The following is a 72,089-nucleotide window of genomic DNA, read 5'->3' on the forward strand; positions in this document are numbered from 1 at the left end:
GCTATTGGATATGGCCACCAGGCCTCCACCAACCATTACCCGGCCATAGGCCGATCGCTTCTAGCTGCCTCTGACCGCCACATGACCGGTAATAGTAGTCACCTCCGCCACGGCCTCCCCCATCTCAACTGCTGCCAGCCCAACTCCAATCGCTGTTGCCTCTAGTTCCCACCGTCAATGCTGTTAGCTGCTACTGTTTAAGCCATCATTGACCACCATTGTAAGCGCTGCCTCAATCGCGAGCCTCCGCCAGCCTCTCGCATGCGTCACCTATGAGCTACTACTCCCCATGCATCAGCCATCAACGTTGACCATGGCTGCTGCAACCGGCCCTTCGCGATTGGCCTTCTCTAACCCTCATTCTCGCCTACTATCTCTCTCCCATTCTTTCGATTTGCTCTAGCCAAAAGCTTAGCCCGAGCTCTCATTCTTCCTCTCTCTACTTCTCAGATTTCAAAAAGGAGAGCAAACTTGGCCCCAATCCACATGTGTACATATATATAATCCACAAATTACACATTTACCCTCACCAACTTTCCTAAATTCCACTTAGGAAATTTATTAATTTCACTTGAAAATTTAGATAATTGCAGTTGGACCCTGAAAGGCCTTATATAATTATCATCAAGCCACCCAAAATCTCAATTCTTCAAAAATTAATAATCGACTTTTACTCGATAAAGTCGATTTCGTCCTTGCGCCCATATAGGACCTTTATTACACTTGAAATACTTCAGGGTTGCCTGACTCACAAAACCAGACCACCTCTAAGTTCCTCTCAGCTTCCCGAAGGTCCCCTACAACCATTCGGTAGTGACACCCATTCGGGCTTATACAGAATTTATTCCATAAATTATTCCCATTCAGACTACTTCTAGCGTCATTAGCCTCAGCTCGAGATGCTCACCAATATCATACCCTCTTTCTTGGACATCCAAGTCTTAGGGCATTCCTTGTCATCGATTCGATAAATTTTATTAATTAAATTCTTAAAGCCGACTTTCAGGCTTCCAGGACCACCTGAGGTCCTTTCAAAATAACCAAAAATTATACATTTTTCAATACCATGTAATACCGAGTATTACATCCAACCCCTCTTAAATGAATTTCGTCCTTGAAATTCTCTCCACCTTACTCTTCTGCCCAAGACAATCACTTTCTCGAGCTATTTCTCAAATTCCCATACCCGAGAATCTCGTGGCTCAGCCATAGCTCACATTTTCCCTCAGGCTATCCCCAACTCGAGATTTCATTTAGGCTACTGATCCTCCACTCTCGAGGATATTCATCACTGATGCCACTTTAGCCTCCCGCCAAATCCCACAATTACTAGTTGGTCATGACTACCACAATGACTTCCATTCTCTTGATGGATTTCAACTGCCTCTAAGCATCACATTACAGTCAACTTCCCATTTCCCACATCAACCAAAACCAAAACGCGACTATGCCAATCAAACTCATATATGAAACTGGAGAGTTTATGAATGATGATAACCTGCCTTATATTAATATACACAAAGATACAACATTTGTATTACAAACTAGCCTGCTAGACGTCATCCAAATCTAACATTAGGGCACACAACACTAACAATTAGATCATTAGTCAAGTAAAATTTCTAAGGCTGAGAAGTTGCAAGCCTCACTCGAGTAACATATCTTAGTTACTTGAGTAAATCAAAGGCATTTAATCGATTAGAACTTTATGTTTGTCGAGTTATTTCAAAATTCTCTTAAGAATTGTAAGCACTAGTTACGCGAGTATAAATAGGTCTTCATTCAATTTGTTTTTTACCTCTTATATTTCTCTCGTTTGAACCCTAGCATCCCTACAATCGATTTCCAGGTATTTCCATGTCTCTTCTCATTCATTTATCATTATCATTTCATTTTTATTATCTTTGTCATGTTTCGTTAAATTGGAACCAAATAAAAAGAGCTTATGTCCATGTTTGACCTACCATCATCATCTAGAAACCTTAGGCAGTCATCAACTATAAATCAGACACCTAGCAACCTAAATTCTAGCTTCCTCAATGAGTGAAACTAAGACCTTTTCCATCAAGCCATCAATAGGGATGTTTTGCCCAGGAGGAATATCGACTGGGAAACTTTTGAAAGAATAGGTTTTGGGAAAATGCTTAAATGATGGATAACCAATATGGGTTGGTTCAAGTTGTCTACCCTAGACCTACCTATTATACCAGACTGCCTAACAAAATTTTACGTTAGTTTGCCAAAATCCCCTAATAAAGATAGAAAAGAAGAATATGATGGTAATACCCTAGACTTTAGTTTTGATAGCCATGACTACTCTTTCACTTTCAAGAACCTATCATCACTTCTTGACCTAGAATCTGGTGACACCCCTATAGGCACTCTCAATTTTAATCATGATGAAATCTAGGAATTTTTCACTAGGAAGCAAGAACCCTTCTCCACAAACAAGTACCAAGGATCCCAACAATTTCTTAACCCTAGACACTGTGTCTTACACCATTTCGTAGCCACCTCAATAAAGGGTTGAGGAACATCTCATCACATTGTCACTAGTAGTAACCTAGAATTAGCCTAGTGTGTTGTTCAAAACATTCACTTTAACCTCACTTACCTTTTTTTTTCAAGAATGTACAAATCTGTTATTTCCAAAAATTTTGGAAAGCTTCCATTTGGAATGATAATCACTCTTATATTGAAATTTGTCATTAGTCCTCTAAAGGGAAATCCTATTCCTCACTCCTCATTCAACACATGCAATCAAAACTCTCTTACTAGAATGAAAATTACATGTGTAAATGGAGTATGGAAGTTAGGTTCCAAAGAAGAAGTTCCAGCCTTGCTTGAACCTTAAAATCCTTCTTCAATCCTCATCTTCATCCTCAGAATCATAGCCTCTTGCTCCTGGTTCTTGGCATCCAACTTCTCAAAGGATTCCTTTAAATGAATTCCTTGCCACCTATGTCTCCAACATTCTCTCAAATCAAGACAAAATTCTAGAGAAATTGGAGCAAATAGAGCAAAAGGAAGATAATGGTTGAAAATGATGTAGTTTCCATCAAGACTGCCATGCCTTCCTCTAGCAAGCTCAAGTCTGTTGAGTTCTAACCTAGTCAAGAGGGGGGGTGAATTGACACCTTTTAAAACTCTAATGCAAAACTTATGCACGTATATATATGAGAAAACAAATTTAATACAAACCAAAATTTTAGTTGAGAGTACGGGAGCACTTAAATACTAAATGGATAATATGATATCCGTCGGCTGTGCTAGTATATGCTTTGGTCCAGTATACTCTTCAAATTATAACTTTGTGAAAACAAGTTATTTGAATGCACACAATAACAAGTCTTTAAATAAACCAAATGGAATATTGAATGAGTACAAAAAATGATCAATTAAAGAAAATCAGAATATAATGAAAATAACCACCAAGAATGTAGGCCTTAGGATTCAGCCACTTCAGATAGCACAAGACCAAAAATAAACAAGTATAATCAAACAAGAATAAGTAAGAGTGAAAAGAAGAACACAACGATGTATAGTGGTTTGGCCCTTATGGCTTACATCCACTACCTAAGGATTTCCTTCCTTAGGATTTTCAACCAAATCCACTAAATGAAACTTTTGTTACAACCACTGAAGCCTTCACTTGGCTTCACCACCACCAAACTACTTCTGGAGTCTCACACTCACTAGTTTGGATTTTGTACGCTCTTTACAAGATACAAGAATAGTAGTGATTGAGAAATAGGGTTCCCTCAAAATAATACAATGAATCGTAGAGAACTCTCTTAGTTTTCTCTCAAGAAGATAGAGGAAGAGAAAGATTAGAGAGAATGAAAATCTTGGTAAATAATGTAGAAAATAATAGGGCTTCCAAAAGTTGTTCCAAAGCCTTCAAGAGACCCTTTTATATAGTGTTAGAGTAAGCTTTCCTTGATCAATCTCAACCCTCCATGTGTCAAGTCTTCAAGCCAATCTCAGCCCTTCATATTAAATTCTTGATTTACCTTCCATAATCAGCTAACTGGATTGATCATCAATACCTTTGACTTTTGTCGATCTCCAATCAGCCTTGAATGAGCAAATCAATTCCACTAATGCATGGCTGATTTTAAGGATTAGAATATCATCAAAACCTTTCATCAAAGTGCTGGATTGATCATCATATTTAGACCAACGAGATGATGTAGCCTAGTGGGTGTGGTCCACGTGGCTGCCATGTCATCAAAGTGCTGCATTAACAATGCCATGTCTCCAAATTACATATATGGCAACTCCATATAGTGGACTACTCCAATCTCCTCAAAAACTTCCATATAAATCTTTTGAACTTTCCATATATGAACAAGAATTCCATATATATATCTTTTAGACTTTCCATTCCAAAAAGAACTTTCCATACATAACTCAAATTTCTAGAAAGCTCTCTAAAAACTTGTTTCCATATATAATAAAATCTCTATATCAATATAAGAAGTTTCCATATATAACCTGTGTCATGAAATCACTAGAGAACAACTTTGTAAGCTTTTTGAAGGCTTCATGCTTTGTTAGTACATAAAATATAAATGTACATTCACATTCACACATGCCAATCATCAATCATCAAAATCTACACTCAACAAAGTCAACAACCCAAAAGGCAACAAGGACAATTGTGGAAGAAAATTATCCAGATGAGAGAAAATTGATTAGGATTCACACTTAAAGGTTGTAAATATGAATATGTTTGAACTCTACTTTTTACTAGGATGATTGTATGTATTTGTTGAATGCTTATGCAATTCTATTGTGCTCTTGTGAATTAGTAGCACAAACTTGATATGCTCTACATGTTTTTGATAACCATTATGTGGTAAATATATTTCGTGACTTTCTCTTTATATGGGTTAATGCATCTCTCTCTCTATGTGTGTTGTATATTGCCTAGACTTAATCTTTACCTGAAATTAGTCCAATAAGTTAGTGGGGGTTCTATATTGTTTTTTTACACCTTTGTGAGCCATTTTTTATTTTTGACAAAAAATGGGAGAAATGGGGTATATCAGTTTTAGGGGGAGCTTCCTTATAAGTTAATATTTCATGGGGAGCTTTCTTATAATTCAAAATGTCTCCCTATGTGTTTTTCCTAAGCTCCTTAGTTTAAAATGTTTTCTCATCATCAAATAGGCTCATAAATAAAAAAGGGGGAGATTGTTGAGAAATTTGTATTTTAATTTATTAAAAAATATATTTTTAATAAATTTAGTTTATTGATGATTTTCAAAACATTTTATGATGATAATATCATACTCATATATATTTTCAAAATAGTCGAGTCTGCTATAAAGCTTGTAAGAAGATTTTTATGAAAATCGATTAAGTATGGAAAAGTAGTTTGATAAAACTCAATTGAGTATTGCTCAACATGATTTCAAAAACAATCGGTATATGAATTGATCCAATCGACTATCATAAATTCCTACTCGAGTATGTCGTGCAAATTTCTCTTATCTTAAAAAATAAATTGAGTAAGGTTCTTTTGAAATCGAGTAAGGGTTTTTAATCTTTTCTTAAATAATCGACTATTAAAGTCCCCATACTCGAGTGCATTATACAACTCTCTCTATCTCAAAATAAATCAAGTAAGGAGTTTGATATAATCGAGTATCATTATGTTGAGGATATTTTTAATCGAGTAAAGCTTATTTTAAATTAACTAATGTATTTTATTAATCAAGTGAATATATGTGTTAGTTGAGTGAAGAAAGATTGGTCCCTAGCTAAGTTTTTAAACCTAAATGCAATCGAGTAACCAATGCTGATACTCAAGTGAAGTTTTATATTAGTTGAGTAATCTTAGCCTAGTAATTGAGTAAGTAATGCAAAGTCTTTGTAGCATCTGAGTTAGTCGAGTAATGACTTAATCACACTCGAGTAAGCCCTCTACATAATCGATTACATGAAAAGTCCAATCGAGTAAGGCGCTATATTTGTCGAGTAAGCTCATATATTAGTTAAGTATTTTTTGTCAAACTTTGAAAAATATAGTCATTTGACGTATTAAATGTTCACCAGTTTCAAATTTTCAATTCATTAAATGCATTTCAAATAGTATGGGCATTCTTTTATGAATTAATATTTGTTGTTTAATGTTTATAAAGATAAAAAGTGACAGTTGTGAGACAATTAAAACATTCCAATTGCCATTTTCCATGTCAGCTAACATTCAATGCAAGAAATCTATAAATAGGAGATAAAGCTGTCTGGAGAAGGTGAGAAGAACTATACAAGCATTCATAAACGAACTTCTAGCACTTCAAGCGTTCTTCTTTCAAATACTTCCTACTTCTCACAAGCTTACACATACTATCTTTTGTGAGATTCTTAATTAGAGTGATTTTACATTCATATCTTGTAACTTTCTCTTGCTCAAGAGAATACTTGTAATCATTGTTTCATATTTTTCTCTTGAGAAATCATTTTACACTGTAAAACTTGTAATAGGTTAAGCCTGATCCTTTGAAAGGCAATGTATTTATGACATCCTACATCGAGCGATAGGAAGAACTAGATTAACTTACCCTGATGGGCCTATGTGAACTTCCCAAGGGTCACCCATCCTTGAGCTACCCTAGCTCAAGCATGTTTAACTCGAGAGTTCTTTATCTACATTTAACCCAAAAAGTATCCAGCTGGTGTTTTTTTTTCCTTACTATCCTTGATATATATACTACCTTTTCTAAAGTCCCTTACTGACCTTGGGCTCTTAGGGTATTACATTCTCCCCCCCCTGAACACATGACATCCTCGTCATGTGACTTTACAACTGGTCCCAAATCTTCTCCCCTTTAGGGGATGCCATCCTAGAAGCTTGCCAGGAGTCGCTCCTTATTTAGGCTCTCGCGCCTCAATGCCACTCCCCATCCTTATTGAATTGCCTTCTTTAAGGGTCAATTATGATACCACCTATAACATCTCGAATCGAGCGATAGGAAGGACCAGATCAACTTACCCTGATGAGTCTAAGCGAACTTCCCAGGGGTCACCCATCTTTGAGCTACCCTAGCTCAAGCACACTTAACTAGGAGTTCTTTATCCACATTCAGCCTAAAAGGTATCCAGTTGGTGTAGTTTTCTTCTTTACTATCATTGATATATATACTAGCTTCTCTAGAGTCCTTTACTAACCTTGGGCTCTCAGGGTATTACAATATTGGTTTTAGCTGAGCCAAGTATAAAAAGTTAAGTGTGATAGGTTACGCCTGATCCTTGAAAGGCAGTGGTTGTGCGTGTATGGTATTGATGTATGTGTGTTTTTTAATACAGGTTCCACTCACTCTTTTATTGCACCTCGAGTGGTATGTCATGTTCATGTCCTTAGAACTTCATTGCCATATTATTTGATTGTAACCACACCAGGGGATGTGATCTTAATGGGTAGTGGAGTATTTAAAGATTGCAAGATTAAGGTTCACGACAAGTTATCCTAGCTGCCAATTGTTATGTATCGGGGTATTAAACTAATGAGCTCTGTAATGACCCGCCCTTCCATGAGTTCACTATTTCAGTATTTTTGTTCTATAATTATTTCGAACCCCTAACATACCATATAAAATCCCCTAGAACATATATATTTAGCATTCCAAATGATAAACTAAGGAATGGAAAATTAAATACTTGCGGAAGCAAAATCATAACCTAATGGGATATTATAATCGCACACAAAATCAAACCGTATAATATTGTTCCCAACAACCATAAATTACAATATCCGGGAGAAAAAACAACATAAAGCACTGTAACATGCCACCTATTATCAAGATTCTCACAACTTTTCCTAGCATGGGTGTATGACTATTACATGACTACCAGTACAATCACATCTCAGTAATGTCCTTTCCTTTCCCACTATTCTCTTTACCCGGAACGTTGAATGTTCCAAGGATAAAGTCCAAATTAGAAGATGAATCTTCTATGTGAGGGTTTTAAAAATAATTTTCATGAATGTATGATGTATGAACATGAATGAATCGACACCCTAGAATAGCTTTTGTTAGCATTTTAGTCCTGGCATGGAACCCTCGATAGTCACCCCAGCAATCACACATGGCACGAGATACTTCTATGGTTATTCTGGCAAAAGTCACTTAGGGAAATGCAAGTCACGCTACTAGGGAAAACTCCCATCCCACTATGATTAACATGGACAACACGATTATCAATATGCCAATAATTTCATGCCTAAAGTAGTATCACAATTACCGAGACAGTACAAAGTGAAAATTCATATGTATGATAAGATACACATAAATCACAGAGACTTAGTGAATCCCTTGCAAATTTCATGCTCATTTAGGCAAAATATATCACATATAAATTTTTGGGGAAGACCACTCACCTTGTTCTAGTTGTTTAAGCTTTCTTGAAATTCATTCATTGCCTCAAGACTCATGCCCTAATATTTTTCTTGACCAAATTTTAGGAAAAATTAATAAAATTAAATTTCTTATTTTTCCAAATTTTTTTCCTATTTTTCTTTTTTTTCTTACCTCACGCGTCTACACCCACGCACCTTGTGTGTGTTTCCCAAGCGCCCAAAGCTGGTTGTCTTCTCCGATTGCCTTATCGTCGCCGGCCACTGGATTTGTTTTGATTACTTGTCTTTCTTCCTCCATCTTGCTCTATTCTTCCCTCAGAACACAATGGGCTCATTGGTGGCTTGAAAATCTGACCAAAACACCCTTAAATCTGTCGATTTCAGTGCATCTCCGACAGGTCTTCCGATTTTCTGGTGAAGCTTCGAAACCCTGTCAAACCAACACCAAAATCCCTCAAACTCTCCAAAAATTATCTCCCTCACTTGGAGAACAAAAGCCCTCTATCACTTTCCCCCAATTTTTTCTCGAATACTCAAATTTCTTGGTTAAAGCTTGGTAAAAACTCTTGGCCATAACCCACCTATTTATAGCCATTTCTAGCTAATTTATTGGCCAATCCGATAGCTTCCTTGCATCGGTCATCTTCCCCTAGGCCTTGATGGCCTAACCCCCTTTCTGGACCCTTGTTAGCAATTTGATGAACGAGAAAAATTCGGAACGGTAAAAGTACGAGTATTATTCGGCTTGATATATTTTAAATACGGTCAAAAATTTAGTCAAATATTCCTCATTCAAAAAATATTCGGTAAAGACTTAATTTGTGTTTAATAAGTTTCAAATGAATAAATTCGGCAATAAAAATTCAACATATTATATATATATACACACAAACATATTCCTAATAAATAGAAAAATAGCTCATTAAACATTAAAATATAATTCTATATTTTTACCAATATTACAAAATAAGAATTGTTAAGACATGATAGAGACATGAGACATATGTATGGGAGGAATGAATAATAATATTCATTAATATTTAAAAATAACTAAGGGAGATGTGGGTGGAATTGGAAAGTGGGAAACTAGAAACAAGGAGTCATGTTTCTTTAATGGTGATTATAAATATATTAAATAATAAAACCATCATGAGCCATTAGTTATAGAATAATGCTACATTCCCCTTTTAAGCTACCTTCTGGACTACCTATTCATTTTTGCAATATTTTTAAATATTTAAATCATAAAACTAAATAATAATAAATTTATAGTACATTTTCTCTCGTAGTTTAGTTTAGTTTAAATATTTTTAGTTTATTTTAAATAATTTAATTTAGTTTAAATATTTTTGTAACTTAATAAATATTTTTCTTTTATCCAAAACAGCTTTTCGGTTTTTCCTCCACTCGTCTCCGAATTTTCCATAGAGGCTATCACGATATCATTTTGGAGATTTTGCAAACTGAACTAAAAGATAGCATAAACTGGAAATACATAAAGTCATAATAATTAGATATCCCAGGTTACACAACATTGAAAAAGGCAATCATAAAATACACACATGGAATCCACAACGTAGTAATCTAATTCTCCATATGCTCATTGATGATTTCGGCCAAACACAACAGCTCCAAGCTCATCAACAGATTCCAGTTCTCCATATGGCCATTGGCAGCTGCTAGCGTCAACCGGGTTTATATCATCCACGAAGAATGATCCATTTTCACCATATAGAATATGTCCAAAACTGGGTTTTGGGAGAACCCAATTTGGAACACCTTGCAGGATTGGAAACAAGCTAGCAAACAAAAATTCCTACAATAATGCGATCTGAATTTGCAGACAGATAACCTGCTGTTGGAGGGCAAACATGTGGGAAACACAACCATATATTCAACCGGTCTATATTCAATGATTCTTGTTATCTAGCATGGGTCGAGGACCAGAAAGTTTGTTTTTGAGTTTGATGAGTTGGTGTAAGGTACCAAGACAGTAGCCCAAGGTGAGGAAGAGTTTACAGTTTTGACTATATAAGCCTCAGAGTTGGTGTCCACTGAAGCTAAGAATGATGTTAAATTCCAGAGAGGATTGTGTGTTGATATTTGCCACGCTTTTGGAAGAACTCAGAGTGTGGATTATGCCATGGTAGTTTAGCAAGAGTATGATATCAAGAGAAATGTTTGAGAATTGTGAGATCGAGGTACATGATAAGAAGCTATTTGGAGACTTAGAAATTCTTGACGTTAGGGATTTTGATTTGATCCTTGGCATGGATTGGTTGTCACGGCATTATGCAAGAGTTGACCATTGATGGAAGATTATAGACTTTGATCTACCTCGATAGCCGGTTCAGATATATAGAGGAGTCAAGCCTATGGCTATGATTCCAATTATCTCAGTGATGAAATTAGAGAAGTTGATGCGTGATGGAACTAAGGTTTACCTAGTTTTTGTTTCCTCAGATGAGGGAAGCAAGAAGAAGTTGTTTGAGGTGCCAGTAGTATGAGATTTCTCATATGCTTTCCTTGATGAATTACAAGGATTACCTCCTCAGAGAGGAGCAGAGTTTACTATTGAGTTATTGCCTAGTATACAGCCTATTTCTAAGGATCCATATCGAATGGCACCTGATAAGCTAAAGGAGTTGAAGGCCCAGTTAGAGGAATTAATAGAGAAGGGTTTCATTCGACCCAGATCATCCCTATAGGGCGTACCAGTATTATTCGTGAGAAAGAAAGATGGATCTTTGAGGTTGTGCTAAGATTATTGCCAGTTGAATCAGGTGATAGTGAAGAATAAGTATCCTTTACCTCGAGTGGATGACTTATTAGACCGGTTGCAAGGAGCTAAAGTGTTATCAAAGATAAACTTAAGATTAGGTTACCATCAGGTGCGAGTCAGAGATGATGAGATTCAGAAGATTATTTTTAGGACTCACTAAGGACACTATGAGTTTGTGGTGATGCCATTTGGCTTAACGAATGCTCCAGTTGTTTTCATGGATTTGATTAATCGAGTTCTACGAGAGTACCGAGATTGCTTCATTATTGTCTTCATAGATGATATTTTAGTTACTCACCCAGTGTAAAAGAGCATATAGAGCATCTTACTTTGGAACTATAGAGGCTTAGAGAAGAGCAATTGTACGTCAAGTTCAGCAAGTGTGAGTTTTGGCTCACTCAGATTGGATTTCTAGGTCATGTGGTGTCTAGAGACGGTATTTCAGTGGATCCAGAGAAGACTAAAGTAGTTATAGATTGGCCGAGCCCGACGATAGTGACAAAGATACGTAGTTTTCTAGGTCTTGCAAGCTATTATAGGCAATTCATTGAGAGATTTGTTCGTTTATCTTCCTCTATGACTAAGATAACAAGAAAATGAGAGAAGTTTGAATGGAATGTCGCGAATGAACGTGTTTTCTAGGAATTAAACCAGAAGTTGACTACTACGCCAGTTTTAGCCATTCCAAGAAGTGGAGAGAAATACTCCATTTATAGTGATGCATCCTATTCAGGTTTGGGTTGCGTATTGATGCAAGAAGGTCGAGTTAATGCTTATGCATCCAGACAATTGAAGAAACACGAGGTGAATTACCCCACTCATGATTTGGAGTTGGTAGCAATAATATTTGCATTGAAGATATGACAACACTATTTATATGGTGAGAAGGTTTAGATTTATACAGATCATAAGAGTTTACATTATCTTTTGTCTGAAAAAGAACTGAACATGAGGCAGAGATGTTGGGTCGAGTTATTTAAAGACTTCGATTGTGAGATTCTATACCATCTAGGAAAGGCTAATGTAGTAGCCGATACTTTGAGTCGGCGAGGAGCTTTTATAGCTATGATGATGGTTTAAGAATGGAAGTTATTAGAGAAATTAAGTGCTTTATCTATTTTAACCCCAGAGGATAGTATGGTGATGAGTTGCGCTTATACGAGGGTGCAACCCGAGTTTTTTGATTTACTCAAGAACCAGCAATCAGAAGATGAAAAGTTGGCACAGATTTAAGCAGATATTGAGAAATTTTCTCCTTTGAGATATACTCTATGGAGTGATGGTATACTTTTATTTCAGGGATGTATTTGTATACTCGATGATAGAAATCTTAAGTAAGAGATTTTGAATGAAGAAAGATATAGCCAAAAAATATTTTATAAGGTTTAGTATGCTAGTAAGTTAAAATGGAATATCAGAAACCCGTAAGTTTATTTCCATTGCCTATTCCAGAGTGGAAATGAGATAATGTTACTATGGATTTTGTGATGGGTTTACCCAGGATGACTAGAGGCTATGATGCTATATGGGTGATTGTTGACAGTTTGACTAAATCAGCCCATTTTCTACCTATTAAGAAGGCTTATCCATTGAATAGATTTGCAAGAATTTATATTGAGGAGATCGTGAAGTGACATGGTGTTCCATCCAGTATTGTATTAGATCGAGGTCCTCGTTTCACTTCTCATTTTTGGGGAGCTTTGCATGATGCATTGAGATCTCAATTGAAGTTCAACACAACATTTCATCATTAGACAGACGGTTAGTCGGAAAGGACTATTAAGACTCTCAAGGACATGTTGAGAGCTTGTGTTCTAGATTTTCAAAGTAGTTGGGATGAGCATCTACCTTTGGTAGAATTTGTCTACAATAATAGTTTCTATTCAAGTATTGGAATGTCCGTAAGAGGCTTTGTATGGGCGACCATATCGATCACCAATATGTTGGAAAGAGATTGGTGATAGGGCTTTATTATGTCTTGAAATTATTGAGCAGACATCAGAAAAGATTCGAGTTATCAAAGCTATAATGAAAACGGCACAAGACAGACAGAAGAGCTATGCAGATAAGTGACGACAAGACCTCTAGTTTGAGGTAGGCGACCATGTTTGATTAAGAGTCATGCCTATTAAAGGGTGTGCAGATTTGGTGTAACAGGGAAACTTAGTCCCCATTACATTGCTCCATCTGAGATTTTGAGATGGATTGGGACTTTGGCATATGAGTTAGCTTTGCCACCTCAGTTGTCCCATGTCCATAACGTGTTTCACATTTTGATATTGAGGAAGTATGTGCTAGATCCTCAGCATGTGATTGATTTTCAGAATCTTGAGGTCAAACAAGACGTATCTTATGAAGAGATGCCTACCAGTATTCTAGAGTGAAAAGAAAAATTTTTGAGGAATCGATCAATTCCTCTCGTGAAAAGTGCAATGGCAGTGACACTCGTCAGAAGAGGCGACGTGAGAATAAAAAGAAGAGATGAGGAGTCTTTACCCCTCGTTGTTTGAGTAACCAAGTACGAATTTGGAGGACCAAATTCTTTTAAGGAGGGGAGAAATTGTAACGACCCGTTAGAGGGCCCAATATTTATTCAAGAATGATTTAATTAATTGTTGAAGTATTTGATTAAGCAATTTTGCCAATTAATTATTTAATGTGGCAATTTCGAGATTTTGAAGGAAAAGAATAGCATTTATTTCTTTTTAATTTTGGAGTTTAAAAGAATTTGCCAAGGTGGCAATTTAGATTTTTAATTAAGAGAATAGTATATAAATAGCATTTAAAGAGCATTTAATTCTAGTTATTTATTTTAGAAATTAAATGCAAGGGCATGAAGGTGATTTTGGAGTTTTATTATTATTTGAGAGTTTTAATAATAATTTTTGTATTATTATTAATTAAGTGGGACTATGTATTTAAAGAAGAATGAGAATCCATGTATGAGATGGATTTGGATTAAGAGTCTCCTAGTCCCAATAGGAGAAGATTTTGAGACTCTCCAAGTTCAATTGGGAGAGGGATTCCAAGTTATAAAAGCAAAGAGATCTAGGACTTTATGTCTATATATAGAGCCCATTAACTTAGCTTTTCTTCACGCCGTGTGAAGAACAGAAAGGCCAAGAGATAGCAGAGGCTTACTAGAGTCTTCAGGATCACTCCAGGGTTCGATCAAAGAGTTCTATCAGGCAAGTATTCTTCCTATAATCCCTTCCATTACAGGTTCATATCAGTTTTGATTTCAAATTATTCCAGTTCTTCGTTGTAGTTTTCAGATTTATATCAGTAAGTAGAGACGTATATATATATATATGCGTTTAACGGTGAAGTTATGAGTAAGTTCTATTAGTCCTTATCCATTTTGGATTGCTAGTTCTATTAATCCTTATCCATTTTGGATTGCAAGTTCTATTAATCCTTATCCATTTTGGATTACAAGTTCCATTAATCCTCATCCATTTTGGATTGCAAGTTCCATTAATCCTCATCCATTTTGGATTACAAGTTCCATTAATCCTCATCCATTTTGGATTGCAAGTTCCATTAATCCTCATCCATTTTGGATTGCAAGTTCCATTAATCCTCATCCATTTTGGATTGCAAGTTCCATTAATCCTTATCCATTTTGGATTGCAAGTTCTATTACTCTAAGTTCTAATATTCGGATACCTTGTATCGTATCCGGATGTATCTAAAGTTCTTCGAGTATGATATCCGGATGGTTTGTTTATACATCCAAAAAGGTCAAGATAATATCCGGATGTCTCACCTAATATCCGGATGCCTCCCTCAAAAGTTAAATTTTTCATTCGAATAGTCCCCAGTTATATCCAAATGCATCAGTGAGATATCCGGATGACCAGAATCATATACGGATGTCCTAGTTCATATCTAAATACTTCCCAGTATATTCGAATAGCTTCTGCCTTGAATGTTAGTGTATCCGGATGAGCCTTCTTCATATCCGGATGTCTTTCATCATATCCGGATATCCTTCCTGATATCCCGATGACTTTTCCAGAAATCCAATTTAGCTTCCAGTGAGTCCTAATTCAAGTTTAATTCAATTAATGTATTCAATACCTTCCAACATTGAATTCATAAGCCAGAACATGACAAGTTAATCATACCCATACCCTAAATCATAGTTCATTGAATCTTTGTATTCTAATATATAGATGAAGATCATATCATGTTCAACATTATTATAACATGATCAGCATTATTTTGTGAGATTATGTGCATACATTTTGATATGAGCATTGAGCATGACTTTATATGGAGCACTACATATCGTGTGCTAGCATTTATGTGAGCATTGCATTGCATTATGCGCGCCAGGCGGCTTGTCCACGGGGATCCCATCAGTTTCAGTTTCAACTCAGTTTATGAGTTGCCCGCCTGGGGGCTACCAGGGGGCTAGGGGCATATTGCCCACAGTATATGCTTACAGTTTTTATATATGCAGGTTTCAGATCAGACAAGTATGTATTATCATATTATATGGGCCTATGAGCCAAAGTTGCATACCTGCATTTAGTTTACAGTTTATGTGCATTATATTTTTATGAATGCAAACAGACAGTGATTATACAGTACAAGTTCAGTGAGTTATTTATCAGTATCGATATTTTTCGATTCAGCTCCAGTATTCTTTCCAGCTTATTATTTGCTGAGCTTTTGTAGCTCACCTTGTACTCTTCACCCCTCCAGGTTCTAGCAGGGGAGTATCAGATTGGGGCCTAGCAGCAGTATTCAGTAGTGTGTGTACGTGGAGCCACTCAAGATAAAAGATGTCTGGGAGTCTGTTGAGTTCTATAGAGTTTTCTCAGATTAGATCTATTTTATATTTTAGTTAAGGGATTGTTCCTTAGACAGAGTTTGTGCTTTTCAGTCTGTATTGACTTAGAGTTTTTATTTCAGTTGATTGAGATACTCATTCATGGTATCAGATTTCAGTTTATCAGCCAGTTTATTTTATTATCCCCAGTAGCACCTCTTCTCGGTTAGTTCTAGGAGAGGGGGTGTTACACTACTTGTATAGTGAGACTATGGAGATTTACATGGATCATAAGAGTTTGAAATATCTCTTCTCACAGAAGGAATTAAATATGAGACAACGACATGATGGGTAGAGTTATTTAAAGATTTTGATTGCGAGATCATTTACCACCCAAGGAAGGCCAATGTGGTAACTGATGCTTTGAGCTGACGTGGAGCTTCAATGGTAGTGATGATGGCCCATGAATGGAGATTATTGGAATAGATGGGTGAGTTATCTATTTCTACTCCCGAGGAAAGACCCATTATATATTGTGGTTTTATGAAGGTGCAGTCAGAATTGGTTGACCAAATTTGAGTCCATCAACATAGTGATGTGAAGCTGGCACAAGTTTTAGTAGATGTTGAGAAATTCATTCCCTTGGGTTACAATCAAAGAGGCAATGGCCTATTGTTATTTCAAGGAAGGATTTATGTGCTAGATGATGAGGGGATAAGGCAAGAGATTTTATCTGAAGCTCACAAATCATGCTACATTATTCATCCCGGTACAACGAAGATGTATCAGGATCTTCGACGTTAGTTTTGGTGGGACGAAAAAAATGTGGCAAAATTTGTTTTGCATTGTTTAGTGTGTCAACAAGTAAAGGCAGAACATCGGAAGCCAGCTGGTTTATTGCAATTATTGTAGATCCTAGAATGGAAATGGGATAATATCTCTATGGATTTTGTGACGAGTTTTCCTAGGACGACGAAAGGTTATGATGCAATTTGGGTTATAGTTGACAAGCTAACAAAACCCAACCATGTTTGCCAATCAAGAAGACCTTCCCTTTGAATCGCTTGGCAAAAATGTATATCAAAGAGATTGTGAGGTTGCATGGTATTCCGTCTAGTATTGTATCAGATCATGATCCTTGGTTCACTTCACATTTTTGGGAAGCTTTGCACGCTGCCCTGGGGACTAAATTAAAGTTCAGTACTACGTTTCATCCGCAGATTGACGGAAAGACAGAGTGGACCATTAAAACTCTAGAAGATATGTTGAGGGTATGTGTATTAGATTTTCATGGTAGCTAGGACGATCACTTGTTGTTGGTGGAATTTGCTTACAACAATAGTTATCATTCTATCATCGGGTTGCCACTTTATAAGGTGCTTTACTGTAGGCCGTGTAGATTGCTTGTGTGCTGGGAGGAGTTGGAGACAAAGCATTATTGGGACTGGAAGTCATTGAGCAAACGTTAGAGAAAATTCGAACTATAAGGGTCCGAATGAAGGCGACCCAAGATAGACAAAAAAGCTATGTAGATAGGCGACGATGTGACTTAGAGTTCGTCGTTGGAGACCATGTGTGGTTGAGAGTGATGCCCATGAACGACGTAGATAGATTCGAAGTCTCAGGAAAGCTCAGTCTCCGTTATATTGGACCATTTGAAATATTGGAGCAGGTAGGATCCTTAGCTTACCAGTTAGCTTTGTCTCCTCAGTTGGCCAGCGTTCATAATGTTTTTCACATGTTTATGTTGAGGAAATATGTGTTAGATCCTCAACACATCATTTATATGTGCTATATTTTGGTTAACATGATTTGAAAAGATATAAGTGTGATAAGTCAAAATGAAATGAAAATTTATGTGTGTTGAAAATTCTAAGTCAATGAAAAGGAAAATGTGTGGAAAATTCAAAAACTAAAAGGTTAAAAAGTCAAGCCAAGGGTTAAGTTAGATGTTGGAAAAGTCAAGGGAAAATGATTATATGTGGAGGTTGAAAAGTCAAAATTCAAAATGGAAGAAAATAAGTGGGTTGCTGGTGTGTGTGTGTGTGTGTGTGTGTGTGTTATTTTATTTAAATGAATTGTAAAATGGGAAAGGAAAAAGAGATAAAGGGGGAGCAGTAGCTGATTGAGCTTGATGTGCAAGCTTCCTCTCCATTTTTGCCTTCTTCATCTTCTTTCTTCTTCCTCCCTTTCTTTCTCTTCTTCTGTTCTTTCCATTCTTCTTCTTCTTCATGATTGGAGCTTCAAGAAGGTTAGAGTTGCAGATTCCAGTTGGTTATTTTTCGGTTCTAGTAGCTTAGTTCATGGCTTCTTCTTCCTTCGATTCAACCATCAAACAAATCTCAAAGAAAAGCTTTTCTTCCTCTTTTCCTTTTAAGAGGCAAGTTCCTATCCCTTTTCTTTCCAAGTTGCAAGTTCTATTAACTCTATTCTCTTTCAAAAGCAAGCCCTAATGCCTATTAGTTTTTTCATTTCTTTTGGGTTTTGTTCTTGAAACCCCATTTTTAGATTTAGTGAGTTTATTTCCTTCATTTTGAAATCTTGGGTTTTCTTGATGAACTTCATTGAAAATTTAAATAAGGTTTCAGTTCACCCTATGTTTTGAAAGGAATGGAATTTTTATTTGATTAGGGTTAGAGCAATATCAGAGTTTGGTGTTCTTGTTTCCATTTTTTCAATTTTCATTCATGTTCTTTGTGTTTTAGGTTTTTGCCAGTTGACCGTTTGCCTTGGTCTGTTGACCGTTTGGAGGATGGCTAAGTTTGTTGTATTCTTCCAGTTGACCGATCACGCCCAGGCTATTGACCGTTTGGATGAATGGCCTCTAGCGATCGACAATTGGGGGCGAGGCTATCGACCGTTCATGGGGGTAGTCTTTGGTGGTTGACAAATGCTCTCGAGCTGTTGACTATTCCGCCCCTATTGTCGACTGTTGCTTCCTGTTTTGCTTTTATTCTACTCCCAAAACTTTATATTATCTATGATCTACATTCCTTTATTGATTATAGCTTTGATTGTTGTCTTGGGAGGGGAAGCTAATCCATGTGTATAAAGTGGGCAATTCTCATGATTCGCATGATTATATATATATATATACATTGAAGTTGCCTATGGGTGAATGACAATGTAATTATTCATAACCATGTCGAGTGTTGGCTTAAAGAAACTAATAAGTGCATGATCTTATATGTGATTATAAAAATTGATTACAAGTCCTTTATATTGATTTAGCGTGACTAATATTATGCGTGGTGAACTAAGTTCGCCAGGGAAAAGGATATCCAAAACCAAGCTCGGTAGGCACTTGCCTGACATGAGGGAGCTTCGGCTCATAATGCTTGCCTAGTGAAAAATCAGTGCATGGGTGGATATTGGTTTACAATGGATGATGTGGAATTATTAAGCATTGGTATATGATGTGGTAAGGTAGATAAGAAATTATGTAATGGTTGTGAGAAGTTCTATTCTACTTAATTGCTTACTGTTCATGCCTTTGATTCGTAATGCTCCTTATTGATTTATTATACTTGCTAAGCTTTGTAGCTCACCCATTTGATTTTGCATTATTCCAGATAAAGGTAAGGCCAAGGAAGGGGCAAGCCTAGTGGAGTATGAGTTTCTTGGGAGTAGTATGTGTACATAGTTGTCCCAACCAAAAGATCTGTGAGGTCTGTTTTGGGGGTGTGAGTAAAGAGTTTTATTTTGTATTTAAAATTTGTTAACCTTTTATTTTGGGATGTGTGGGCTATTAAGCCCAAAAAGTATGTTAAAAGAATGATGATGTAAATAATTATTTTGGCTCCTGTTGTTAGTAAGCAAGTTTGGGAATGAAATTATTTGTATGTCCTTAATTGAGTTTTATCTATGCCAATGCTTTTGGAAACCTCTTCTCGGATTTCTATGCTAGTGGGATTTCTAGGAGTGGGTTGTTACAGGTTGTGGCTGAGCCTTGATGTGTGTTTGCAAAATCTTTGGTTGTGAACCAAGGTAATGGACTAAACAATTAAGGCTAAACTGTTAGTGTATGCCCTACGGCTTAAGTGTTAAATTGTACTTGATACATTAAAATATGATATATTTGTTGAGGAATATATCTAGTTGTTTCATGTTCATGTTATTTATTGTCAAGCTTTATCTTTTGTATTTATTTGTTTATTTATCAATTACTTAAATACAAGATGCGTAAAGACAAAGTCCCTAGGTTCACTCTGTATAGAAAGGAATTGAGGTGTGACTTCAATTATAACATCCTTGATACACCGAAGAGTACAAGCTTAAACCTGTCCCTAGTCAAAAGTGTCATCGAGACAAGACATCAATAACACAAAGAGACAAGTGTGTGATATGTTGTTACCTTTAGGAAAGGTAGTAGTTGATCTTACAGACTACTGGTATGAGATACCTGAGCTAGTACGCGTGTGTTTGTTGGTGAGTACAAGTTCACTAGATAGTGACTTGACCAAAAGGATTCCTTATGGAACTTACAAGAATGTTTAAGGAAACCTCTAGTGGTAGTTATGCAAGTGATCCTTCGACTTGAGGTCACCACTATGTCTTGCATGTGGATTCGCATGCTTTGACATTGTTAAGAAAGCATCTCAATAAGAGGTGTGAGTATGGTAGTGATTGGGTATGCCATGAAGCATGTGAAGGCTATGTGTGAGACAAGATAGGATTCATCGACCCCTAATATGGGGAGATATGTCTCATGGGCCCTTTGGGAAAATATAGCTTCTAAGTCCATGGCCATAGCAAAATAGAGATCCTATGAAGTTATACTTTTCAAGAACCAAATAAATATCATAATCAAGTACTAAATAGGGATTGACACACAATCCATATCCTTGCTTGATTGAAACACTTTAAACCGATAAAGGGATTAAATTGCATGAGAAAATCATCATTGAAAGGTAGTGATCATTAATTGATCATTCTATAAATTGGGGGCCATGATGGGTTGCTAGACTCCGCTCATGGTCTATGGCTTTATTCGATAAAGTCATAGCCAACATATGTAGAAGCCTAATGGGTCACACACAATAAGGGTTTGCAATTACAAGGTAATGGTGGGCTCGATTAGGATTGAGGAATCCTAATGAGAAGCTAGAGTTCTTAAATATTGATAGTTAATATTTTAGAACTTATAATAAATAAGTATTTTAATTAAGTTTGTCATAATTCACCTAAAACCGTAGTTGGACTAGGCTACCCAAATTAAGAGCTTCGGTCTTGGTGGATTGTTACTTAATTAATATATGGGTTTATTTATGAAACTAACCTGAGGACATTGGGTGGATTAAGGAGTTTAATGGGATGTTTTAAAGTATTTAAAACTAAGATCTAATGGGTTATTTTAAAGTGTTTAAAACATAAAGACCAAGAACAAGAGTAAAAGGGAAAGCTCAATTCTATGTTTTAAAGGGTTTAAAACATAGACTTAAAATACCATGTGGCCCAAAAACCTTATTTATGGTTTTGTGCCTAAGGGTTATAAATAGCCTTTATGTGGTTCTTTTTGTCTGGAACTGTGTGCCTCTCTTAGCTATTGATGCCTTTTGACGTGCATGTGAGAAAGCTCTCACACCACCCTCTTGAGTTAGCACTCTTTCGTCCTTAAGAAAGTTGCTCCCTGCAAGGTTCTTGGATTGCAAGCTTGCACGGATACTGTTAGAGGTTGGGCACTTGAACGGCTTCGTGATCACCGCTTTTCGAGATTGGATTTTCACGTCAAGAGGTAATCTTTTGCCATTCTATCGTAATCTATTCCCTTGGAGAGATCCTAAATATATTAATGGCTTAAATTTTTATTTTCTCCTTTGCGTTATGATCCGTAAATACCTTCATGAACCACTTTACATCTTGTGTTTTGCACTTGCTATTTACTTTACTACATTCTTATTTCAATTCATTTTATTTAAGTTCAATTTTTAAAAAGGGTGAAAAACTTAATTTACTCCCCTCTTAAGCTAATAGTTGTATCACAATAGTATCAAGAGAAAAAAAACAAAAATCCCCCAAATTAATGTTAAAGGCATTTAAGTAAAATAGAAACCACATCAATGGCCTTTTTGGTAATTTTCAAGTAGGGTCCTGGTGATGTAATCCAAAATTAAAGGAGTTGAAATACTATTTTGAAAACCTAAGGTGTTGAAATTTAATCAAAAATTTATTTTGGGCCCATGTGTAATTCAAAAAAAAAAAAAAAAACTAGGGAGGGCTTGAGCAATTCTACAAACTTAGGAGGGACCTAGGTTGTAAATTTTAGAAAGTAAGAAAATTTGTAAAACGAAGTATCACTAATTGGAAAGAGGCAGGCCTGAGGTCAACCATTATCAACTAGTGGTTACTTTGTTGATAAGGAAGATCTAAAAATGAAAGGCTTGGATAGATTCATATGAATGTTTTGGGTATGAATAAGGGTTGAGTTGCAAAGGTTTTTAACCATTGAAATCAAATAGATTAAGGCCAAATTGGGAAGTTTTGGTATGGGGTTTTACTTCTTGGTACCATTTGAAGAGATTGTAGAGGTCGTTTGAGTGGAATTTGAAAAGCTGCTAGAAAATTATGGGCTCATCAAAAAATTAGTAGCTGGTCAGAATGTCATGGAGAATAGAAGCTGATAGGGGTCGAAAAAGGGGAAAAATAAGAAAGAAAGGAAATTGATAAATAAGGAAGAAAAAAATAGAAGAAAAGAAGTAGACAACAATTTTATAGTAGTTTGTAGCGGCTGGATGACAAAATGAGCTTAGAGAAGGTAAGTGAGCCACATGTGCACTCAAGGAAAAAGGCAAGTGGTTGTGCACATCTAGGTGTGTGGAGGTGAGAAAAAATGGACAAAATTGAAAAAAAAAAAAAAAAAGAAAGGAAAGTATGAAAAAAATAAGGGAAAATTTTAGAAAAAAAATTAGAATTAATTTTTGGGAAAATTTTCAATGGTTAGGTTTGTTGAACGAGGATAGCATGCAATTCAAGAAAAATCAATCTAAGCTTGAAATAGACAAAGGAAAGTGAGTCTCCCCCAAAACTTAGTTTAAATTTAATGTGCATTTAATTCATGATAGTAATTGTCATCTCTATGATGCATGGAATTATATTTTGGGAAATTCTATTTGCAGCCACCATTTTACTCTCCATAACTATTTTTTAATATACTAAAAATACCCTCTTTTGAAAAACTATTTTTACCCTCACTATTGCAGCCATTTTTTCCTTCAATTAACTAGTCACTAGTCATATGCAGCCACCCATTTACGTAGGAGACGATGCGACGAAGAATAAAAAATAAGTGAAAATACAAGAATAGAATAACACATACATAAATACACACACAAATACACACACATATATATATACATACACAATCACATAAACACATATACACATCCTTGCATACACAAACATATATATATATATACACACACTTACATACATATATATATATATACACACACATAGTGGGAAGTGGCCATGCCCATACCTGCCGGCGGTGACCCTTTTCATGGCCCCCGAACCCCAGGGTTCGGGGCACATTAAGGATCCCTGAACCTTGGGGTTTAGGGGCCATGAAAAGGGTCACCGCCAGTGGGTATGGTTGCCATGGCCATTTTCCACTGTGTGTGTATATATGTATGTATTTATGTATGTATGTGTGCATATATATATATATATGTGTGTGTGTGTGTGTATCTATCGTGATGGTGGCATGCATTTGACCTATATACCTTAAACTTGCCTAAGTTTGACATCACCCACCCATGTTCTCCTCTTTGAACCTGAGAACCCAAATGCGTCGACTGATGCGACTCAACAAATGTGGTTCAAGTGAGCAAACAACTCGAGATTTGCCTTTGGTGCAGGTTTTGCCACTTCAAGAGCCCCAAAGACATTCCAAAATCTCAAAGTTTCGTCTCTAGCAGCCGATGCTACAGTGTATCTATTCGGGCTTTGAATTGGAAATCAGAGAAGAAAGAAGTTGGAGCAATAATTCAAAATGCCATATTAATCCCACACTAACGGAGTACAAACTCAAGTTACCTGAGCCATGAAAGGGACTCTGGATGTATGGCCAGTGAGCTTTGCTACTTTCACCATAGATGGGTACTTCCAGATAGTGAGTTGATTCTGAGTAAACCCATGGGAGTTAAGCAGCTCATGCTCATTCTTATTCCATAGTAGAGCACAAACTTGTGAGCCTGTGTTAATGGAGTTCAAGCATGCCCCTATGTGGGTGTTCCAGAACTTAAGACGCCCTGAACCCTAGGGTTTGGGGGCCATTAAGGAGCCCCAAACCCCAGGGTTCGGGGGCCATGAAAAGGGTCACCGCTGGTAGGTATGGCCGTCATGGCTACTTCCCACTGTGTTTGTGTTTATATATATATGTATGTGTGCGCATATATATATATATGTGTATATATGCATGTGTGTGTATATATATATATATAATATGTGTATCTGTCATGATGGTGGCAGCCGCGATACTGCCTCTAATTTTGCAGAGGCGACCCTTACCCACACCCACATAGACAGGCAACGATTTGAGGATGTGTTTCTGGGATGACTGTGTGGGGATAACTGTGGCTATGTGCGATGGTGATAGAAGAAGGTATTTTGGAAAAAAATTGATTGCAAAGAGTTATTAACGTGGTTGCAAAGACTAAAAAGAGGAAAGTAGATTTTTAGTGACTACGAAGAGCAAAAAGAGTGGCTGTAAATAAAATTTTCCTTATATTTTTGCATTGAGCATGATTTTATTTGGCAAAGTCTATCTTGAGTCATTATTAAGTCATGATGGGATGGAAAAAGGCTTAGAAGGTCATTGCATGAGAATTACCCATGAATGGGATCACCCAACGTAACTTGTATCTCAGATCAACTTTACAAATCCATTATTGGAGGAATTCATGACTAATGATTGGACCTTTGAGCACAAGAAAATCATGTTGATGCATTATGTGCGAAAAACATTTTTGAACCCTCACTAAGTGGTTTTGTCACTTACTAGCTATTTAACATGGAAGAAAACCTAGTACTAGTAAAGGAAATGAAAAGGTGTTTGATTAGACACCCCATGGTACGATTAGTTATTTAGATTCCATCTATGATTTGTAATAATTCATTTGTATGTGAAACCTTTTGAGGCCTAGCCATGTATTTATTGTCATTTTAAAAAACACGATGTATTAAATTGTTGCCTTTTTGTTATGTGTAATTATGTTGCTTAGGTTGCGATCCATGTTACTCTAAATTACATGTCTTATGTATATATATTTGTTGAGACTATAAAAGGGTAATTTGGGTTTAAGATATATGTATATAAAGAAAAAAAAAAGAAAGTCCCAAATTTCCCAGGTAGATAACATGCCCGAAAAGCAAGGAGTTACAAGTTTGGCTAGTGGAGGGTTAAAGCCCTGAGCTCAATGGTAGACCAAAGCCCAAGCTCAACAAAAGGTTTTAGGACCAAGCCTAGCAGGAAGCTTAAGTTTAAACTCGTCAAGAACTAAAGTTCAATTTTGATCAAAGCCTGGATTCCCATGCCATCAAGATTTCGGAAGTAAGGCTAGGGTTCACTCTCAAGCCAAGCCTAGCAAGAAGCATCACATGAGGCTCAAAAAACAGTAGCATACTTGCTAGAAATGGCAACTGAACAAAAATCTATGCTCCCATGCCATAGCAAATTGGCTATGTGGTTGCATTGAGTGGAAATAGTTTGTGGACCCTTACCGTACATTAAATGCACATGTGAGGACAAACGAGCCATAGTTCCAACCTATAAAAGACCCATGATACTAGCAAAAAAATAGCAACCCAACTATTGTGCCCAATTTAGCTAGGAGATGATATCGTGGACGTCCTCATTCGACTAGATTGCATAATAATGTGGTATATCTAGATAACATGATCACAATATCACTCATGCCTAAATAATCTTAGATCACAAGACCTACCTCCACCTCAAGAGAACTAATGACAATATTAATTGTTTTTATATCTTTTTTAGTTTTGCTATAGTACTATCCTTACCATATCATGTTTAATATTTTTATCACATTTGTCTGTTTGCATTTGTGTTTTGTGATCTGTGGATGAGTTACTTTAGAAACCCATGATGGTGTGGCCACATCTTTCACCTACGTATTAATCCTCGTACATTTAGTAAAGGGGTAAATATCTAGGTATTGTATTCATAAGTAAACAAAGGCAATTATAGAAGTTGAAATTTGTCATCCTCACGAGTTCACCATCCCCTATGTCACATGTCAGGCTCCTTTACTAACGCAACTTAGGGGTTAATTTTTAAAAATTTCACTTCGATTGCTTTGTCAAAAAATTTAAAAATTGTATTAGTATTATTTATATATATATATATATGGAGTTTACATATTTAAAATTTAATTATATTTTTTTTTATAAAATCATAAATCCTTTCACTATTAAAAATAAATTTTTATGGAAAAAATATAAAAAGATACAAATTTAGTGAGTAAATAACATAACAATTGAAATTATAAAATTAAGATGATAACCATTATCTTGTTTGTTGTGAAATGTAGGAAGAAGTGCGGAAGGAAAGTGAAGAATGTAAAATTGGAATGAGTACTTGCTTGAGGGGTCGGATCTGCTTAGCCAACAAGGTAACCGAAGCTGCCTCTGCTAATTGAATACCCCTCCCTGTCTCCCTCTTACTGTCGTACATCTATTGGTAGCTTATCCTTGACTCTCTTTCTCTCTCTCTCTCTCTCTCTCCCCTCTCTTTCTCATATCAGGCTCTCTGATCATCGCGATCGTCGTCCATTTCTCTGCAATCTGAGACAAGTAACACTGGAGGCTCATCTTCCTCGTCTAATTCCGTAAGTGATCTTTTCGTTCAATTTCTTTTTGTGCTCTTTGCTTCTTTCCCCAGTCCTAATCTTTTCATTTTCCCTCGTTTTTAAGTGATTACTTAGTTAATTGCCACGATTTCTGATCAGTGAATATGTATTGTCTTCTGTTTCTGATTTTACTTGTTAAGGATACTAAGTTAACGAAATCCTTTACACGCATGACGATGATGATGATGATCTTGGTTTCGTGCTTGATGATGATATTCTTGCCCTAGTGCTACTACTCCTATATGCCTTGTTTGGAATATCCTCTTTCCTTCTCTTTTTCCCCGTCTTTCATTTCGAATTTTTGGGTTTACTAATTTTTTTTTCTCGTTTTATTTTGTTTCTTCCGGGTAATAGATATACTTAAAACTGAGTTTTGTGTATGCGCGTGTTTTCTTACCTGAATCTTCCTACATATATTCAATTTTGTCCCTCTTAATTTTTGATTTTCTTCCTCACATACTTCATAAAGAAGTTCCTTTCTCAGACTTCATTTGTCCTGCTTCATATATTGTCTGTTTATATATAATTAACCACAAAAGAAGAATTGTACACTTAGTTTGTGGACCGAATTGGAGATTAGGAAGAGGGATATGCTCCCAACACGATGTGATTCAAGCTAAAGCTAGTTGAAGACTTTTCAAGATAGCTGAAAATACAGATAATGCTGTTTCACTGTTTTTCAGCAAATAGTTACCAGGATTTCAGGACATGTTTTAACTTTAGGAATGACTTTTTTTTCATGACATGGGTATCACTTTTGCAATCACAAAAATGTGTTTTATCAGATGGAAAAAACTATATACTTACCAATTTAGGCTAATTTTCCTTCTGTGAATTATAAGTACAAGTTTACCTTAAGATGATGATAATGATGACTGACTTGAGTCCTTGAGTTATGAAACCTCTTCTTCCTTCTTCTTTTTCATTCTTGTAGGTTTTATCATTTGTCATGTGAAAGTACTTGTAAATTTACTGAGGTCCAGAATTTTGTAGGTAGTTTGATCTCTTAGCATGGGTGGAAGTGCAATTGATGATGATTGGGAATTTGCTTCCCCTTCAAATTTGGTTCGAACAGTTGTTTTGGTTGGACGTACAGGCAATGGTAAAAGTGCAACAGGAAATAGCATCCTTGGAAGAAAGGCATTTAAGTCAAGGGCTAGCTCTGCTGGTGTTACAAGTACATGTGAGCTGCAGAAAACTGTACTGAAAGATGGGCAGATTCTTAATGTCATTGACACTCCTGGTATGACTATCTCAATGTCCAATTATCCCATTGAATTTTGGAGTATGAGATTTAAGACTTGGCTAAGAAGCATGGACACTCAAGAGCCTTGTCTGTGTTCAGCAAGATACTCATCGCACACTCCCTATCATGTGTTGGATACACATATACATTCATTCTGCTATTTTCCTTATTCCTTTAGTTATTTTTAATAGGGAATACTGTTTAGAGACATTTAATGACATGCATGTGCTTTGTTTTATTTCAGTAGGCATGCTGCAAGTTAAGGAAAATGAATGTGAGAACACACACACACATACTCACACAAGTATATAGCTCAAATGCACTTGCAATACAAAGAAAGGATTGGACATTTATTTGTTGTGGTGTTCCTATTGTGTCTAGGTCTTTTTATAGATTTCCTTACTCTTGTATGTAAATAACATATCTTTATTCGCACGTCTTGGAGCCTTAATGTATAGATTCACTGTTTAAGATGTTTTTCTCTTTCTGAAGAGCAAAAAATGGTTGTTGACATGTGCATGTAGATAGTAAGATATATGTGAACATAAGCAAAATTTGAATGGAAAATAAATCAAAAACTTAAATGAATAGGATACTGTATCACAGGGGGGACATTGCGTTTTAATGTTAATCTAAATGAAAATAAGCACAATTTGAATTGAAAGTAAATAAAAAATTAAATAAATAGAATAAAAGCTGTAGGATTCTAGAAAAGAAAATTATTAATTCATGCGAAGTGCTTCTGAAATGCCATTTATTTGTTGATTCATACTTTTGTTTGAAGTTCAAAATTCTAACTGTACAGAAAAAATGGCAGGATTATTTGATTTTTCAGCTGAGTCTGAGTTTATTGGCAAAGAAATTGTCAAATGCATCAGTATGGCCAAGGATGGTATCCATGCAGTTCTTGTAGTTTTCTCAGTGAGGACGCGCTTTTCCAAAGAAGAGGAAGCAGCTCTGCATAGCTTGCAAACTTTGTTTGGGAGTAAAATCAATGATTTCATGATTGTGGTCTTTACTGGTGGGGATGAACTCGAAGATGATGATGAAACATTGGAAGATTACTTAGGTCGTGAATGTCCTGACCCTTTAAAGGTATAGTTTCTCAGTTGTCCTGACTCCTGAAAACCTTTCTACATCTATAAATTTCTTGTTCATCATTGGTTTAGTAACATTTGTCATTACTGTATTGGAGGTTAATTGGCTCATTTCCTCTTCTGTAACTTCATCCCGAACATCTGTCGACTTATGCGCTGTTTGGGATGTAAAATAATTTTCTTAATTTATTTTACTTGTGCATCTTCTGCACTTCAGATAAAATGAAAGTTTTTGTTAAAAATCTTCATGTTTCATTCATTTTGTACTTTTCAAAGTCCCTTCTTTATCATTTTTGCCATATCATATGAGCCTGTCCTAGCTGACACTAGGTTTAAGAAACAAGACAAGCACTTGATCACATACAAAAACAACTTACCAACTACCCAGATAGAGTACTTTCTCTTTAGACAAGAGGTCTGCTTATATCGTAAGGACTGTAAAGTTATACCAAGAGAATGGTTGACCACTCAATATAGAATTCCTATCACTAGGCTCTGAGCTCACCACTGCATTTAACATTTTTTAGGTGATCAGGAAGATTTTGGATCAGGGGAGTATCAGTTGATTCATTAAGACCATTCCCATGTATTTTGTTGGACATGTGATGATGAGACATTGTATCTGGGTCAATTCTAGTTTTCAAACAACATTATTGGTTTTCCATGATTGGGGTGAAGAATGGAGGTTATATTTCGTGTTCTTTAATTTCTGGCTTTGGTACCACGGTTGATCATTACTACTTGCTAGAGGGGTTGTAGAATTCTCTTTCTAACTCTCCATTTTTTTAAGTTATGGAAAAGATGCAGCCTAGAAAATTGATTGTGGAAAATCCTTATTTTCCAATGTGATGTGCCCTACCTTCTCTTCAAAATTATCTCTAAAACATGGAAGGACCATGTCTGCAGTCCAGAGCAAGTTTTTTTAGTGACAAATTTCCTACTTTTTTCTTTTTTATTCTAAGAGCCCTTGTGATGTAGAAGGTTGAGCTTTTCATCTTTTCTTTCCAAGCAGAATGGCTTACACATTTTGTCTAGACGTATAACATGGTTAGATCAAATTAATTCTGACTAGAAAATAAACATGACCTATCATCTGTCCAAATTCTCAAGACTGACTTTTCAGCTTCATATCTCAGTGAATGCTCAATAAATCAGGACAAACTTTATATCTATCAAAAGCTACAGTTGTCTAGTTTCAAATGCAACTGACAGTGCATTAATTGGAGTTTTATGGAGAAATTTATGGGATTCCAAGAATTTACTAGCTTTTATACATCTAGTGAGATTTATTGTATATATTTTGCTGTTATTGTGCGGTTGAGTAGTACAAATAGCTAGTCTTTGAAGGAATCCATGTGCGTGGGAGTTGAAAAACAACAATTGTGAGTTGAGTCAAAGTTATTAAGTTTTATCCTGTTGTGTGAGTTATTCCACCACCTTCCAACATACGGTTAGTAGGTTGTTTAAATCATGCATTAGAGTGATTTCTTTAGGATAATCATTCTTTATGTTTATGCTTAATGGCTGTCTTTTAGTGATTTTCACATTTCCTTGTCAGTCATATGTATTGAAACGGTAGTTTTTAATTTTGAATTGTCATGTACATGGGAAAAAATCTGGATGAATTTGCTAAAATCTGCAAACAGAATAATTATTTACGACATTGGTGTAGGAAATCCTGCTGCTATGCAAAAACCGACAAGTACTGTTTGATAATAAGACTAAGGATGAAGCCAAGAAAGCTCAACAACTTCAGGAACTTCTGTCTCTTGTAAATATAGTTACCGCACAGAATGGTGGGCAACCATATACAGATGAGTTGTTTGTTGAATTGCAGGTGAGAGTCTTACTGGTCATTTTCTTGCATAAACAGTAAATTAGCATTATGCAAGCAGCACATTATAATTATCTCTACATTGTCTTTGACAGAAAGGGGCCATGAAACTCCGCAATCAGACAGAAGAGGTCAATTCCTTGAAGGGATACTCGAAAAGTGAGATATCTGAGTTGAAGGAGCAAATGCATAGGTCATATGAAGAACAAATTAAGCGAATAACTGAGATGGTAAATTTGGGATATATCTTTGTGATACTTTTCATATTGTGTGCAAATTCATTCTTTCACTTTACGATCAACAAGTCTGTTCTGATGTCCAGTTATTGGTGAATATTATGACTATGGGTAGTAATGATTCCAAAATCCTGTTTTTTTGATTCGAGACTAAGTTATGATGAAAGGATATAGTAAATTGACTCAAGAAAATATTTTTAAGAAATTTCTCTTGGGTAGTTATGAAAAATGCATATGGTAAATTAGTTCAAGAAGTTATTTTCATGAAATTTATCTTGGACTGTCCCAGTTTTCCCAAAAGAACAGTGTTTTTTGCTGGTTCTTGGAACTACAACAATGTTAGAACAATAACAACATAATCTCTCTAGGTGGGGTCTGTTACATGAATTCTAGCTCGTCAATCATTTCTATCTATGACCACTCTCATGAAAAAATAAAAACTACGTGAAAACCAATATGCTTAAAGTTTTTGTTATCTTTTAATTTTAGACGATGAAAATGAAAAAAAAAAAAAAAGATATAGATACTTAGCCAACTAGTCTTGTGGTTTCTAAACAAAACTGAAAATAGCTGATTGAAGCAATGTTTGAAGAATACTCAATTAGAGAGGAAGAAAAAAACTTACTTAATGAAATGGAAAACTGCTTCAATATCTTGTTGAGCATACGAATGGGGTATATATATACCAGAATTCTTCTACATCTCCTGAAAAACAGAAAAATTGAATATCTTTAAAGGATAAAGTTTATTACTAAAGTTGGACTTGTCACTTGAAATCAACTACCTCATTTTTCTTAGGAACCTACCTCTTTATTAGTTTAATTTTTTTTTTAATCTTCCCTTATCTCCAATCAACCTTATCTTTTGGTCTCATCCGTATTTAAACTTTTTGATTTGATATTCCAACACTCCCCCTCAAGTGAATAGATATCAATCATTCCCAGCTTACTAATTAACATTTGAAAACTTGCTTTGGACATAGATTTAGTTAGAATATCAGCCTGTTGATCTTGAGTTGGAATGTACGAGAGGATAATTTTTCCGTTTTCAATTTCAGTCTTGATGAAGTGTTGATCAATCCTTACATGCTAAAATAGATTGTGAACTATGCTAATGACTGATTTGCCGTCACTATATAGCTTCATAGGTGCATCCCACGATATCTTTGAGTCGTGTAAGAGTCTTTTCAACTAGATTAATTCACATATTTCTTGGGTAATTTCTCTATGCTCTGCTTCTAACTACCACTGACTGTTTTTTAATTCTCCAAGTACTTAGGTTTTCCCATAATTTACTGCAGTATCCTGAAGTAGATTTACTGTCTTCAACAATCCCTGCCTAATCTACATCAGTATATTCAGGGTTATCACATTTTCTGAACAATAGGCCCTTTCCTGGTGTACCCTTGAGATGTCTGAGAATATGATTTACTGCATCTAGATGTCTTTGTGTAGAAGCATGCATAAATTGACTTACAACACTTACACTAAACGCAATATCTAGTCTTGTTAGAGATAGATCAATTTTCCTACCAATCTTTGTTATCTTGCCTTATCCACAGCCTTTGTGCTCCTTGATTTCCAATTTTGTTCCAAAGAAGTACTTGCAGGTTTGCAACCTATTTTTCTTGTTTCAGTGAGAAGATATAGAGTATATTTCCTCTAAGTAATGAAAATACATTTTTACTCCTTATTGCTTCTATGCCAAGGAAATATTTAAGTGTTTCAAGGTCTTTAGCTTTAAACTTAGCTTGTAGACACTCTTTAGCTGTTGAATCCCTGTAGTAATCGATGGGATTCGACTGCCAGATCTAAACCTCAGAGACGTGTGGACTTGGGGTCAATTTAAGAAACTTTTTCTAAGAAGTATTACCTTGCTAACATTTGTAACCAGAAGGAAGTATAGTTCCTCATGTTGAAACAAGGTAACATGACCTTGATTGAATATGAAAGGAAGTTTGATGAGCTATCACGTTTTGCCCCAACTCTAGTGGACATAGAACAAAAATGGGCAAGCCGCTTTGAACAAGGCTTGAGGGATGATCTACGGCGAGGTTGTTTTCTCTCATTTCTACACCAAATTCGCTTCTTTTTTTGTAGAATTTTTCCCACTCTCTTTAGCACAATATCCTCTCTTTTAGTTTTCTCAATTTTGCCCAAATTCTTCTAAAACTTGTGAACTACCTTAAGACCTATTTATAGACATTTTTAACCAATCATGTTTCGCCACATGTCCCATCATTGTGAGGCCTCATTATTACCTTCCATGTGTGGCCAATAGATGCTTGCCATATGTCCCAAATTTGGAGGCTAAGCAAAAGTAAAGACTTGGATTTCAAAACGATCCAAAGTTGGAATAGAATGTTGTTTGAAATCCAAAGCTAGATTTGAAATCCATTTGAAATGCAAAGTTATATTTAATAAGATTTGAAATCTATTTGAAATCCAAAGCTATATTTAATAAGATTTGAAATCTAAACTTATATTGGAAATCTATTTGAAATCCAAAGCCAGAACCCAAAACGATCCAAAGTTGAATTGAAATGAGTTCTCAAATTCGCAATCATGACTTCCAATGGTTAGTTGGTTCAATTCGTTACTAAGTTTCAAGAATTATACCTTGACTTGAACTTTTCGAGTAATTGCACTTAGACCTCTTACAATTGGGTCCTCGGGCGATCCAAAAATTATTTTTTTGGCCCCTGGAGAATTGATTTATTATGCTAATACCCCAAGGGTTTTGGTAAATTACACTTTTACCCGAACTTTAATATTTACGATTTTGCCCCTGATTCAAAACTGAAATTTTATCTCAAGACTTTCATAATATATTATTTCATCAAGTATCTGAATCTAAAAATTCCGAGTGTTGCATTATATTTGAGTCTAAAAATCTCGAGTATTACAATCTACCCTTCTAAAGAATTTTCGTCCTCGAAAATTTACCTTCTCGTCATCAAACAGTTGGGGATATTTGGATTGCATCTCGTCCTCGAGCTCCCAATAGGGGTGAGCAAAAGTTTGGTTTAACCGAACTAACCGAACCAAACCAACCAATTTGGTCAGTTCAGTTTGGTTTTTTTAATGAAATAATTTAGTTCGGTTAATTCGGTTCGGTTTTTTTTATGAAACGGTTCGGTTCGGTTAGTAATATTTCTAATTTTTGGTTATTCGGTTAACCGAATTAACCGGTTCAGCCGCCCCCCTCCCCCTAACCGACCTAACTAGTTCAACGACCCCCCCCCCCGGCAAACACGGAACCCACCCGACCCGCGACACTCACTCCCTCCCTCTCAGTTCTCTCTCTCTCTCTCTCTCCCCCCACCCTCGCCTGCGACTGCTGCTGAAACTGCACCCCCCCTTCTCTCTCTCTCTCCCCCCACCCTCCCACTCACAGGTGAGACTGCGAGATCGATTTCAGAGGCCCCAAAACACGGAACCCACACCCGACCGAATCGAACCCTAACCCTTACCCCACCATCCCTCGCCGTCGTTTCTTCTTTTTCTTATGCTTGGACGATCGACGAGGGCTATTCCAAGATCTGGGCCATGGCAGCGGCTGCCGAAGTGGCGGAGGGGCAATCGGCGACGACGACGTGCGCGTCGAAGCTCGTCGACCAGACCAATGCCTTTCCCTTCGCCGATCGCCATCCCCTTCGTCTCCTTGTTTCTTCCTTCCCTTGTGTTTGGACGATCGACCCCATACGGCCATACCAACAATGATCGGCCATCAGACACAAGTTAGTATTGATGTTAGGTTAGGGTTTTAATTTTTCAATTTTTTTTAACTTTCAGTGATGATCGGTCGTCCCCTTCGTTTCCTTGTTATGGATTAATTTCTTGATATTTCAGTGAGGTTAGTTACTTAGTTTCAGTGAGATAGTTTCTTGATATTTCTTCCTTTCATTGTATTTCCTTCTTTTGCACAAATTAATTTGTATTATCTCAATTTCTAAATGGTTTTGCTACTTTTGCATATGCTATTCTTGTATTTCATTTCTGCAAATTGGTAGAATGGTTTGTTTCTATACTGATTTTGCATAATCGGTTATCGGTTTGGTTAATTCAGTTTAGTTTTCAGTTAGTTGGTTTCGGTTAGTAGGGTTGGTCGGTTCGGTTATCATATGTTAGTCGGTTCGGTTATAACCAATTGCACACCCCTAGCTCCCAAGTTGTTTCTTCAACTGAATGATGTTGCCATAATGCCTTGACTAACGGTATTTCTTTATTGCGAAGTTTTTGTACTTTCTGAGTTATAATACATGTTGGTGCCTCCTCATATGTTAGGTCCCGCTGGATATCCTATGGTTGACGTTTTACTACATGGGCTGGGTCAGGGACATACCTTTTGAGTATCGATACATGGAAAACATCGTGTACTACTGAAAGATCCAGTTGTAAGACTAGCTGATAAGCAACATTCCCAACCTGCTTTAGGATCTCAAACGGGCCTATAAACTGAGGTTTGAGCTTTCCTTTCTTCCCAAACCGTAAAACTTCTTTTATGGGTGTAACTTTTAAGAATACCTTATCACCGATGGCAAACTCCAAATCTTTTCTCCTTTTATCATCATAGCTTTTTGTCACAACTCATGGGTAGTTAGAAGGATATTATTGTAATAAGGTTGTAGTAGTTAGTATGAGGTATTTTGTGAGTTGTTAGGAGCACATGGATGCTATTTTTCGGATTTCATTTACTATTGAATAGATTATAAATAAGCCCTAAAATGTAGAGAAATGCATGTTGATGAATGAAGTAGATTCTTATCTCCCTAATTCTCTCTCTCTCTCTCTCGTTTCCTCTCTAATCTCTCCCTCTCTCTCTCTCCTTTAATTCTATCATCCAGTTTCTCTCCCAAATTCCAATCACAATCCTAGGTAACCCTAGGAATGTGACAAATGATATCAAAGCTGGTTCTTCCTCGGCTGTGATTTTTGATAAATTTGTATCAGTTTGGTTCGAAATCGAGAAGGCGCAAGCGGATCTTGGCTTGAACTTGTAGGTGGAGTCCATTGTGAGAAGCAGATCCCTCCGATTCCTTTGCTCGTTGATTTCCGAACCTTAGGCGGTAGAAATCGATCAATTGTTAGGTAATCCTTAGCGGCAACGAAATTAATTGAACTTTTAAGAGGCGATTTCAGAAATAGCAGAGAGTTGACAGAGCGAGGATCCGACTTGGTTATTGATCACCAACGGTGACTGATGTTGGCAATTAGGTGAAGCAATTCCAGTAAATTACGAAACCGAGCCAGTGGTCGCGAACCGTGGTCGGTGATTGGGTGAGAAGGAGGAGTTGGGGGAAGCGATTTTTGAATCTGCAACAATTGCGAGCAGAGCTGATTCCGGCCAGCGGCAGCAGAGATGGTGGTGTTCGACGGTGCTTTCAGAGACGCTTAGAGCAGCTCCGGTTGATCGGAACTTGCAGGCAAATTAAACCTCCTTAATTCCAACGGGCCTGGTGATTGTCGGTACTTCAGGCAAGTAAAATTCAGTGGATAATTGAAGCTGAGGTGACTGAGGCGAGAAGGAACACCGACAATTCTTGGAGAGTTGTGGAGACTATCGGTGATTGGGCAAGAAGAACAAATTGAAGCAGATCCAAATCTGAGTGGATTCAGTGAGGTGAAGTAGGAGGCGAAGCGGAATTCAAATCGAGAAATGGATTGGAGCGAACGACCCGAATTTGGAAGGTGAATTCAGAGCCATTGATTGGAGACGGAAGTGAACAAGCAAGGCCGGGACAATCGTGTATCTATAGCAATCGCGGGCAGTTGCAAGCAACTCCATCAATCGGCAATTGTTGTAGAACTTGGAACGAATTGAATTCAGGTCGATTTAGTTCCAGCGATTCCTACGGAGAATTGCCTCTCGGCTTGAAAATGTAGGAGGTATTGATTGGTCAAGGAAGGCATGCATGTGAGCAAGTCTGCGATGGGCGATTACTAGCAGTGTTTCCGATCTAAGCTTGAAGGAATTCTGGATCAGATTGCTAGCAGCGACAGGAGCAACAGATTTCGGCTACTGCAGTTGCAATTCAAGAAGGCGATTCACCTTAATTGCAACACAGTAGCTTAGATCCAGAATCGAAGCATGTCTAAAGTAGCTAACCCAAGAGGCGAGTTCCTTTGATCAGTTATATACTCGGAATTGAGACGCAGCGGAGGCATGGTGGTTTAGGTGATACAGGCTTAATTGGATCTTGAGTGGGGCGAGAAGTGCCGCCATTGTATGTGACTGAGTTGCGAAGGTAGGTGGGATCGAAACAGTCTAGAGGAGAATTCCGCAAGCAGCGATTCTCAATTGACTTGATTTCAGTTGTGATTCTCAACTCAGATTGGGAAGTGGTGAGAAGTGAAACTGCGCAATTAGAGCCATTGCAATCACTATTGGATTTTGGAGAATTTGATTAGGAGCATGTTTAGCAGCAAGAATTGAGGTTACTGAACTGAAAGCAACCATTGCAGGGTTGAATTAGATTTCAAGGATTAAGGATTGCTGAATTTTAATACAAGGAGGAGTTTTTGAAGGGATCCTTAGAGGCTGATCAAGAGGCTGTTATAGGGTGCAATTTCAAGAAATTGAACTGAAGAGATGGCTGAAGGACTAATTGCTGCAACAAAGGAAATTAAGGACCTCCGTAGGCAGTTGGACCATTTGTTGATCCTGTGTTCACATAAATTTCAGACTGCTAATCGGACTTTATTGACCTCAATTCCAAGTGTTGATTTGCCCACTATTGCTCCATTGGCTATTCCGGTGTTTGACAAGGATAGGACAAAATGGTGGATCTGGCAATGTGAACGGGTGTTCTACCAACACCGAATAGCTGAAAAGGAGAAGGTAAAAATGGCTACAGCTAATCTGAGTGGAATTCCATACGTGTGGTTCCATAATTGGAGCTGGGGAATGGTGGAATTGAGCTGGCCGTAGTTTGTAATTAGCTTGTGTAACCAGTTTGGAGAAAGGACCAAAACCTATATTATCAATGGAGCTTCTAAGGCTATTAAGTTGGAGATGCAAGAAGCTGATGAGGAAGAAAAAGAAGCGGAAGAAGGGATTGAAGAATTGGGGGATGGCAGTCCAACGGTTGGCAACATCTCAAGCACCCCCATTGGTATTGAGAATTCAGATGCTAAAACTCTCAATATGACACCGTTGGAGGAGGTAACTGTTGAGGATGAAGCTGAGATGTTTGCTAGCAATTTGGGAGTCAAGGATCTTGGAGTGGAAACGACCACAACAGCCGTAGATTGTGGAGATCTTAAATCTATTTCTCTTGAAGGAATAGGAATGGAAGGAGTTGCTAAATTACCTACTATGGATCAGGTAACTCCAACTGAGAAATCAATCAATTGGGAGGAAACTTGTGCCTTAATCGAAGTAGATAACCATTGGAGGGCAGTTCAAGAATGGTTAGAGGTTAAGGGAGGATGCTTGCATGAAATTGATTACACTAAAACCTTTCAGCAGTATGTTTCTGATTTAGAGCAATGGAGGATGCAGAAGGATAAAGTGAAACAAGATGAAAGGAAGAAAATGAAGGGATTCTTTGTTGAAGGGACCGAGACGCTTGTTGTGTTGCTTACTCATGTTTCCATTGGTGCGGCCGCAAGACATACTGCTGTTGCTGCTGAGTAGAAAGAAAAAAGAAAGCAAAAGAGAAGGGAAAAACAAGATAAAAAGAAGGAAAAGCAAAGAAGAAACCAATGGGTGAAGACGGACTTTGGATGAAGAAACAATGGCTTGGTTGTAATAAGTTTCTTGGGGACAAGAAACCTTTCAAGGGGAGGGGAATGTCACAACTCATGGGTAGTTAGAAGGGCATTATTGTAATAAGGTTGTAGTAGTTAGTTGGAGGTATTTTGTGAGTTGTTAGGAGCACTTGGGTGCTATTTTTCAGATTTCATTTACTATTGAGTAGCTTATAAATAGGCCCTGAAATATAGAGAAAGGCATGTTGATGAATGAAGTGGATTCTTATCTCCCTAATTCTCTCTTTCTCGTTTTCTCTCCAATCTCTCCCTCTCTTTCTCTTTGATTTCTCTCTCTCTCTTTTAATTCTATCATCCAGCTTCTCTCCCAAATTCCAATCACAACCCTAGATAACCCTAGGAATGTGACACTTTTTTTGTCTATCTTGAGTCTTTTCATACTATCCTTGATCTTTTCAATGGCTTGTATAGTTTGTTTCACAATCTTTAGACCCAAAATTTTTTGCTCGCCAACTTCATTCCAATGAACAGGTGATCTGTATTTCCTTTTATATAGTGCCTTATAGGGTGCCATGGCAATAGATGCATGGTGACTGTTGTTGTATGCGAATTCAATTAATGGTAGAGATTTCTCCTAATGTCCACCAAACTCTAGGGCACAAATATGAAGCATATCCTTTAAAGTTTGAATTGTCCTTTCAGATTGTCCATTTGTTTGAGGATGAAAAGCTGTACTAAAACTTAATTTGATTTCCATGGTTCTGTGTAAGCTTTTCCAAAAGTTTGATGTGAACCTCGGGTCCCTATTCGATACAATGGAAACTAGAATACCGTGTAGTCTTACTATTTCCTTAACATATAGTCGTGCAAATTGGTCCATTGTAAATGTCATCCGAACAGGTAAGAAGTGAGCTGATTTGGTAAGTTGATCCACAATCACCCAATTGTTTGATGACGAGAAGGTAAATTTTCGAGGACGAAAATTTTTTAGGAGGGTAAATTGTAACACCCGAGATTTTTAGACTTAGATTTGATGTAATATTTGAGATTTTTAGATTCAGATACTTGAGAAAATAATATATTATGAAAGTCTTGAGATAAAAGTTCAGTTTTGAATCAGGAGCAAAATCATAAATATTGAAGTTTAGGTAAAAGTGTAATTTACAAAAAAGGCAATTTTTGAATGGCCTGGGGACCCATTTGCAAGGGGTCTAAGTGCAATTATTTGAAAAATTCGGGTCAAGATATAATTCTTAAAACCTAGTAACAAATTAAACCAACTAACCTTTGGAAGTCATGATTGCGGATTTGAGAACTCATTTCAATTCCACTTTAGATTATTTTAGGTTCAAATTTGGATTACAAATGGATTTCCAATATAGATTTGAATTTCAAATCTTATTAAATATAGTTTTGGATTTCAAATCTTATTAAATATCGCTTTGGATTTCAAATCTAGATTTGGATTTCAAACAACATTCCATTCCACCTTTGGATTGTTTTGAAGTCCAAATCTTTGCTTTTACTTAGCCTCCAAGTTTGGGACATGTGGTAAACATGTATTGGCCACACATGGAAGGTAATAAGGAGGTCTCATAATGATGGGACATGTGGTGAAACATAATTGGTCGAAAATGTCTATAAATAGGCCTTAAGGTAGTTCACAAGTTTTAGAAGAATTTGAGCAAGGTTGGGAGAATCAAAAGAGAGGATTTTGTGCTAGAGAGTGTGGGAAAAATTCTGCAAAAGGAAGGAGCAAATTTGGTGTAGAAGCTAGAGAAAAACAGCCTCGTCATAGATCATCCCTCAGACCTTGTTCAAAGTGCCTTGCCCATTTTTGTTCTGTGTCCACTAGAGTTGGGGCAAAACATGATAGCTCATCAAACTTCCTTTCATATTCAATTAAGGTCATGTTACCTTGTTTTAACATGAGGAACTTTGCTTCTTTTTTGGTTACGAATGTTAGCGGGGTAATATTTCTTAAGAAAAAGTTTCTTAAATTGACCCCAAGTCCACACATGTCCCTGAGGTTTGGATTTGGCAGTCGAATCCCACCAGTGCCTTGCTCCTTGTCGTAACATGAATGCGACGCAAGTCACTTTCCCAGAATTTGGGCAAGAGATGAGATTAAAGATCCGCTCAATCGCGGCTATCCAATTCTCAACCACGAGATTGTCTAGTCCACCCTCGAAAGTTGGGGGTTGAAGCTTCTAGAACTGCTCAACTAGGGTTGCATTCTAATTCAAAGCTTCAGGACACTTCAAAGACCAAGGGGCAGGAGTTCTATACATTCTAAATCCAACCCTTCTGTGATCTAATCGGTTTTGAATTAGAATCGCCTCAAACACATACTATGACAGTCACGGAAAACTCAGCTAAAATCAGCTTCTATTTCGCATGTTGTAACAATTCCTATACTCGCCGGAATTACCGTCGGAAACACCTGTCTTGCTCGCCTCCAAAAATTGAACAGAAATTCTAATCAGCTAGTCTGTTACAGCCACAAAGATAACCTCGCTCTGTGACGCCTTTCGATTCGGACCGTGAAGTGATCCAAAATCACCTAACTTGCTTCACCCTTCAATCCTGAACAATAGTTACCGAAATTAGCTGCCAAGGGTCACTTACCTGCTTCAACTTCCAATTTTGAACCGAGGGTTGCTCGCTCATTGCTTCACCTTCCAATTTTGAGCCGAGGGTTGCTCACTCGCTTGGTAACTTCTGTTGAATCGGCGATTAGAGTTGCTACTAGGAATTCACCTCTAGCATTGCCTTTCCAAGGGATTGACTTCGATTGCACGACCTGCTCTGGATCGGCAGTCCACAATTCCCCAGTAAATTGTGGAAATCATTGGAACCGATTACTATGGATCAACAACCTCCAAATTTGATCGCGATCACTGGTAATCGGTTCTATTGCAATCGTTGGCTCCTATGACATAGCCTCCTACGAATTTCCTACTCTGTTGAAGTCGCTGGACTCACTGAATTGCTGTTCAATCACTTCACCAGAGCTTGGGTTATCTCCCAAGATTACAACCTACCTTGCTATTGTCGGTTTCCACAATCACCTTTACATTTTGAGAATCAACTACATCGGATAGAAGCCGTCGATATTCATTGAAAATTAATCAACGAAGAAAATCACTGAAGAGTGATTGCTTTGATACCAAATTGTCGTGTACCTAGGGTTTAGATTGGAAATCGGAAGAATTTGAGGGAATTAGGATCAAGAACAGAATGGTTGGAGGGGAAATTGGACAGAAATGAGGGAGATAATAGATAGGAATGAGGGAGAGTTGCAGATCGAAATAGAGAAAGGGAAAGATTAGAGAGAGAGTAGAAGGAAATGGGAGAGAGATTGAGAGAGAATTCTAGGGAGGTAAATTAGAGAATTTTGTTATGACCCTAGGAGTAATAAAGGGCATTATTGTGATAGGGTATAATAGTTTGTTAGTGATATTTGACAATTTGTTAGGAGCACATGAGTGCTGTTAGAAATTAGTTAAGCAGCTAGCTATGCCAATAAAAAGGCCAATTGTAAGAGGAGAGATTATGCTTGAATTGAATGAATTCTTAATTCTCATTTCTCTCTAAGACTTCTCTCCAATCTCCCTCTCTTTCTCTCGTTTTCCCCCTAAATCTTCTTCTCTATACTGTTCTCCCTTAATTTCCTCCCTCAATTCCTTCCAATTCCTCTTTTAACCTATTATGAACCCTAGGTTCGTGACAATTGGCATCAGAGCATCAATCCTTGGTTGTGGTTCCGATTCCTTTGAAGGCTAGTGAAATTGAAAGTTCTATAAAAAATCTGATTTCTTATTCTCTTTTCCAATCTCCTCCTTTCTTTCTATGGTTCTTCAGCAATTCCTTATAATTCACACCGAATTAGGAGAGTTGCAATTGTCAATTAAAGCCCAGGGTCCGATGATTCGACGGACTTGGTGAGTTCAAGCATTCCAGTGAGTTTGGGTGGGTCTCTCGGCCGAGGATTAATTTTCGGCCATTGATGCTTGGAATTAGATTCCGATGCATGGAGGTGATTGACGGCCGCTGTACTTGATTCTTGGAATTTTTGAAGACGATTACGGTCGGTAGTAGCAGGTGAGTTTAGGCGATAATTAGTGCTGAGCATCGGGAACTATTTGTGCGGAGGCAATCTGCAATTAAGCGATCGAGCAATGAGTTGTCCGCGTTCTAGATTTGAGTCGAAAGAGAACAAGGAGTGAGGGAAACTGAGAGGGCGCAAGCGGATCTTGGCTCGAACTTGTAGGTGGAGTCCATTGTGAGAGGCGGATTCCTTCAATTCCTTTGCTTGTTGATTTCCGAACCTTAGCTGCAAAAATCGATCAATTACTGGGCAATCCTTAGCGGCAATGGAATTAATTGAACTTTTAGGAGGCGATTCCAGAAATAGCAGAGAGTTGATGGAGCGAGGATCTGACTTTGTTATTGATCTCTGACGGTGATTGACGTTGGCGATTAGGTGAACCAATTTCGGTGGCCCAAGTGAGTATACGTTGATTGTTAGTCGAAGCAGATCTTGTAGCAGATTTGGAATTGAGGACGAGCAAGCGAGGCGGATCCAATTGAATTCTGTTAAAATTCCGCAGCTGCGACGGACACCAATCCACGATAGGTGTTGACGCTGACCGTGATGTAGTGGGTTGGACTCTGAAGTGTTTCAATATAGTGGGTGTTGAGATTTGGACTTGGGAGTGGGTGTTGGGGTTGAACTAGCAGTGAGTTCTGGTGATTTTGGAATCAGAAACGATCACAAATTGGGTTGGGAGCCTTGGACGATGATTAGGCAGTAGCTGTTATTTGGTTGCGATTTTAATATGAGTTGAAGGCAGGGAAATCAGTTTCCGTAGTTACGGTCCAGTGTGAGAAGGCTTGAAGGCGACTTGGCTGGGCAGTATTTCGAGCGACTACGGACATAGGGAAGTGTGGGAATTAGGATGGAAGGAGCTGTGGTTTCTTGGCCTATTGCTTTTCCAGCTTGTGAGATTTCGTCTAGGAAGAGTAGTGCATGAATGAGACCAATGGAGTCTCAATTGTAGCAGAGGGATGCTGCATTTTCAGTAGGGTGCCCTGCTCGTGAAGCCAAGGAAGGCAGTGCACCCATGAGGCAATTAGAGCCTCAATGGCAGCAGGAGAAGGCTGCATATTTAATTAGCAACAACAAGAGTCATGAACATTTCAGCCTAAGGAATCAAGCAAGGGAAAGGCTGAATAATGAGTTTAGTTGAATTGACAAAAAACTCAACAGTGGGATACATGGAGAGTACAAGGGATTCAGACATATGTTACACGAAAAGTTGCTGGAGTTTGCAATGATACTTACAGCTTTCCCGTTGAATTTTTCGAGGATTATCGTGGAAGTTTTAACAAAGAAGAATTTCTCAAAATGGACCAGCCGAAGGAGAAGTCAAGATGGCGAGAAGGGGATTCATTGCTTACCTCCAACATGGAGTGGAAGAAGGATACTAGTTTCAGCGGAATTGACAAGGAAGGTGGCTGTCAGGACAGTGCTGGCAGCAACAACAGAAATTCTGAGGGCTTGGTCTAGGGTGTTTGGACAAAAAGAAAATTAAATGAACATTCTAATTCCTTTGGAAAGGAGGCTGTTGATGAGGATGATCTAGATGATAATCTCGGAAGTCCAAAACAAGAGATGCTTAAGGCATTCAATCAGTTGACAAGAATGACAGGAGACACCAAGGAATTTCTGGAATTGAAGAGGGATTCAATTACAATGATTGAGAAGTTAGAAGAAGAAATAATACCCCAAGATGCACCTACTGAAAGGCTGCAAGGAAATAATAGGGAAGCAATTGATGAAGTGATAGAGAAAGCTAAACCAACTCGTTACCCCAGGTGGCTAGTGCATGGGCAGAAGGATTTGGTGGTGTCAGATTAGAAGTTTGTGGGAAATTAGATTAGGAAAATCTGATTGAAGGACCATCAATCTATATAGATATTGGTGCTGGAATCCTTCCTCCAATTCTGGACCTACATGCAGTTAAAGAAGGCCCTAAGTGTATTGCTCCTTTGTCTTTGGATCCGAAGAAGGCTGAGTCATCCTTGGCTAGGGTTAAAATAGGTATTAGACAGCCCCCAATGCGGGTTTTGGCAGGAAAGCTAAGGGAGATAGTTGAAGAAGTCAAAGATTTTGCCGAAGGAAACAAAACTTTGGCTCCTGTGTTGTTTTTTACTCCTACTGGAAAATCCGAGTTGTTGTTTATTGCATAGTGGGATGAACGAATGACTGATTGTGTTCTTAAAGTGGAGACCAATCTTGATTGGACAGCTATTGTAGAAGGTGGGCGTATTGGATTTGAACTCTATCAGGTTGCTCCTGTTGAAGTTCTAGGCCAAATTATAATTGAGATTGATCTTGGACACTTAAGAACGAGGAAGAAGAAGAGGCCTAGAAGGAGAAAGAAAGAAAGAAAGTTAAATCAGATAGAGAAGGCAAGAATTGGATGAAGTAATGGCTACTTGCTACAAGTTCTTGGGGACAAGAACTCTCTCAAGGAGGGGAAAATTGTCATGACCCTAGGAGTAATAAAGGGGCATTATTGTAATAGGGTATAATAATTTGTTAGGGATATTTGACAATTTGTTAGGAGCATATGGGTGTTGTTAGAAATTAGTTAAGCAACTAGCTATGCTTATAAAAGGAAAAAGGAAAATTGTAAGAGGAGAGATTATGCTTGAATTGAATGAATTCTTAATTCTCATTTCTCTCTAAGACTTCTCTCCAATCTCCCTCTCTTTCTCTCATTTTCCCCCTAAATCTTCTTCTTTATACTGTTCTCCCTTAATTTCTTCCAATTTCTCTTTTAAACCTATCACGAACCCTAGGTTCGTGACAAATTCATTCATCAATTCAAACATAATCCTTCTCATTCTCAGCTATGGCTTATATATAGCCTAACAGCCTCCCAGATGCACCTATGTGCCGTACAACAATAAGCATAACTACCTATAGCTAAGGACAAAGACCTATAACAGAAAAGGGAAAGAAAATTACAATTATTGTGTAATACAAGTAAGCTAACTACTACTATATTTACTAATCTATCCTTCGGAATCCTTGGGGTCGTGACAATAGCCAAGCTTCTTTATAGTTGCATTAAATTTTGTAAACCATGCCCTAGATGATTGTTTGACCATAAAGAGCCTTCTTTAGTTTGTATTACCTTACTTTGATTTTCAAATGATTCAAAACCAGGAAATATTCACATGAAAACTTCTTCCAAACTTCCATTCAAAAGGCATTCTTTGTTTAATTGGTGAAGTTCCCAATCTAGATTTGTAGCCATAGACAATAAATAAAGCCCTGTGCAACCAATCGTGCCTTGTACCTATCAATTTTTCCATCAGCATTATATTTTACCGTAAATATCCACTTGCAGCCCACTATTTTCTTGTCTTTAGGTGGCTCAACAATGTCCCAAGTTTGATTGTCAACCAAGGCCTTCATTTCCTCTAATACAGCCTCTTTCCACTTAGGATTTTCCAAGCATGCTGTATATTTGTAGGAACTTTTACCTCATCTGCTGAAACAATGAATGCCCTATGCTTCGGAATCTTAGCATAAGTAAGATAGTTTGAGATAGGATGTTTGGTGCAAGACGTCACTCCCTTCCTTATAGCAATAGGCACATCAAGATCATCCTTAATTCTCATTTCTTCTAGATTAGAGCCTGCATTCAGTTCAAATCATTGGATTTGAGAAGAAATTTTAGGTCTCCTTAAAAAAGACTTTTAAGGTGCTGATCAGAGGGTTGAGGCAGATCAATGGAATTTTCTGCTCCCTTTGCACATAATTTTGGAATATGTCCAGTGGCAGATTTAAGGATTTATAGGGACATTTGGCTCATTCAATGGAGAAGGATTTGTAGAAACAATGGGAGGTAGAACAATAGGAAGAGATAGAGATGGGTCCTGCTGCTTCTCTTCTGTAGATATCTCCCCCCTAAAGAGAAGTAAGGTAGTAGGGTTGGTGTTCAAGGAAGAAAACATCATAGGACACATAGAATCATTTGGCTGTAGCAGAATAACACTTGTACACTTGTTGTGTCGAAGAATAGCCAACAAATATACATTTCAGACTTTTGTTATCTAGTTTACCCCGATGTATAGATGGAATATGAACAAAAGTAGTGCAACCAAAGACCCTTTGGGTAAGAGAGTTAAGAATATGGATGTTAGGAAAGATTTTTAGCAAACAACTCAAAGGAGTTTTGAAATTAAGGGTTTTAGAAGGGAGCCTGTTAATTAGGTATGCAGTAGTTAACACAGCTTCCCCCCCAAAAGGAGTTAGGAACATTGCTAGAGAACATAATGGATCTAGCAACTTAAGGAGGTGCCAGTTTTTTCTTTCAGCTATCTCATTTTGTTATGGGGTATATGTAAGGCGGGCACCATGCGGGGTGTCAAAACACCAACTAATGGTGGATCAATGCAAGGGTTTTACATAAAACATTTTTCAACAAAGGAAAGCAGCACAATGGAAGCAGAAAACATAAAAGCAACGAACCAAAAATATCCTTGCAAGACTTGGTATATATCATCCATATGCATCTACAAATAAAACCATGCCATAGGGGGTTTTATCGGTATACCATTCAGTGAATGCCGATGCCAATTGTCCGACGAGATGCTCCTCCTCCTTTCTTTTTGTTTTGTCCCGAACAATTCCCACGAACAAGTTACAATGTCGGGTGACCACCCCGTCTCCTCAAGTGTGGAGGACCTAGTCGGTCCACGCCTGAGATGCTTTTGGAACCCTACGAAGCCATTCTAGGACCTTCTCGATGGAGGTGAATTGAAGCTATTTCGTGGTCCCTTCTTGGTTGCCCCTTGGCTGTCTAACAACTAGATCTAAATGGGAGGAAACAAGAAGGAAACACAACAAGCTTGGAGAAAGAAGAAGCTGCTTGCAACAATAGAGAACCAAGAAGAAGCAACCGCAAGAGGAAGTAGAACAAAAGTAGAAGGAAGAAGATGGAGAGCAGCACACACGCACCAAGAGGCTCCTCAATCCAAAATTCCCTCCTTAATCTACTCCAAATCTACCTACTTGCTGTCCACTCCTCTCCCTTTCCCATACCCCTCCATCATGCACAGCTTCAGAGTAATTAATGCTCTGACGCGACAAAGTGGCATGGGTTTAGTTGACTAAACTGAACAGTTTGGTTGACTAAAGACATCCAGAACACTAAGTTCTAACTTTAGTCGACTGAACTGAATAGCTCGATCAACCGAGGATTTAAACTCGGCCAACCATTATGCCAACTCCCACTACTTATTAATTGCACTCCGGCCCTACTATTAACTCTTAATAGCCTTTCTACTATTACTTAATGCAACCAAGGCCCCTTGTCAACTCTTGACAGTGTGCCCCGCTAACTATTAGTGGTCTCCCATATCCATAGATCAATGTGTCCAACACATAATAGCAACTAACATGATTGTCCCACAGTGACGAGGAACACACTAACAGCTACGGATCACTAAGCCGGTACATTACTCAGTGTGCGTGACTTTCTAGGTTCATAGCCATGTAGTAATCATGACACGTCAACTCCTTGACGCCGGTAGATCCCATCGACCTACTAAGAGGATCTCTCCAAATCCTAAAAGCATCTTGAAAGATCTTGAGTATCCTGTAGCTAGAACTCAAGACGATCCTAATGGCAATAAAGTCCAATTTCATATGAACCTATTAAGGCTCATCAATTATTATGCACTAATAGTCCTTTCACCAACTAACATCCCAATTGAGGAGAGCCATGGATTAATTAAACTTATAGGACTCAGTAGCTATGTCTAATTTAGTAAGGTGTGATCGAGGTAGCATGTCGGATCCAATCCGACAGTGGAACTCTTTCCAATCTCATGCTCACCCTAGCTAGGGGATTTCCAAACACCACCAACACAGACAACATACACCTCCATTCAATGGAGGTTACTGGATCCCATCAACGAACATCTGTCTCCATACACCATTGCATAGAGACCATACATAGAGCATCCCCACCTCTTACACCGGATAGTTCCGCTCAACGGAAAATCCTTGACACCAGTGCACAAGACACTATGTCACCTCTAGTTCAAAGACCAGATACACAATCAAGAGCCAGCAACAAATCATTAATCCTAAACCCATGTGATCTGTCACAAGCATCATATTCAGTGGGTGTTCTACCAACACCTATTCACATGTCTACTATATGCATCCCATGCAATGTGGCGTGTGACTCACCACCCCATTCCCATTAGCATCCCATGCTAACAATGGTAGTAGCCCATGTGCTGATTCATTAATCGATAAATCATATTCCCTTTCACAAGCTGCAACCGAGATGCCCAATTTAAGTTCTTTTTTATCTTGCTATCAATTTTATTTCATTTTACTATTGATATTTCTTGCTATTTTAATTTTGTTATTTCATTTCCTAGCTGTAATTCTATTATCAGATTATTATCCTAGGTGGGCCCACGAGTGAGGGCCAAAATAAGACAAAAGCGGTTGTTATAACTGCTTGAAGGGTATGATCTGTTGCAGCAACTCCCTTGCTAAGAGTATATGCTCTCCAAGGCACTCTTGGAGGGGATTATCGATTATTTGAAAGAACAATCTGAATTCTCTCTTGATTTCTCTTAGTTTTTTTCTCTTCCTCTGTTCTCTTTCTTCCTATTCTTCTCTAAATTTCCCTTGATCTTTCTCTATTGCTATTATCTGGTTCTCACTGAACCAGAAAAGTAATTATTGTCACCGCTCAACAATGACAATTTGGTGTCAGAGCTGGTTCCCGGACAGAGTTCGGTTGGTGGGTAGACGATGGCGGAAAGAACCCATATGAAGAACTTTGAGTCATAGCTACAGCAAGTCTGCTCGACAATGTCCGAGTTCCAGAGTCAAGTGGACCAATTGGAGTTGGGGAATGAACGAAACCATGAGGCGATCATGGCAATTGATCGTAAGGTGGAAGGCTCTATCAGGGGGTTGGAAAGGACATTAGACGACACTCTCTCTCAAATGCACAAGGATATCACGTAGATGAGGGAAGAAATGGGAGCGCAACTTCTACAGTTCATGGTGATGTTTAAACGCTAGAACTCGATAAGAATTGCCCTTGATTTTCCCCCTAGAGATAGAACGAAGCCTTATTTTACGAGATAATGGAATGAACCGAAGGCATGGGACTTCTGAAATTGAGGTTGAACAGGATGTGGAGGTAGAAACCATGATGGATAGGGGTAGGGAGATGCAGGGACATCATCAACGTTCAGGATTTCCTATGCCTCGAATGGAGATCCCTGTTTTTGAAGGAAATAACCCCAAGTGGTGGGTGAGAAAGTGTGAGTGCAACAGAAGGCCATAATAGTGGAGAATTCTAATCAAGGAGGAAGAGGACTCCATTGTGACTGGGTTAGAGGCGACCCAGGGGTGAAGAATTTGGGGGGCTCTAGCTCAGGTGGAAAGAACAATGAACAAAGGAGGCAACAGGGCTTATGTTTCAGGTGCGGGGATGAGTATTATCCCAGGCACTGATGTAGGCACCAACTATTACTGTTGGAGGGAGATCTAGTGGAAAGTCAGGAAGAAGAAGAGGAAGAAATAGAGGAGTGTGGGGAGTCAGGAGAAGAGGATAATGGAGAAATTTCAGTACATGCGTTGAAGAGGGTGACCAATAACAAAATAATTAAGGTGGGGGGAAAGGTGAAGGACAATAGCCTGCTGATTTTGATTGACAGTGGAACCACTCATAGCTTCCTAGATGAGGGCATTGCTAAGAGGTTAAAGTGTCCACTCACGGGAACACAACCCTTGAGTGTGACAGTGGCAAATGGTAGTGGGTGTTGAGTAAGTTAGCCTGCCATGGATTTAATTGGGAAATGTAAGGAGAGGAATTTGAGGCAAATCTTAGGCTGCTGCAATTGGGTGGTTGCGATGTGATATTGGGGGTCAATTGGATGAAGGGGCTGAGTCCCATAAGTTTTGACTTCAACAAGATAGAAGTGACCTTTGATAAGGGGGGAAAGAAAATAACTCTCACAAGGGGAAAAGAAACCGGGACTTGCAAGATGATAACTAGGAAGGGTTGCACAGGGTAATCAAGAACAAATGGTGCCAACTGACTCAATTGTTCTTGATTATGGCAGTAGAGGGAGGACTCGAAGAGATGAGGTGTGGGGAACTACACCTGACACTTAGCAATCAGCAAGGGAAGCTTGGTCAGGTACACCTTCAACACCTTATTGATGAATTGTTGATAGAGTTTAAGGACCTATTTGCTGAACCTGTCACCTTACCCCCTACTAGAGCCTTGGACCATTCCATTCACCTTAAGCTAAATTCAGAACCCATAAATATTAGGACTTACTGTTACTCCCCAATCTAGAAAACCGAGATTGAGAAAATGGTGAAAGAATGCTAAACCAATCATTTATCAGATGTAGCCAAAGCCCATTTGCTTCACTAGTCCTCCTAGTAAAAAAGAAAGATGGATCTTAGCTTTTTGGTGTGGATTATCGTCAACTAAATGCCCTGACCATCAAAGACAAATTTCCCATACCCCTTGTAGAAGACCTAATGGATGAGCTACAAAATGCCAAGTTCTTTTCAAAACTTGACCTTCGTTCAAGCTACCATCAAATCAAAATGAAACCAGAAGTTGTCCATAAAACTGCTTTTAGAACTCACCATGGACACTTTGAATTCCTGGTGATGCCCTTAGGGCTCACTAATGCCCCTACTACCTTTTAATCACTAATGAACCAAATCTTTGAGCCCTACTTAAGAAAATTCATATTTGTATTTTTTTATGACATCCTTGTCTATAGCCCAACATTGGACTAGCACTTGAATCACCTAAGAACCACCCTAGAGGTCCTTAGATCTAACCAGTTCTTTATCAAAAGGTCTAAGTGTTTCTTTGGTTAAGGTCAGGTGGAGTATTTGGGTCACTTGATATCAGGAGATGGGGTTACTACCGACCTAAAGAAGGTGAAAGTCATGTTGGCTTGGCCCAACCCACAACAGTAAAAGCATTGAGGGGGTTCCTCGTCCTAACTGGGTATTATCGCCAGTTTGTGAAAGGGTATGGAATCATTAGCAAACCCCTAATTGACCGCCTTAAGAAGGGAAATTTTAACTGGGGGCCAAGAAGCTGAGAAAGCCTTTGATAAATTGAAAGAAGCAGTGAGCAGGGAGGAATGGCCAAGTTGATGGGGCTGGGCTATTCGATACAATACTGGAAGGGCAAGGGAAATGTGGCTGCAGATGCACTTTGGAGATGCCACGAGGACTGGCACGTTGCAGCTATCACCATTGTGATTCCTAAGTGGTGCCAGGAAGTTATAGAAAACTATGAGGGGGATGAGCAGGTGAATAAGATCTTGGAAAGGATTGTTGTGGAATCTAAGGGAGTTGAGGGCTACACACTGGTGGAAGGTATGTTGAGATTTAAGGGGAGAGTTGTCATTATTGACAATGAAAGCCTGAAGGAAAAAATTTTACAATCCTTGCATGAGTCACCTTTAAGGGGACACTCGGGCATTCAAAATACTTACCTTAGGGTGAGATAACTAAAAAGGCAGATGTGAGGGGATTTGTTCTAGCCTGTGATACTTGCAAGAGGTGTAAGCATGAAATTCAAAGCGGACTATTTCGATGGAATGGACTATTTCGATGAACTACCAAAGCGGAGTTTTGAATACCTATATTTGGAGGAGATGAGTTGTTAAGCATCACCTTCTTGTGGCTTTCCTCTCTTCTAATTTCAGCAAAGGCCTCACGAATGGAGGGAAAAGGTTTAGAACCTAGGAGTTGGCCACAAACTTCATCCAAGTCTATGTCACAAACTTCATCCAAGTCTATGTTAGTCCATGCAAATTCAAACACTCTTTCCTTCTTAAGCATCTTGACATATTTGGCGCTATCTTCAGAACAATGCCAGTTTATGTCTTAGAATAGATCCATTTCCTACCATAATGCTGTTAGATCATTGTAATATTCTATGACCGACATATTTCCTTGTTGAGTAGTCCTGATAGATGATTGAATCTCAAAGCATTGTGAGGTGTTTTCGAGGTCTGAATAGATTTCTTGCACTGCTGTCCAAATATCCTTCGCAAATTTGTAGAATTGGTAAGTTCTTTCTATTTTTGGCTCTATGGAATTTATGAGCCAAGCCATTACAATAGAATTCTCAGCATCCTAGGTTGAGTAGTTAGGTGGTGTTTTAGGAGGCACGGGAAGAAATCCATCAAGATAACCTACTTTTCCTTTACCTTTCATTACCAACAAGATTGATTGAAACCATTCATGGAAATTTGTCCCATTCAATCTGTGTGGGATAATTTGAAGGGAATGGAAATCAAGGTTTGAAGGGATGGAAGGCATAGATTGAGATGGAGTGTTGGGGATCAAAGAGGTGGTAGGATGATTATCAAAGGAAGAGGAATTATCCACCATAAGCACAGGGACCGGTAAGTTTAGATGAGATAACTGGAAGAGAAGGAATCAGCCAGAAGGATTGCTGGCTCTGCTACCATGAACAAAACCGAAAACAGCTAATTGAAGTAAAGTTGGAAGAATGCTCGATTAGAGAGAAAGAAAAAAAACTTACTTGATGAAATGGAAAATTGTTTCAATATCTTATTGAGCATACGAATGGGGTATATATACAAGAATTCTTCTACAACTTCTCCTTAAAAACAGGAAAATTGAATATTTTTAAAGGATAAAATTGATCACTAAAGTTGGATTTATCACTTGAAATCAGCTGCCTCCTTTTTCTTAGGAACTTACCTCTTTATCAGTTTAATTTTTTTGAATCTTCCCTTATCTCCAACCAACCTTATCTGTTGGTCTCATCCATATTCAAACTTTTTGATTTGATATTCCAACAGTTTTCCTATGTTTGATGGTAGAACTATGGAACGTGGTGGTGAATTGCACTCTAGTGTGTGAAACAGATCTAGAGTAGATATGTTTTCAATCATTTCAAGAATCCACAAACTGATCTTAGATCATGTGCAGATTCATGATGCCATTGATGTACATGAAGCAAGCATCTGTCTCACCAAAAACTAATAGAACAGACATGCCTTTCGTACATAATCTAAACATGTTATTACATGTAACTTATCATGATGATCATAAACTTCCAATGATAGGTTTGGTGCAGGTATTTTCCCCTTACCAATGAGGGGCTTTGTGCCATGATTAGTTTTTTTCAAGATAATGTCCGATGATTAGCTTGAGGGAGAGAGTTTGGGGCATTTGACTATCAATCTTACACTTTAGGTGGAATGTCTCTCATGTATCCTACAAACTCCTACAAGCAGGGGTTCAAAAGAGAGGCACACACATTTGTACTATTACTGTCAAATTCTCTCATCTTCTCCAGATTGCTTTTCTGTCTACCCCATTTGACTTTAATAACATCATTCAGGTGATTAGTAGTGTCCTAGAGTATCCATCCGCTCTAATAACATCATGCCCATGTGCATGGGCCTATTCCACCTTGAATCATTTTGTAGGATTATAGCATTGTGTAATGTTACATGAGCTCTTCCGTTTGCCTTTGTGTGCTTAGGGTGATAGTATTTGATATATGTCGAACCTTTTATGTAAATTAGACTCTTTGAATTGCAAATGTTAACTATATGAAGTAAAAGAAGCTCATAAGGGAAAAAAAAATTGAGCTCCTCACATTAATGGTAGATATCTCTCTTTCTCTCTCTCTCTCTTTTTTTTTCCTGTAAATTCTGTTTGATTTTGAGTGCGTTCCTAAAGAGCAAGCAAATTTTCATTTTAAAGTGTTAAAAAGAGTGCATATTATATTTAATGTCCATTATGTGTCCACATGCTCGTGCTAAGGTTTTGCCTACATATATCAATATTTTAAGATTAAGAATGTTTGACATCATTGGAATCCCTGATTATCATTGTTAAGTTCACTTAACTTGTGCCTCTCAAGTTGTTGCCCCCTTTTATTTTACCTGTCATGTCCTTACGCAATGAGCCAAGTAAATTCTAAACAATGAAATTGTTCAGAATCTGGTTTATATTTGTGGCTGTAAATTCCATAAACAAAATTTTAGTTGGTATTACCATTTTTTTTATAGTGAATTTGTATAGTAAATTTGATATGAAAAGTGTGACATTTGTTTGAATGTGAACTGAACTACTGGTGTTTGACTGGAATAGGGATTTTAATATGTTAAACTGTAGTTTCACGTGAAAAGGTTTGTTTACCTTCCTTATCAGCAGCCATAGTTTTAATTTGGACTTTATTGAGAATTAGATCAAATTTCAAGTTAGGCATCATCCTTAATGTTGTAAGTCTCAGATAGGCATGTTACAGAGTCCCAATTGAAACTGAAGCTGACGATAAATGCAACTGTTAACTTGATGGGTCTAAATTTTTTTCTCTAAATATTGCTTTTATACTCATCGAGCTACAAGTTGGTAAAGTATTCCCTTGTAAAGGACATTAGTACTCATTGATTTCTGCAAACCAGGCCTTGAGATTTTGCATGTCCTGTTGATGCACTTTATTTGATCTAATATTAGAAATTGGAAAAGCTTGTGAAATCGGGGTTTGGTGTCTTTAATGTTTGAAGGATTTCCAAAAGCATGAAATTTGGCTCCATTCATTACTCTTTAGTTTGTTGATATCTAATAGGCAGTGATGTGCATCCTGAGAAGTCTGCCCAACTTCTTGGGCCAAATCATAAATATTACTCTTTTGCCCTTTCCTTTACATTTCAATTCAGTGACTGATTGGTGGGCCATTTCCTCCCGCCAAATTATCCCTTTTGCAGTTTTTCCCCTTCCTTTACTTTTTTACTCAGCAAATAGGTGGGCCATTTCTTCCCCTTCTTTAAGATATTTATCATCCTTGTTTTTCACTTTCTCACACATTTGAGAATAACTATCTCTATCTATTAGTTAAATAGTTATGTGAATCAATGTGTGCTGGACATCTCTGAAGCAGTAGGGCAAAAATATATGAGATAAAGCAGCAAAGGCTGTTGATTTAGTTGGTTTGTCACCTAGGGCTTGTAGAAATTATGGTGGATATTGGGGTTTAAACACGGTGACCAAAAGGAAACACCAGGAATGGAAATAAGTCGGGCCAGTCTTTTCTTTTGATATGGAAAGTGTGAAATTTGTTTGAATGTGAATTGAACTACTGGTGTTCAACTGGAATAGGGATTTTAATATGTTAAGCTGTAGTTTCAGGTGAAAAGGTTCATTTAACTTCCTTATCAGCAGCTGTAGTCTTAATTTGGACTTTGTTGAGAATTAGATCAAATTTCAAGTTAAGCATTACCCTTAATATTGTAAATGTCTGATAGGGCATGCTATGAAGTCCCAATTGAAACTGAAGCTGAAATCAAATAATCAAGAAATGTAACCTTTAGCTTGATGGATTTAAATTTTCTTCTGTGTACATTACTTTTATGCTCATCGAGCTACAAGCCGGTAAAATATTTCCTTGTAAAGGACATTAGTACTTATTGATTTCTACAAAACCAGGCCTTGAGCTTTTGCGTGTCCTGTTGATTCACTTTATTTGAGCTATATTGCAGATTGAAAAAGTTCATGAAGTCAGGGTTTTGTGTCTTTAATGTTTGAAGGGTTTCCACAAGCATGAAATCTGGCTCCACTCATTACTTTCTAGTCATCCCGTCCATATCTAATATTCACAATGTGATGTTGGATGAGTTTCCTGGACCTCTCTGAAGCAGCAGGGCAAAACATATATGAGATACAGAAGCAGAGGCTCTTATTCTAGTGCTTGGTTATAGTTGGTTTGTTGCCAAAGGCTTGCAGAAACTATGGTGGACATTGGGGTTTAAACAATGGTGACAAAAGGAAACATCAGGAATGGAAGCATGGGTCTGGGGCAGTTTTTGTCTTTTTCTAGAACCAAGAAGAGTGCACAATAGCAGCGACTACTATATTTTTGGACCATGTTTTGGGTTTGCCCTTGTAGCAAAGAGAGTGCTTCAGTTGATGTATGACATCCAACTCGATGGTAGATTGCAATCTGGTGTCTATCATTGACATGCAAAATTTAGGGTTAAAGCGAAAAGAGGTTACATTTGGTGATAATATAGGCATTTGTTACATCTACAGTTTTTTGGCACGAGAGTAAACAACATATCCAGCTTTTATCCCACTATGTGGGGTCGGTTACATGAATTCTAGACTTTCATGTATTTTTGTCTTTTGTCATATTTTTATTTAGGCCCATACACTTCATATCAAACTTTAATGTCTCTCCCAAAGTTTTTTTGGGTCTACCTCTATCTCTTTTTTTAACTAATTGTTCCATTTCAACTTTCCTCACAGGAGCCTCTCTTGGTCTTCTTCTTACATAATCAAACCATTTTAGTATAGTATCTCTCATCTTCTCCTCGATTGGCTCTACTCTACCTTATTATGAATAATCTCATTTTTAATTTTATCTTTTCTTGTATGGCCACACATCTATCTTAGCATCATCTCCGCTAAGTTCGTCTTTTGCTCATGTTGGTATTTGACTGCCCAACATTCCGAGTCATACAACAAAACTAATCTTATAGTTGTCCTATAGAATTTTTTTTTTCCAGTTTTAATAGGATTTTACTATCACATAATAGCCTTGATGCATTTCTCCATTTTAGCCAACCTGCCTTAATTCTATGCATGACATCCTTGTGAATTTCTCCATTTTTTTGAATCATTGATCCCAAATATCGAAAATGGTCTTTTTTTTTTTTTGTATGATTTGGTCTTCCAATTTTATTATAATATTCTCCACTCTTGCATTCTTATTAAATTTACATTCTATATATTTTGTTTTCCTTCTACTTAATTTAAATCCCTTATATTCTAAATTGTTTCTCCACAATTCAAGCTTAGTATTCACTCCCTCTTTTGTTTCATCCACGAACACTATGTCTTCTGCAAATAGCATACATCGTGGCACCTTTGTCTGAATGTGTTTAGTGAATTCATCCATTACTAAAGCAAATAAGTATGGACTTAGTACATAATCTTGATAAAGTCCCATTGTAATTTTAAACAGTTTAGTATTCCCTCCGCATGCTCTGACCCTCAATAATACTTCTTTAGGGACCTTATCATAAGCCTTTTTTAGATCTATAAACACCATATGCAGGCCCTTTTGATGATTCCGATATCTTTCCATTAGGCGACTCAGTAGGTATATAGTTTCCATTGTTGACCAACTAGACATAAAATCAAATTGATTTTTTGAGACACCTGTTTCTTTTCTGAGTCTCTGTTCTATTACTCTCTCTTAGAGTTTCATGGTATGACTCATTAACTTAATTTTTCTGTAATTTTCACAGTTTTGAACATCTCCTTTGTTTTTGTATATATGAACCAAAATACTCTTCCTCCACTCATTTGGCATCTCTTTTGATTTAAGGATTGCGTTAAATAATTTTGTTAATCAGAAGATGTCCTTTCTCTCATGCATTGCCATGCTTCTATTGGTATATTATCTGATTTCACCGCCTTGTGATTTTTCATCTTTTTTAATGCTTATCTTATTTCTTTTGAACTTATGCGTCGATAAAATGTATAGCTCACGTTCCCTTCGGAGTTACTAAGATGTCCCAACCTAACTCTTGTATCCCCACTATCTTTGAATAATTTTGTGAAATACTCCTTCCATCTCTACTTAATTGCTCCCTCATTCACTAATACATTTTGGTTTTCATCTTTTATGCATTTCACTTAGTTTAGATCTCTTGTTTTTCTCTCTCTTGTTTTAGCTAATTTATATATACCGCTTTCTCTATTACCCCTTTCTCCATCTTTTGTATCAAGTCGTTTATATAGATTCTCATATGCTTTTGACCTTGTTTCACTAGCAGCTCGTTTTGTTGCATTTTTTGCTTCTTTATAATTTTTTAGGTTTTCTTCATTGCTATACTAATATACAATCTATAGCAAGTTTTCTTATTTCTAATTTTCAATTGTACCTCTTCATTCCACCACCAAAACTCCTTTAAGGTTTGGAGCTCTACCATTTGTCTCTCCGAGGACTATCTTTGTTGTGCTTCTTAGGGCAGTAGTCATTTCTCTCTACATTTGGTTTGTTTGTCATTTTCCTTTTCATTCCCTTTCATCCTTAATTTTTCTTGGAAGATTAATTGTTTCTCCCCTTTTAAATTCCACCACCTAATTTTTGGATTTTGTTTTATGTGATTTTTTTTTTTTCCAATTTCTTACTTGGACGTCAAGTACCAAAAGTTTATATTGAGTACTCAAACACTCTCCTGGTATCACCTTACAATCCCTACAACATAACCGATCCTCTTGTCTCATGAGGAAGTAATATATTTAGGTGCTTGATGTGACATTTTTATATATGATTAAGTGTTCGTCCCGTTTTTTGAACTGCTAAGCATCCTTCCTGATGGGGGAGCAATAGTTAATTAGAGCTGCCATAGTAATTTTTTAATTTGATGGTTACTCCAATGTATGTTGTCATTTACCTACTTTGTCCTACAGGTTGAGTCGAAGCTAAAAGAGACTACTCAGAGGCTTGAAAAGCAATTGGCAGAAGAGCAAGCTGCAAGGCTGGAGTCAGAAAAGATTGCTCAAGCAGCTCAGATGAAATCGAATGATGAAATTCGTAAGCTGAGAGAGCATTTGGAGAAAGCCCAAAAGGAGACGGAGGAGCTTCGCAGGCGAGCTGAAAGTGGTAGGTGTGCTATCTTATAATTATACAGATATTTTGGATCACGACACACAAGGTCTGAAAGCACAATGGCAGGAAATGACAAAACATGTAAACTTTACACATTATCTCTTAAGTTTGAGTTTGCTTTGCTGGTTCATACAGCATTCATGTAACTAAGCCACCTAGTGTGTGTGTGTGTGGATAAAAAGCTTGTGATTATGGTTGTTTTCTTATGTAAGGAATCTAAATTACCAGATTGATAACAAAATTGTGTTGTGTTAGGTTCTATTAATTAGAGCCAGGAGAATATTTGCTTGATGGTTCTCCAATGTCCAATCTGATGGAACTCCCAAAGTTTAATGCTGAAATAGAAAACTGCTCTTGCACTAAATGGCCCGTTTTTCTTAGATCTAAACATTTAAGGTTGGAAACCAACACAACCACCTACAACAAACATTATTATATCAAGAACCAAAACTACAATTATAGATATCCAAATCCAATTTTTCTGTAACCAAAAATTTGTCCAACTAGAGACCTGGAGAGGGAAGTAAAGAACTAAAGGTCCAGTAATTTCCTTCTCTCCTAATCTTGTTCATGTCCCTTAAGTGCAACCAACAATAAAGGCAAGGTAGGCAAAACCCTTGAGTTGAAACATATGGATCAAAAGGAAGGGATGGTATCAAAGATAAACTCGGATGGCGAGGGCTTAAATAAATAAATCACTGGGAGACTCCCAACCCATCCGCTTTGAGAAGTTCTCAAAGTCAGCATAAATAAACGGCAACAATTGAACTGGCAAAAGATAAGGTTTAGTAATGAACATATGTGGCTGTGGAAAGGATTTCTCCGGCCTTTCCGCAACGCGACAATTGTCACATGCTATAAAAAAATGACGTGTAAACAAATCAGCCTAACACAAATATGAAAGATCCAAGAACAAATCAGACTATGATTTCTGACAGTGATTATGCTGAGTTTTAGAACTTCTCAAAGTGGTTGGGAGTCTCCGATTGATTTATTTATTTATTTATGCCATCCGAGTTTAACTTTGATACTATCTTTTTTATCTATATGTTTCAACTTAAGGGATTTGCCCACTTTGCTTTTATTGTTGGTTCAACGTAAGGGACATGAACAAGATTAGGAGAGAAGGAAATTACTGGACCTTTAGTTACTTCCTCTAGTTGGACAAATTTTTTGTTTCAGAGAAATTGGATTTAGATTTTGTTGTCTTACTACAACAATAAAATTTTAGTGTGAGAGAGTGAGGTGTGAGTGACCCAACGAGGAGCGAGTGACCTAGCAAGGTGCTTGTGAGTCTTGAAGCAACAAGTGTCCTTTTTAACAAGTGACCTGTTGAAAAAGAAATCGCTTAGGGGTGCGAGTGAGTGTCCTGTCCTCACGCAGACTCTCTCATGCCTAAGTCAATATGAAAGTGTTGAATGCTTGAGTGAAAAGAGTGTGTTTGAGTGCAAAAGTGAGTATACCTTGAATGAGGAGGCGACCCTTTTATTTATAGAGGGGAGAAGACTGACAAGTGGCGTGTGACCCATCCTTTTTGGAGGGCATCTTGGAGGCATTTTTGACTGGGTCTTGTGGCTTCCCAGGAGGGTCTCCCATATGGCTTGGAGAGAGACTCCCAAGCTTGGGTAGTTTGCGTGAGTCTCTCGTGCATCTTTAGGGGTGAACGAGTAACTGGTGAGATGTCCTGGAAAGGTCTTTTGGTTATGTCCAAAAAGGCTTTTGGGCAGTCACTCAGTTTTTTTGGTTCTCGTGCTCTGGCTCATGAGTCTTTGCATGGCATGCATGGTTGCTTGTCATGGCCCTCGGCCCACATGGCTGAGGGTCTCTCAAATATGGTTGCATGAGGGTCTCAAAAACATTGCATTACTGCATATGCTATTACTGCAAATGGTCGTGGGTCTTCTCGCGTGCGTGCTATAGTTGCATGGGGCTTCTCACATGGCTTGATTGCGAGCCTTCCTCATGCAACTTATGCACGATTAATGGCAGTAGAAAAGGGAGGGAGAGTCACTAGGTTATAACCTAGTGACTCAAGGTCACTCGGTTATATAACCGACTCCTAGGATGTATAACTGAGTGACCCTCAGTTCACATGCCCTTTACTTGGCCTTGCCTTGCACCCGTTTGGTATGATGGTTCTAGCCCTTTACATAACCAAGTCCACTCAATCTTAGCTCCTGATGGCCTTGGCCACTTCGTCCACCTTGGCCCGCTTTAATTTCTAGCCCATCTCTAAAACTTGACCTACCCTCATGAGTTGTAAATCCAATTTATCACATTTGGGAAGATTATTGGGCATAACAATTGATTCCTACTCTTTCTGTTGGGTATCCTAGGAGGAAGAGTATTTTGACAATATCATCATGTCATTTTCAGGGGATTATTTTCACAAATTAATTTTTTGATTTTCAAATCATTTGAATCCTTTGTCACATCATGTCTCTCAGTATCCATGTTCATCACATATTTCCATATTCTTTAGCCTTGACCACTATAAAACGAGCTACTTGGTCGATTGTTTATTACTTCACCAATTTTCCTCGCATGCAAATTCTCTCTAGATGCCATGTACTCAATCAATTATACTTCATTTGCATGTGGACCAGCCCTTTGCTTGTCCACTCAAGGCCTTGTCTGTGACGTATATTGCTATATTCGTTTGTGACTTGTCTTTTGGCCTTTGTTAACCAAATGACTTCACTTAGTTATTGCTTGTGTGACCCCTTTCAGTTTGCATTACCCTCTCGGTCACTCGATTATCAGTCACTCCATTATAATTGAGTGACTCTTGATTAAATTTCTATTGCTTGGCCATCATTTTTTCTGCCACTTTTTAGGTTTGCCACTTAGCCTTTTGCTTAGCTTTTTTTAATGCACATCATTTCCTTTATTCACTGAGGGACCTCACTTGATTGACATCAAGAGAGTGGCTTAGTTATAATCAAGAAAGTCACTCAATTGCACCTGTTGCACATAGTTTATCCACGCCCCATTTCATCCTTTGGAGCCTTAGTCATTTGCAAAGATTCTAATTTCAGTGTTTTTTTCATCTTTAATTGTAGTGCACCACATGACACCACTCACTTGGTTTTAGGTGTACCGAAGGACCCTCATTCGAAGCTTATTACACCATGTGACTTCCCTTATTTACAACTGAGAGACCTCACTTAGGTTATTCACCCACAACATTTACACATATCCTTTTAATTTTTTGGCTACATCTTTATTCTCTAGCAAACTCTTATCAAGGTAACCTTTTTGTGTCTTCATTCCTTCAATCATCATATTTAGGAGAAAAAATGCCAAGCCTCCATACATCACTCTTGCTCAAATCCCTGAAGAGATGAGCTCCCAGTTGAGGTTAGGGGATTTTGGGAGGGCTTTCGCCTTAATTCCCTTGGGCTATGGTGTGAGATACCCAAGTTAGATGAACCCTATTCCTCTTAGGTGGACGAGGGCAGCCTTGGGATTCATTTTGCTTCCTTCGAGGTAGGACTCTACTTCCTAGTGTTGCCCTTATCATCCTAGACCAACTTCATCCTAATGGTTGGGCTCAATTGTTTGGCTTCACTATTCTTAGTTGTTACAGAGATGTGGTCCTCTCACTCCACTTTTTGAGTTGTTTCTATAGGCTAAGGAGGTTTAGCAAGCGGGGCTCTTTTTTCACACTACAAAAGATGAAAGGGCTTGACTTATTACACGAGCTTCCCAATAAGGTAAACCAATCCAAGTCTTGGTGGTTCATGGTCGATCTATAGCCAAATTGGGATAGCCCACGCCATTAGAGTCGAGATGATGATTGAAATGAGACGTTCCCTCATCTTGGACAAGTCCGAGTAGTATATCAAAATACAATTAACAAGTTGATGTGTCAAAGGCCTTGTGATCTAGCAAGCTTGCTTTCCCTCGAGAACATAGGGTATGCAAGATGGGGTGTCTCTTAGCTTATACATCGGTCCTCTTCTCCATTACTTACTCCCAGTTGAATGACGGACTAACGAAGGCAACGGGGAAGAGGACGTGGAGCATCTTTTTGGGACATCATCACACATGTCTACCATCCCATATGAGAAGCCATCTCTTGAGGGTAGACCCTCCATGTTGCCTAGATCCCTTTTTATCTACATACTCCCTTGACTAACTCTTCATTTTCTTTTCTTTGCAAAGAAGAATCTTGTCAAGGTAGTGAATTGTCAAAGGAATGAGGAGGATGCTCAACTACTCAGAAGGGATGCCAATCTCGAGGATGCTCGCCAACCCAGGAAGAACACCAACCCACCTCCGTCACAAACTCAAAGAAGAAAGGTAGGCATATCGTCTCACAAGTGCTTGCGCCTCGGGTATGTTGGTGTTGGTGCCTTAATGCTAGATTTGGATGACATCTAGTATATGTAACAGGGACTAATGATGTATTCTTGCAAATATATATATGGTCATATCTCCATTCATAACTCTTCTTTTACATGTGAATGAGTCCCTAAATATCTTGATAAAAATCTTATTCTTAAGTTGTTAAGAATATGTAACAAAGATCCTTAGTACATGATTTCTTAAAGTGATTCTTGGTTCTTAGATTTCTCATAAAGAGAATATGATTAATCGATTATGAACTAGCATATGGGCTATTACTATTGATTATTATGAGATGCTAATGATAATGGATGGTGAGTTAAATACCATATTGTATGAGATGCAAATAGTAGACATGTAGGTAGGTGTTGGTTGAACATCTACTGAATGTGATTCTTGTAACAAATCATATGGCTAGGAGGATTAATGATTTGTTACTGGTTTTCGATTGTGTAACTGGTCCTCAGATTGAAGGCAACACAGTTGTCTTGTACATAAGGGTCCAAGATTTGTTGTTGAGTGGAACGATCTGGAGTGAGAGGTGGGAATGTTTATTGTGTGGTCTTTGTGTAGTAGTGTATGGAAGTAAGTGATTGTTGATGGGATCCATTGACCTCCGACATGAGGTGAACATCTTATGCAATCGTTGTTGGTTTGTGATTATTTGAATCTCTGGCTAGGGTGCGCATGATCAGAAATGAGTTTACGATGTCAAAAGGGGTTTCAATGCGTCATCTCAATCACACCACATTAGATCTTGGCATAGGTATGGAGTCCTGTGAGTTTAATCAGTCCATGGCTCTCACTTGATCGGTATGTTAGTTAATGGAATGATTATTGTACACGATAATTGAAATGCTAAATAGGTTTACAACAAGTATTGACTTCATTGCCATTAGGATCATCCTAAATTTATGCTAGAGGACATTCAAGATCTGTCAGGGTGCTTTGGGCAGATGGAAAGATCCTCATAGTAGATCGAAGTGTTCAGTCAATGTCAAAGAGTTTGATGTCTCCTGATTGCTATATGGCCATGAATCTAGAAGGTCACATGCATACTAGGTAACACATTGGATTAATGATCCATTGCTATTGATATGTTCTGCATCATTAAGAAGTTAATGATGTTGGATGTTGTTAAGAGTTATCAAAGGGAATCAACAAACTATTAAAAGTTAACAATGGGAGACCATTAAGAGTTAATGTGATTCGTTAAGAGTTAATAGGCATGTTGTTAATAGTTAATAGGGATATTGATTCCACTAATAGTTAGTGGAAAGGCTATTAAGAGTTAATCGCAGGCCTTAATGCAATTAACCAAAAGTTACAGTTGGGAGCACAAAAAGGAGTAGAAAGTTTCTTTAAAATGGTTAACTGGTCCCTGCAATGGTCGACAGCCTTATGAGTGTCATTTCACCCATGTGCTTATATCTTCTATCACTTTTGACAACAAGGCATTTAATGCATGTTGCTTCCTTAACTATGCTTTTTATAGAGCATTAGTTGAGTGGTATGGGCTAAAGATTAAAAGAGAAGAAAAGATAGATTGTTTCTCAAGGGTGCAAGCAATCGACCATCCTTGCTTTTCTTTCTTCTTCTTGCTCTTGTTTGCTTATTTTTCTTGCTTGAGAAACCAACAACCATTTTCCCTTCTCTGTTCCCTTTCTTCTTGCATTAATCCTTGGTTGTGAGACAACCGGCTTACATCCATAAGAATAAAGCCACAACCTCAGTTCACCTTTGTTGAGATATACTAGCACTTGTGTATCGAAGAGTTTTGGTGTAGCTTAGGCACTGACTGACTTGGTCCCTTGCATCTGTGATGGAGGACTAGTTATCCAAGCTAGCAGGTTTCGGGAGCAATTCGTGGCAGCTTGTGGAAGCTTGACAAGAGGCTAAGAGCATTGAGGCTAAGGTGCATTTGACAATCGACAACTTTCATCCGTTTGAGGCATATGTTGTTGGGTTGGCTCAAGTAAGGCACCACACACCTAAGGGGGGTGAATTGGTTGTTTTAAAAAATTACTTAAAATGTGAAAATTGCTTGAAGTGAGGTTTTAGTGAGTTAAAACAAAAAATGTAAAATTTCAAATGCAATGCTTGAAAGATATAAAGCAAGAATGAAAAAATGACGCAAGAGATTTATAATGGTTCATCTAAACTCAGTTTACTCCACTACCTTAGTTCCCCACTAAGGATTTTAAAATCCACTAAAATCTTCTATTTTACCAAGTAGGCTCTCCAGCATAAACTGTTAGGAATACAATCCTCATACCAAACCCAATTAGCCTTCTAACACACAAGTTAGGAATTACAATGATAAATACAAACGAGAAGATCTGAGAGTTAACACTTTCAGTTACAATGTCTCTCAAATATACAAATGAAGGCTAAAAACAATATAATAGAAATAATATCTATTACCTTTTGAGAGAAAAATGAAAGCTCAAGCACTAGTAAGAAATATGTATACAATTGTAAGCTTAATTCACTTTATTTCCATCCATTTGTGTTTTCTAGTGCATCCTTGGGCTATATATATAAGCTTCTCCAAAACTTAAAGAAAAACTAGTCGTTAATAATCATTGGAGGCTACAAAAATTAGTCGTTACAAAATGTCAGTAAAGGAAACGGTCAACAGTTTCATTAAACTGGTCGACAATTTTCTTCGACAAATATGAAGCAATTTGGCTTTTGATCAAACAGTCGACTCTTTTACGAAAGAGGTCTACTTCTTTAACAAAATGGTAAACTATTTTAAACAACAGGTTGATAGTTTTTGAAAAAGGTCGACACTATATAGGCATGGTCGACTAAATATTAACTTAATCAAAAAATGGAGAGCATGAAAAATGACTTTTGACAACTTATTGAAAATGATGACTGTTTTTGCTAAAACACTTAAAACGATGGACAAATGCCCCAAATTAATCGACAATTTTACTTTGCTTCAACAGCCCAAAAAAACAAAAGCACAAAACAATCGACAACTACACTAACATGGTCGACAATTTTGGCTTAAAAAAGAGTTCATGATATGGAAAATATTTTGACACTCTTTAACACATTTGACTTCAAAACAAATACAAAACATTTGATTTCACAATAAATATAAAAGATTTTGTAGACATTGAAAGCATATATATCATTTGGCATTGATGAATTGATTATTTTCTATTTCCAAAGATAAAATATAATTCATTTTGAAATGCCAAATATATAAAGTTTTTCATCATCAAAAGCAAAACAACAATCTCCCCCTTATGATGATAACAAAACTACTATGAAAGATCCAAAATTCTCTCCCTTTTTGTCATAATCCAAAAAGGACAGTCTTAAAAGAAATTGAAAAGAAATTGCCAATTGCAAAAAACAACAATTCAAGAACAAATGGAGTAAGATAGAAATTTAATACTCCCCCTTAATAACATATATCAAAAATTTTATTCTCCCCCTTAATTAATGCATACATCAAAGATTTGAAAACTTTTTTGAAAGAAATTTGCGATCAAAATCATAAAGATTGTTGCGGAAAAATCTCTACAAAACAGTGGGTTAGTACTCAATTGAAATCAAACTAAAACAACTGAATGCAAAAACAAATCAAGGCAGAAAAATAAACTCCATGTTTAGCAACAATGGCAGTCATGAAGACTGCTTCAAGGCTCAGATCTAGGCTCATTCAATCACCACTTAGTAATGCCAACGAATAGGGACACTAAGCCACAAAGGAGCCCAAACCCCCAAGAACCGAAGCCCTCAAACCCCCAAATCTCTCGACCGATCAACACCCCTCACCCAAGCCACACAAGCTTCCACACACAGTAGGATCCACCAAGGAACAAAGAGTAATCACGAAGATATGGGTTCAACAATGGCTGAAAAACTTACCTTCAAGAGAAGACAGCAACTCGGACTAAATAGACGTTGCAAATGCCATTGACGAACAACCACCATGCACAAGGTAAGTGCGGCACACAACAAAGGAAAGAAGCATCTGACCAAGAAGGAAAGAACCCCAAGAGGATCGGCCATCAATGAAAAGAGAATCGGTCGAGAAAGGGAACAAGAGAGAGCACACAATCGGCTGCCACACATAAGGCACAAAAGGGAAAAAAATCCCTTTTATATTAAAGGCCTAGGGCACACAAGAAAATGGGCTAAGAGGGTAATGGGCTTGGGCTTGGGCTTCATGGGCTTCCTCCCTCCCTTGAGCAAATGGGCCAAAACCCATTTCTCCTCCAAATGGAGGGTTAAGGGCTTATGGCCTGACTTCTATTTGGGCTGCTAATAAGGGTGTTTGAACCGTTGCTTCAATCCTGGGCAAAAGCCTATGAAGCTAACCCGAACCATCGTCATCCCCCTTGGACCTCATTAGGAAACACAAAACCCAACAAAGATAAAAAACATGATTCAAAATTATCAAAATTTTCATATTCATGGGAGTTGAGGGATAGAATATACCATCACACCAAGGTTGAATATTGATTTCTTACTCTTGGTTGGTAAATTTAGAAGAGGTATCCTACTACACTTCTTTCTTTTTTTCATGCTTGATTCATCCTTTAATAACTTGACTTTGAGCTTTATTTGGATGTCAAGCATACCTACAAAAGTAGATTATCCACAAGATTTTGATCCTCAAACCATTTTGGGTTCAACATTGTTAGCACAGAAAGTTCCCTCTTTAGAACCCATATTTGTTTATATCTTGTGGGATGGTTTCTTATAAACCATTTATTTATAGAATGTCCACATTATTCACAATAATGACAAATGATTTTAGAATGTGAGGAAAAAGATTTTTTTTTTTTCACAATCTATTTTGTCATTTTCTTCTTTTATGAAAAATATTTTCTTGAACTCTCAAATGCATTTTTCAATTCTCTTTTTCATTGTTGACTTTTTCAAGAGACAATTCTAAACATTGGTTTTTCTCTTGAAATCCAACATTTTGAGCTTTCAAACTATTCTTCTTATTTTTCAAAGAATTTGCTTTATTTTCTAAAGATAAATTTGTTTTTCAACAAATTGTTATTCAAACTTAATTTCTTAAAATCTTATGCTAATTCATAGCATTTTGTAATTCTTCAAAAGAAAAGTCATCATCAAGACTATTTGAAGTTTGAGATGTTATCTCATGATCTTCGTGTTGAGCCATCAAGCATAGGTTGTCATCACTTGATTCATTACTTGATGTGGATTGATCTTCATCACTCCGAGTTGCAAAGGTCTTTTTCTTGAATTTCTTCTCACTCTTTTTGAATGATGGACATTTGGATTTAATATGCCCAATTGTTTTTGCATCCAAGGCATTTTACTTCATTTCTACACTTCTCCCCCTCAAACTTACGCTTTTTCTTCCTTAGGTTTTTTCTTTCTTCCAACTCCTTATTTAACTTTTTTCCTCTAATGAATCTCTTGAACTTCCTAGTAAGTATTACTAAATCATCATCATCATCATCACTTGTTTTTCTTCCTTACTAGAAGTATGTGAAACCTTGAAAAGAAGAGACTTATCTCTTTTCTCTCATTGTCATCTCTCTTCATCATAATCTCATGAGTCATTAGGGATCCAATCAAATTATTAAAAGATAAAATATCTAAGTTTTTAACCTCTTGAATGGCTATCACTTTAGGATCCCATTCTTTAGGTAGACTCTTAAGAATTTTTCTAACTTTCTCCCCATTTGAGTAAGTTTTTCCTAGAGCCTCTAAATTTGTGACAATATCATTAAATCTAGTAAACATATCCTTAATAGGCTCCTAAGATTTCATTGAAAAAAATTCATACTCATGAATTAGTAATTTACCTTTGATTCGCCTTGCACCTTTATGAATAATCTCCAATTTATCCCAAATCTCTGTTTTGCAAGTTGATACTCAATTGAATTCCTCCAACCCAAGTGCACAAAAAAGGATATTCATACATTTGGCATTTATCTCCACAATCCCCTTTTTGTTCTCTTGTCTATTCTCTCATTTTCTCCATTAAGGGTAGAGTGACTCCACACATGATGGTCTCATAAACATTGAGGTCTTGTATCACATAGCAAAAGATCATCTTCTTCCAATATGCTTAATTTGACCCATCAAAGTAGGGTGGCCTTGCGATGCTTTGTCCTCCAATTGTTTGTAGCATCTTTAGGATGCTCCTTAGGTGATTAAACCTGAAAATCAAAAACAAGGAGACCATACTCTGAACTAATTGTTGGGTCGGCTCAAGTAAGGTATCACATACCCAAGACCGGGAGGGGGGGGGGGGGGAATTGGGTGTTTTAAGAAATTACTTGAAATGTGAAAATCTTTGCTTGAAATGAGGTTTTAGTGAGTTAAAATAGAAAATGTTAAATGCAATGCTTGAAATATATAAAACAAGAATGAAAAAATTACACGAGATTTATAGTGGTTTGAATAAATCTAGCTTACTATACTACCTTAGGTCCCCACTAAGGATTTCCAAATCCACTAGAACTTCCTACTTTACCAAGTAAGCCCTCTAGCATAAACCACTAGGAATAAGATCCTCATACCAAACCTAGTAGGCCCTCTAGCACACAAGTTATAAATTACAATGATAAATACAAACAAAAAGATTTGAGAGTTAACACTCTCAGTTACAATGTCTCTCAAATATATATATAAAAAGGCTAAGAACAATATAATACAAATGATATCTATTAGTCTTTTGAGAGAAAAATGAAAGCTCAAGCACTGGTAAGAAGCATGTATACAATTGTAAGCTCAATTCACTTTATTTTCATCCATTTGTGTTTTCTAGTTCATCCTTGGGCTATATTTATATGGTTTTCCAAAACTTAAAGAAAAAACTAGTCGTTAATAGCCATTGGAGCTTGTAAAAACTAGCCATTACAAAATGTCAGTGAAGGAAACGATTGATAGTTTCATTAAACCGGTCGACAACTTTCTTCGCTAAATATAAGCACATTTGGTTTTTGAGCAAATGGTCGACTTTTTTACAAAAGAGGTCGATTGTTTTAAACGATAGGTCGACAATTTTGGAAAAGGTTGACACTATTCAAGCACGGTCGACTGAATATGAAATTAAATCAAAACAACAGAGAGCATGAAAAATTCCTATCGACAGTTCATAGAGACTGTCGATTGTTTTTGTTGAAAGGCTTAAAATGATCGAGATGCACCAAATCAGCCGATAGTTTTTCCTTACTTTAACAGCTAAAAAACAAAAGCTCAAAACGATTAACAGTTACACTAACATGGTCAATAGTTTTGGCTTAAAAAAGAGTGTTCATGATATGAAAAATATTTTGACACTCTTAACACATTTGATTTCAAAACATTTGATTTCACAATAAATATAAAAGATTTTGTAAACATTGCAAGCATATATATCCTTTGGCATTGATGAATTGATCATTTTTCATTTCCAAATATAAAATATAATTCATTTTCAAATGCCAAATATATAAAATTTGTCATCAACAAAATATCATCAAAGGCAAAACAACATATGTCACTCAACCCTCTATGGATGAATGGTTTTGTTATACTGTGTCTTGCAAGGATATTTTGTTTTCCTTCCATTGCTTAATGTTGTTTTTGAAAAGTTTTAAGAACCTGCTTCATGCCTTGCATTGATCCACCAAGTGTTAACATTTTCTTTTAGAGGTATTAGAGCCTCGCCTCAGTATATTCATCCTATGCAAGTGTTTGTGTATTGTGTTGCATGTTTCAAACGTGTTTCTTGCTCTCTATTTTTGTCAGTTTGTAGTGACTGTCAATTGTTTCTTCCAAACTATCGATTGTTTCTATTCTTTGCCATGAAAATAGTAAACCATTTTCTGCAAAATGTTGACCATTTTGGCAAACCCAAAAAAAAAGTCAACCGATGTTGGAGACTGGCGATCAGTCCTACCAAAACCACTAAAATAGTTGACAGTTTAAAAAATATGGTTGACCATTTGTTCCAGTGGGAGAAATGTCAACATCCTTTTGAAGACTATCTACCATTTGTGTGCCACATAAGATAATGGTCAACCGTTTTGAGTTACTGTCAGTATGCCGATTGTATT

The 72,089-nt window shown here is 37.5% G+C and overlaps 1 protein-coding gene across 4 annotated transcripts; it reads left to right on the top strand.

Annotated features, from left to right (window-relative positions):
- The first annotated feature begins 26,486 nt into the window (after positions 1-26,486).
- Positions 26,487-59,953, top strand: LOC127807844 (immune-associated nucleotide-binding protein 9-like). 4 transcript variants are annotated; one of them, XM_052345993.1, is made up of 7 exons: positions 26,487-26,558; positions 26,691-26,774; positions 27,789-28,038; positions 28,859-29,136; positions 30,811-30,975; positions 31,068-31,202; positions 59,487-59,953. In XM_052345993.1, exons 3-7 carry the CDS (start codon positions 27,807-27,809, stop codon positions 59,697-59,699), a joined length of 1,023 nt encoding a protein of 340 aa, XP_052201953.1. In that variant the 5' UTR covers positions 26,487-26,558; positions 26,691-26,774; positions 27,789-27,806; the 3' UTR covers positions 59,700-59,953. The 4 variants fall into 4 exon arrangements, with proteins under 4 accessions (XP_052201953.1, XP_052201955.1, XP_052201954.1 ...); XM_052345995.1 differs by lacking the exon at positions 26,487-26,558 and having other exon boundaries at positions 26,588-26,774; positions 27,779-28,038; XM_052345994.1 differs by lacking the exon at positions 26,487-26,558 and having other exon boundaries at positions 26,588-26,774; positions 27,793-28,038.
- Positions 59,954-72,089: the final 12,136 nt, after the last annotated feature.

This window comes from Diospyros lotus, chromosome 8, assembly GCF_014633365.1.
Source record: "Diospyros lotus cultivar Yz01 chromosome 8, ASM1463336v1, whole genome shotgun sequence".
Classification (NCBI taxonomy): domain Eukaryota; kingdom Viridiplantae; phylum Streptophyta; class Magnoliopsida; order Ericales; family Ebenaceae; genus Diospyros; species Diospyros lotus.

Excerpts from the sequence above, each read along its gene's own strand:
- LOC127807844 (XM_052345993.1), top strand. The coding sequence starts at position 27,807 with ATGGGTGGAAGTGCAATTGATGATGATTGGGAATTTGCTTCCCCTTCA. Across the intron at positions 28,039-28,858 it reads TAATGTCATTGACACTCCTG|GATTATTTGATTTTTCAGCT; the intron begins GTATGACTATCT and ends AAAAAATGGCAG. Across the intron at positions 30,976-31,067 it reads AGTTGTTTGTTGAATTGCAG|AAAGGGGCCATGAAACTCCG; the intron begins GTGAGAGTCTTA and ends TGTCTTTGACAG.